The 60948-nt window shown below is 41.0% G+C and overlaps 1 protein-coding gene across 1 annotated transcript; it reads right to left on the bottom strand.

Moving 5' to 3' along the window:
- Positions 1–4755: 4755 nt before the first annotated feature.
- On the bottom strand, positions 4756–60616 carry mybpc2a (myosin binding protein Ca). The gene is made up of 30 exons (XM_034592822.1): positions 60472–60616; positions 43302–43337; positions 43094–43102; positions 42942–42962; positions 35784–35867; positions 35503–35651; positions 33451–33568; positions 33162–33210; positions 29568–29624; positions 29318–29487; positions 28942–29074; positions 26495–26619; positions 22253–22358; positions 20779–20948; positions 18966–19131; positions 18369–18475; positions 18246–18275; positions 17069–17208; positions 16658–16817; positions 15188–15292; positions 14825–15013; positions 14552–14686; positions 13207–13374; positions 12656–12744; positions 11037–11232; positions 9807–9946; positions 8588–8747; positions 6299–6435; positions 5427–5613; positions 4756–5142 (listed from the first exon to the last, which is right to left on the bottom strand). The coding sequence occupies exons 1-30, from the start codon at positions 60482–60484 to the stop codon at positions 5105–5107; spliced, it is 3387 nt and encodes a 1128-aa protein (XP_034448713.1). The 5' UTR covers positions 60485–60616; the 3' UTR covers positions 4756–5104.
- Positions 60617–60948: the final 332 nt, after the last annotated feature.

Raw genomic sequence — 60948 nt, forward strand, 5'->3', positions numbered from 1 at the left:
CCGAGGCTGCTTCTGCCATTTCAAACGGCCTCGTAGTCCTTGTCTGTTACATGATCATGCAGATCAATCATCAGACGTAATTCCAGTAGAGAACTGACCATAGTTACTGCTCCACATCCAGTGTCATGTCACAGCCGACATCACAAACTGAAGGGGTTCTCTGTCTTTCTCCAACAGAACACAACAAAAGCTTTATTTCTGTGACTACAGTTTGCATTTGTTAACCATCCTTCTCTCCTCATCTGAATATTTGTTAAGCTCATCATATATATTTTTTCTCTGCGACTAAGCCGTGGTGGCGGAGTTTATTATGTGGTAATATTTCAGGCTGGCTGTTTGTACTGTGCAGCCGCCATCCTATTAAGTGTCTTTCTCAACCACTCTTCGTCTTTATCAGAGCAGTTTATCAGTGTTTTGCATACATTTTTGGTGATTTTCACACTGCTATTCCTTTCACACTACGCAGATGGATTTACATACGCAATATGTGACTCACTCGTGTGTGCCAAAACATTAAACTCCTACACACAGACGCACACACACGTGTGCGCTCACACGCGTCACTTACGAGAACCTTCTGGTGACTGTGTTTTCCCCAAACTCATACTCGCAACTCAGCGTGGCAATTTTTAAAGGGTTTAACTCTAATTGTGATCTGATGCAGATTTTTACAGTCGGTCGTTCTTTTTTAAAATCATATCAACATCTTTTTTAATTCAGCGGACATACTCATAACAGTAAACCCAGTGGTTTGTGAAGTCTCTGGTTTGGCATTTAATCCACCACCATCTTGGTTTTCTGTAACCAGAAGTTACCATATTTGGGGGAGTGGGAGGCGGAGCCTGACTGAGAGCTTGAGGTCACTGCACGCCCACTTACACCTGCCACCTGCACTCATTGGACGGTACTACCTTTCAATCACATGGTATCCACACCTCAATGCAGCGGTACTTTATTGTCTATTGGACTCTAAGTGGGACAGTATAAGCAGTTTACTCTGTGCTGCTCAAGAAATGATCTCTGTTTGGCCAATGTGCATAGAAGGAATGATAACAGCACCTTATAATCCTTTTCATACACGTGTCATGGATACAAGCAGCTGAAGTGAATTAACTTTTGAGGATCTGAGCTGTGCCTTAGTGACTTTTAAAGGAGTTCTGCTCATTTCAAACGGTTTGGAAGTCTCCCCTGAATGTCTTACTGTGGTTTTCCACACATTTTAAACAAGAAGGAGACTCCAGCAAAGACCCAGAACACACAGGGGGGATTATTCACCTGAGAACGCCTCAGCATATAGCAGGAGAAGCGGAAACGGGGAGAAGGCTGTGCAGAAGGACGTCCGGGGTAACTTGCTTAGCCTTTAATCCCCACTTGACCTGGACTATGAAAAGTGCCAGAAAATGGATGATATACTGAGAACAATTATGGAAAACATTTTCATTTTCATCTCATTCTGTATTTAACTGCACCACAGCCTCTGTTTCTTGTTTATGTCATGTCTATCTCGGGACTCTACAAAAACTAATAAACAAAAGTTTGACATGTTGTCCCCGTGGCCTTGGGGTCTGAGACGCTCATCATTTAATCACAGTGTCCGTGGTTCAGCTCCAGCTAGGAACCACTATCGTGTCACACCTACTCTCTTTCTGTCTATAAAAGCGAAATACTGAGAATAAATCACAGCTGTGGACTTGAGTTGGGGTTTGAATTTTACACGTTGCTTATAAAACAAGTCCCTCCCCCAATGTAAGTCCATAACTCCCAACCTAAACTCCAATCATGCTGAGCCAGAGCAGCATTTTGTAAAGATGTCCCTCATAAACTGTGCACAGAAGAAGCCTCACTAAAGGGGTTATGTTTTCGCCCCTGTCCATTTGTTGGTTGGTTGGTTAGGTTGTTTTTTTCCAAGTTCCACAAAACTTGGTGGAAGGATGGGTCAAGAAAGAAGTAAATAAAATGTTGGCGTTGGGTTATCTCTGTCCCATCAATAAAGGTGTTCCAAATGGACAAATAAATCAATCCTTCTATCTATCTTGCAGCTAAGACATCGTCTGGAGACAATAATGATCGTGGAGTGGAGCTATGGTAGCAAAATCCCACAGTTACACATGCTCGACAAATATGTGTCAGTCTCAGCTGTCAATCAAGATGTTTAGATGTGTAGATGTGTAGTTTGGTCCATGTCCGATCTGCTAGCTTGGACGATGCAGGGTTTATGACCTATACTTCAGCCAGCCACCAGGGGGCCATCAAGTCAATTTGGCTTCACTTTTGAGGAGCTGTCATGTCGTCCATCTTTATACACAGTCTGTGGGGTCAATAGATTAAACCATGGAAACCAAAATAAGAGCATCACACGATGAACACAAAATGATGACTGTATGTGTGTGGTGAAGGTGGATGTTGCTCAAAAGTAGATGGACAGACAGAAGAAAACAGGTAAATGTTCCTATATGACACGTGTGTGTGTTCTCCCTCTGTTTCGTTTAGTTCTCATCCTGTAATTACACGGATGAGACTCACTGCGAGGCTCTTTTCCCTCCAGTGCTCTTCCTCTCCCCCTCTGTCTCTTCCTCTCTCACTCCAAAGTCTGTGATTTCATGTATAATTACTTGCATAATTATAGTTCCCTCCATCCTACTGTTTCAGGAGGTCTGTTTCTGTCTCTCTGGTATCGCTTGTCTTTCTTTTCTTGAACACACACACAATGCCCTGCACACAGACATGAGCGTGCCCGCACCCCCACTGACTCTGCCTCCCGTTCGCCTGGTGGTAAGACTTGTCTTGTCACTCGCTTTTGTCTCGTCTCTGTCTGAGGCGGGCCTGTTCTAATATTGGAAAGACAGCAGAGCAGATACAGTGTGCATGAGGAGGCTGATGGTTTAACTCCTGGGCTGCCATGCGTCCTCATTAATTATTCATTCAGGCATCACAAACTTAAAGAGCCTTAAGGTGTGTCACAGGGAATGAGGGGGAAAACAAAATGCTCTATTGTTATTTTGTGCTTTTTTGTTTCTGGCTCCCTATACTTAAAGCTTCCTGAAACAGGGAGGGAGGACACACACAAACACACACACACACACACACACTCACACAAACTGACAGCAGCACTGTAAACCTGCACCATCTCATGTTTTGAAAGTTTCTTAAGACTTGCGGATGATGCCAGTAGATACAATTAGTTTGATTGCTTAGCAACTGAGCGTCAATTTCGAGAGCAGGAACAGAGGGCAAAGCTCAGGTGAAGTATCGAGGTTACACACTTTTTTTTTTTTCTTCTTTTTCTGAAGAATCTGTTTTTCCCAAAACTTTCATGCAAAGTAGCGTCAGCGCCGCTTTCATGTGTCAATCAGAAGAGCAACACACCGCGCTGTGTCTCGGGTTAACTGACAATGAGATTATATCAACACCACACATAATCCACACACTGCCACACACTCTTGCGGAGTCATTTCCTGCTCGACAGGGTTCAAAATTTAAGCTTTGTGCTGCACTGCAGGTCTACTGTGCAGCCAATCGTGGCCTACTTTCAGGTATCTGGAGGATTTTCCCTGCTTTATCTGGACATTTTCTGCCCTCACCCCGTTTCAACTCATCTCTCGCAACATGCTGCAATGTAGAGGAGGAAAGTTTCTATTTTGTACTCTGACGAGCTAAATGTTTCAGGGCAGGTGGCAAGAGTTGAGATTGGGCCAGCGTGTTTCTGAAGCCTTCAGGTTCAGAGCTTGAGTCAGTGAAGTAGTGCTAATGTAATAGTTCTTAATAATCTGCCACTCACAATTACACCACAGACCCTAATGATGGTCAGTCGCGGTCTTTGTCACTGTGCTCTTACCCCCTCTGCTGGAGAGACATGAGATCAAGACCTAGTCAGTGGTGGAACAGGCCTGGAGAGCCAAGTGCCGTCATGTCCCCAGAGGAGGCTGATGTTATTTGTTCTGCAGCTGGAAAACCGTTTGATGAGTTCTGTCAGAACTTCTGCTTTTTTTTGGTCTCTGACTCGATCTGTTCCCCAAACCCTCTTCAGTCAGATGGTGGCATTAGGGGTGCGTGTGAGGGAGGGCGGGGGTCACCTGGGACGTCAGCCTGGGTTGCAGCACATCGGTGAGGCTTTAATTTAGTGTGCGAGGCGAGCCGCGGCGGACTCTCCCAGCAGAGACGGTGCTGTGTTTGTTTTGCGGGTGTGTAAATTAGCGGTAATTCGTTTGCTCAGTAATGACGTGGGAGAGCTAATTAGGGCAGTGTTGATGGGTGCATTAATTAGTCTCTAGTGAGTGATGCTAATGAGACCCTGATTTGGAGTGTGTGTTTGTGTTTGCATGTGCATGAGTGTAAGCTATGTATCTGTAAAGGCCTACCACTATAGGTCATGCCATTAGGAATGTAGCGTGAGAGCACGTGAAGAGCGGTGAAGACAGCGAGAGTTTGTCTGGGAGTCGGCGCGTGTCCTCTGTGTGTGCGTGTGTGCGTGAAGGACACAGCAGGTCTATATCTGTGTATAAGAACCCCTTTAATCCCAGTGGCTCCATGATGTCGGCCATGCCTGGCTGAAGGCTGATCCCTCCATTCAACCATCACAGGGCCGACGGGGCCCTGCTCACACATCACCACACCGAACGCCACGGCGAGGAGGCGGAGGTGTGCAGGAGACCGGTCACACTGCGCTGGTTTCGGTGCAACAGCTGCATCACAATCATAAATTCATCCCAGCCTATAAAAACGTCCCGGACACAAAACAGACAACACAGGGAGCCGTAATGGATGAAAGGCTGTTTTATAAGTGTGCTCAGTGACAGGTCCACTTCACAGATAAGAAGGATCCATCTGTGTGTGGTCACAGCGGGGCAGCGCTACTACTCTATTCTGTGGCATCTCTCAGTCAAGGAGTGACAAGGTGGCAGCTTGCTGTAAGAATCTAGAATTTATGGCATATTACTGACGTGGCATTCATCATAACAGTGGTGAGAGGCAAGCGTATGGGGGGGATTGGCTTTAAAGCCTCACCAGTGATCTATTCTAATCATATTTATTCATGACTATCCCATTATACATAATCCAGTACTATTCCTGTTCAACTGTATCCTCTGCTGTTTCGTGCTGTCGCTCATTTCTTCGCCTCCTCTCCTTTCTCTTGTACGAATGCTGAGGAAAAGAGAAATTTGAATCAGCATGAGAGGCCGGGAGATCATCCTGTTTAAAGAAACTCGGAGTCATCTGTGGCTCCCAAACTTTAGCTGACAAATACAATAAGGTGATTTATTTTTAGAGCAAAGCGGCGAGAATTTCAACTGATGTTTCACAACAAGAGATCAGTCAAAGGGTTGAGGAGATGGAGATTTGTCATGCTGAGCTTCATTGAAGGCTGTCAGAGAGACTTACTGCTTTGGATCTATGGCATTATGGGAGAGGGAGTTCAGAAAGCGTACCTCGAACCACCAGCTTGCAGTCCACCTCGTCTTGACCAAGGTCGTTGATGGCCCTGCAGGTGTATCTGCCCCCATCGAACAGGCTTGGCTTGCGGATCTTTAGAGTCAATACGCCCTGGTTGTTCTGCATCAGGAACTTGGGGTCTTCACCGATGATCATGTTGTTCTTCATCCAAATGATCTTTGGCTGAGGAACAGTGTGTTGGAGAAAGAGGCAAAATTGGCAGGATGGATGAGAGGAAAGAGGAGGAGGAGGGAGAGCGTGAACAGAGCGAGGGATGTCGGGGAGGGTGGCAGAGCAGAGGGAGGAGGGGAGAGGGAGAGGTGAAATTAGGTCAACATTTCGACTTGACAAATCTTTGCTGATTCGTCGGGAGAGGGAAAAAAAGGTGTTCAAAGATCTTTTTGCTCCACCTCTTGTTCTATCTTCAGACATAAAAATATACCCCTGCTGCAAAGGCATCAAAATCCTCTCTGACTGTTCTACACTCACTGTTTGACACTCCAAACTTGTACGCTCACTCACTGAAAAAGCACAAAGCATAAAATATCTGGCGCACCCTTGCAGCAGAGCTACATCAGTAAAGTGCACAAAAGCTGAGAGGTTCTTGCTCTGTTGTTTATAGTTCATTTGTAAGGTAAAGCTGGGGCATTACCTACTGTATATTCCACAGATTTGTAAGCTAAATGAGACACTTCTTTAAAAAAAATAAAAAATTAATATTGACATAATATAATATAATATTTTAAAAAATCTAATCTTTATTTTTCCTTGACTAAATGACTTTAATATAGTAAAGTGAAAAATAAATCACCTTTTCAAACAAAGCATCCCCGACACACACACACTGTTTTGCGGGAGGTGTAAATACCTTGGGGTAGCCGCGGACGGCACAGCTGATGGCGGTGGCGTAACCTGCAACCACACATCGGTCCACCAGGGGCGCTGTGAATTTTGGGGATGCAGTTACATCCTTCTCTTTGAAGGGTGGAGGTTCATAGTTCAAACCTGGACAGATGGAGAAGTGATATCAAGTTATTTCTTATTTATTCCAACAATAAATTATTGCACACACGCTTCTTAATGCACCAAATGTTTTCAGGTACAGTACATTCCTACTTTCCTTACACAGGGTATGTGAGTTTGGGAGAATATAACATGAGCTTCCTTGTGTGAATGAATATTAAACCTATTTTTAGCAATTGATGAGTCAAGAGAATATTCTGAAAAGTTTTGTTTCCCATCGAAACGTGTGTGTAAGGTGTAAACCCAGATTGATTTAATGTTACTGGTCCTTTTAAAGGAGGTCGATAGTTACAGGTTTACCTGACCTCAGCATGAAAAGAAAGCACTCTGAGTGACCATCCCTCTCATCGAACAATCTTTGATATGCTTTGGCTCAGAGTTTATTGTTTTGCTCTGTTCCTCCACGGTTCAGTCGTGGAAAAGTTTTCAAGGTGCAATCAAAGTTAGAGTCTGGGTTTTGGGTTGAAGTTCATTATTGAGGAACAACAACTGTGAACCTTGATATCCCGGTAAGTAAGTGATTGTAGCTCATGATGTTAAGATATATTAGCATGCTAATTATATTAGGAAAGAGAGCACACAGGAATAAATTAGAAATGCCACTTGTACTCTTAGCATAACAAAAAGACAGGTTAGGATTATCTCAAAGAAGATTAAAAAATTCATGAATATGTGAAATGAGCTGCTTCCAGCGGCTAATTAGATACCATGCTGTGCGTGATATGATTGAGACCACTTGGCTTGCAGGCTAGCTAAATATTGCATGTGTTGTGGAGGCAAGTTTTATACAGTTTGTGCGTTCATGTGGTGTTGGAATAATAAGAAAAATGAGTTTAGGACTTGGAGAATTTGTGTGAATGCCAACTCAAGTTGGAGCAACTTGGAAAGTCTGAGAAAATTCTCGCACTGAAGTTGTAGAGTTGCTGAAGTCATCAACCATAAACTAATCAACATGATTTTATGTTAAACAGTAACTTGTAAATTGCCCATCTCTCTGTCCTTGCTCTTTGCTATTATGTTAATATTGGAAAGAGGTGTCTATGTCTGTGTGTGTATGTACATTTCGTTAGATCAACCATTTTACAACTCAGGAAATTGAACCCTCTGAGGAGCATGTCACTGCCCACTTTTAGAATGGCTCTGTTTCTAGAAGTAAATTTCCCCTCCATTGAATTTTCAGTTAATCCTTACAAAAAGATTCAGAAGGTTCATTCCCCCCCTGCCCCCATGGTCTCTTTGGCATGGGGCCCCCAAGGTCCCTTGAAACTCTCCAGACTGGAAACTAGCCGGAGATTGATGACTTGACCTGATCAAGCCAAAGACGGCAAATGATTCCTGGGGCACTGAAGGCAATATTTGTCCTAATTTTGATGGACATGACTTAAATTAACCTTCACCGAAGTATTTGGCTGGTTTGTGTCACACCTCTGAAGCCGCCTCTAATCAAGGACTGTGTGAAACATTCTACTGAAAGGCTTAATTAATAACCCAGTGTATTGTCTTGCCTTTAATAGCCATACCACATTCTGTTACACTAGCAAATTGTTTTAATTTGCCGATTACCATTTCAATTATGGAGACAGGGAGCTGACTTTTGTTTCATCCTGAGGTCAGGTGGGCACCGTGATCAACAATTCCTACAAACGAGATTGGCTGGTTGACTGCCAAGTTTTCTGGGAGAGTAAGCAAATGCAACAACACGACAACAGTGGCAGCATTTGGCTGGTGGCAGGTGTTAATTTCCCAGCTTAGTTGCTTTCATAATCCGCGGCCAGTATTAAATTTTATTTAACACTCTGTCAAAGAATATTTCTGTTTAGCATAATCAGTGTGAATTAATTTTCTTTTAAATTAGATTCAAGCTATTAATCACGGCCAGCAATTAATCTCAACTTGCTCGGATGTTATTACTGTGTTCTATACTTAAAAATCTTATTACAGTTTGTATTTTTAGTCATTTTTGAATGTGAAATGTTAATCACCATCCCTGATAACTTCCTCTTTTCATAATGCTCAGTTTATGTTTTATCTGAATACACTGTGGCCTACAGCGCAGCGTGCATTAGATGCTTCTTGGCATGAAAAGCGACGTCATCGTGTAACGCTGCACAGTGCTCTGCAGGGATTTCATTACCTGTTTTGATAATGATGGCGGTGTTCTTGCTCATGCCAGGATTGTCACTGAGGCCGCAGATGTTTTCGCTGAACACTCGAAAGAAATACTCGTTCCCCATGACCAGGTCAGACACAGTGCAGCTGGGCCTACGGTTGTGCTCATAGACCATGAACCACTCCTGATGTGAGAGAGACAGATAGACAAACAAAAAGAGAGGGAGAGAGGAGAGGCAGAGGTTCAAAGAGGCTTATAGCTGAGGTTGAGATCTGTATAAGCTGAAGAATCTCCTATCCCTGCCACCCATGTTCCTCAAGTCCACCTTCCTGTCGAAGCATGAAACATAATGACCGTGACAGTATAGCGAGGCTTTTGCTGATACGTGACAAAACTATAAGCGGGAGCACAAATATAACCATCCTGAAGGTCCACTGGACACTTAAAGATGTTGGAAAACAGCAATGATGCAAGTTTCTGCTCAATACAACAACCAGGCTGTTCCTTTTGATTTAAAATGTAGCGGCTATCAATATTGTCTTCTCAAAAACAACATGGAGAGAAGTGGCAGGCTGTTCTGAGCATATAATCACAATGTTTCCCAATAATTATCTAGACTGTGGCGGCCCGTCATTCTAATTGGTCCCGCCACACTTTCATTATGAACCAAAAACATTTTTTACTCTAACATAAGACATCTCTAATTGTCTTGTGCATGGTGTGTGCAGCGCGATTTGCAGCGCTGTTGACCGCGTGCTCGCTTGTGCCGTCTTGCTCTCGCGTGTGCGTCCATGTGCTACCGCGTGCTACTGCTATGGTCCGTAATGTTTTTACCATCCTCGCAGACAGTCAGAGCTCATAGTTTCAGCTGCAGTTGTGCAACGCAATGCAGCTCTTTCTCTATCTATCTAACACACAAATAAAGGTTAAAATGTATTTTAGAAATACATTGATAGATGGTTTCTGTCATTGTAGGTCGTTTTTATCTCACTGATGTTTTTTTTAAAGTTTTCATGTTTCTGATAAGTTTGGTTTTAATTAGTTATTTGATGCTATAAAACGGTGTGACAGCTGAGACTGACGAGTCTGCACAAACATGAACCTTTTTCATTCTGTTAAGAACTGTAGTTATTTATTTATTTTTGGGTCACAGTCATTATCGCAGACCTCCAATATGGCAGCCAGTGAGTTGCCTCACCTGAACCCCACATCTATATTCCCATACACATCTCTTCATGCATACCTTAGTCTTCTTGTCAGCCTTCTGAATGGTGTAGCCGATAATCTCAGAGTTGCCGTCGTCTTTGGGCGGCTTCCACTCCAGCGCAGCGTTGAAACCCCAGACGTCTGAGACATGCACATCACTGGGAGGCCCGGGCTTATCTGGTGGGATTGTGAGAAGAGACAACGTTGGGGATAGAAATGGAGAGGATTTTTCATGAAACTAGGAACAAGATGAGTTTATTAGACAATTATGAGCAGAAAAGAAGAGACTGGACAGTTAGTTGAGTTAACAAACTCTGTTTCTCTGCCTGGGTAGAAATGTAGGTAAGCTGTTAGAAGTAGAGAAAGAGGGGTGGTGGTGATGAACAGATCTGGAGCAGGGAAGTTCCATAGAGGGAAAGGAATCAACAGTCGTAGGGGAGATTGACAGATTAGCAGAGCGAAAGACAAAGGTTCAAGGAAAGTAGGTGATCGCTGTATATATTCATAGAAAAACTGTGTTGGCATAGAAGTGACAAAGTACATAGAGCAGAAAAATGCAGTGTGTTTATCATCAGGCCCTCTGTGTGGCCTGCATCATAGACAGTGCAGTACAGAAATACTGTACAACATAGTCATGTATTTGTCATTAATCTTGCTCTGAGTGCTCTCTGTGGAGTACAGTACAAAGTGTGTGCAGCGCAACGGTTTCTGCCCGTTAATCCTTCATGTAGTATCTCTTGCTGAAACAGTAGGGTGACAGATCAGCTGAGGGGGGCCTGATCCGAGGAGTCGCAGCCTCTCATTAGCTCAACCTTCTCAGCAGCAGAAGTGACAGAGTAGCCCTCAAAATCCGAACCTAATCCCAGTCTAAACGCAAATAATTCCAGCGGAGCCCCCCCTGTCAAATAATCCAACCAGTAACCTGACCCAGGGAGACAGGCCATAAGCTGAGGAATGAGCTGGCGGCCACGGTGGCAGTGCTGGAGTCAGGATTATGCTGGAGAGAGTGGAATCAGCGCTTTGATGATTTGCTTCTTAAAGTCACAGATCCTTAGCAGTATGAAATTAGGAATTATCATCAAATTTGAAAAAACTTGTGACATGTCAGAGATTTGGGCTCAAGCCCTCATCCCGCTCACACAGGTTATTAAACATTTACCTTGTTAAGTATGAACCATGCACGGTGTTCTAATCCTAAAGAGAGAACATGCAACAGGAGTGTTTTAAATTGAAGCTGAGAGGTTGTAGGTGCTGTGCCGGGACTGACCTACAATCTGAATGAATATGTCAGCGCTGTCCACCATGTTCTCGATCTGGACAGACAGTGTGTACTTTCCGGAGTGGGTTCTTTCTGCTGTGCGGATGAAGAGGATGGTGTCCACGTCACTGGTACGAGTTCCCACCGTTTTGTCCTCCAGGGGAACACCTTCTCTGAACCAGGTCACAATAGGGCGAGGCTTACCCTGTGGTTTAGAGTGACGAAAAAATCCAAATAAAGGAAGACATTTTTCAAAGAAGAAAGCCCTCAAAGAAATGTGATGATGTTCTGTGATTTTGGACGGTAGCCTTTTTTCAGTTGTTTGTGTTAGGAAATTCATCTCAACTAGGCACACCATCCTTTTTTAATTTGTCTCAGCTGCAGTTAGAAAATATATCCCATCAGTGATGAAACAACCATTGGAATCGAGTCTGTCCACAGAATTCTACTGTGGGTGCTCTTTCCTCCCAGGGGAACAACGTGTAGCCACGTCCTCTGTCTCAGAACATGCTTTTCATCTATTTCTTCAAAAGCAGACAGAGCTGAGTCTCACTTTTTGTTGTCTGTTTTTATTTATAACAGTTGCTTCCCCTTTGCTACTTGAGGTTAGCTTCTTTTCCCCATTACAATTATTTGCAAGCTACTGTCAAATGCTGTGATGATTCTTGTGCCCTTTGAGTGCTCGCTCTCTCTGCTGCTAGCAAAGTTTACATATCGGATTTACATTTCAGAGGAAACTGGAATTTCCACCTCACAGTTGGAAGCCCCTTTCTTCAGTAGAAATCCACAACCATATAGGGGAGACTTTGAAGGAATTTAATAAAAAGGTATTCCGTTTATTTTATGATTACTTTCATTTGACCTCTTAAATTATGGTAAAAAACATATTTTGGGAGGTCTTGATCTTTTTGCCACCAACGTCTAAGTAATTCATTGTTTGTGCCAAATTTGAAGAAATTCCCTCAGCATTGTGCTGAGATATCGCGGTCACGGGAAGATCTGATAGGCAGATTCCTGAAATGCCTCGATACCAGCAACATAAAACAAACTGCCCAGTCAGATTTCAACCAAACACAAAGTCCCAGCAGATGTCCCAGAATGGGCAACCAAAAGTAAAAATAGGATGTTTTCTTGCCTGTCTTCCTGGGCAAGTTGAGTTTATACTTGAAAATAAGTCACTTAGGAGATCCCATGAAACCCCTTGGTGATTAACTGTTTAATGTGGAGCAAGGGGGGAATTTGTCGGCTTCAAGCCAAATGCTACTTTTTTTGTCCATTTTTCAAGTAAACCAAACTAAAAAGTTGATTTCATTTTGGAAACTACAACAACCTCCATCCACACAAGCGTTTCAGCTCCGTATCGTCCATAGCGACAAGCAAGTAAGAGCAAGGATTGCTTTGCTTGGACCTGGACCAATGAGAAGGTGGAACTGTTACTGACTGATTAGGATACGTTGTGACCGAAAACACCAAATCAGCAAGCAATTGTGAGTGTTTACATCATCGTTTCCAAACGTCTCCATACCTACAACACTTTAATTCTGCTATTACAAACCTAGTCTGTATTACTAATCTTAACCGCAATTTAACTGAGAAAAAAAGCCAGAGTTTGGCCACCCTAAACTAACCTGGAAGGGGATGACCAAGTTGACCTTATCGCCCACAACCCTTATGAGTTTGGTTCTCAGTTGGCGCGGCAGGCGGATCTTTGGAGACTCTGGGTGGTTGACACAGGAGAAACATCAAAGGAAGAGATGAGTAGAACTTGTGGATGTGTGGGTGGTGTGGAGGAGTGTGGACATACAAAAATGTACAACATGTACAGTTAGTTTGTCATGTTAATGAGCCAGGAGTATAAATTATTGAGACAGGAAAATACAGAGCGGAATCATTCCTTCTCAAATGCAGCACATGTTTAAGAAATAATCCTTGAGAAGATTTACAGTGATTTTATTACAACTAAGACCCAGTGGTAAGCTTGATAATTGTTTGTTTATTTATTTTTTAGCAAACAGCACTACTCTTCAATGGCTGAAAATAGCAATGGCAAATGAGTCTTAGAGTTTCTTAGAGTTCAAAAAGATTTTGCACCAAGAGCACTGTGGTCCACTTTACATCTGTTGAATTTCTGTGATAAAAAAATAAAATAATGATAGGAGACTTAAAAAGCATATCTCACCCATGATCTCTTTGATGGTGACAGCCTGGGAGAGAGTGGCAGGGCGGCTGCGGCCTGCGATGTTGACTGCCACTACTCTGAACAGCAGCTTCTCCCCCACTGGGAGATTCTTCACCCTGTAGTGGTTATTTTCCACTGGTGTCTTATTAGCTTGCACCCACTGGTCACCTGAGGGATGAGTGAAGAGGCGAGCAAGGAACAGATCAGAACCAATCCAAAGATGTCTGGATAAAGTTGAGAAACTCATCGGGTGTATAATTCTGTAATAACATTACATAATAACAATGTTCACTATTTGACTGTTTGCCGAGCTACATCACATTTCCCTTCTTTCCATGACAATGGACAATTTACCACTCCAGATTCTAGTCACAAGACAATGGGTCCTTTCTTTTTGACAGAAGTCGATAAAAGTTGGATTCCAGGCTCTACTTAGCTAATTAAGCTGACAATATTAATACGAAATCATAGTGGGGCCACCAGTAATAATAGAAATAATGCAAAGTGAATGTGCTGGTCGTAATTTTTCAAAGTCTTTCCATTTAACTTCGTAGACTGATGTATAGTTATTACCTCCTTGAGGTAATAATAATTCTATCTGCCAGGGAGGTTCTGTTTTCACCCTTGTTTAACTATTGTTTTTGGCAGGATTTCACAAAAAACATTGAACAGATTTCTACAAAACTCGTTGGAAGGATTTGGGCATTGGCCAAGAAAGAACCCATTTAAATTGTGTGCATATCCAGACGTAATGATAGAAATTATTGACATTTTTATAATTTCTCCAGCAATAATTTATGAATCGTGATGAAATCAATCGGGTATATTCAGGGGACTGATGCGTTTGTGTTTTGGTTTTGTTGATTGAATTAAAGGAGACTGTTGGGCCTTGGCGGAAGTACACACTGTACTGAGTGCTAGTTAGTGGTGTCCTTGAAAGTAAAACTTGGTCACTATTGTTTGTTGGAAAGTTGGATGGATAAGATAATGTTTGCAACTTTTATCGAAAATCTACACAGTTTAATCCTTTCCTTACACTTTTGTTCTTGTGTGTTTGGTTTTGAGAATGCTAAAAAAAAAAAATAAGTCAATATAAACTTTTTAAACTCCAACATATCATTAAACAAAATTTAAGATTACTAAGCTACTGTGTGATTGACAGTTTGTACAAACAACCTTTGCAGTATCACAACATCTTTTTAAATGGCTATAAAGGGTACTTACACCTAAAAGCCCCATAAAGTTATGCTGTAAATGAACAACCAACCACCCAATCGATTTAATCCTACCATAACCCTCAATAACAACTCAGTATTAAGTGGTACATATTTTTGCATATATTTACTTCCTTCCTTGCAGTACTCAATGATGTAACCGTCGATGCCGCCCGCTCCGATTCTGTCTGGAGGAAGCCACTTGAGTGCACAGGTAGTGTCTGTCACATCATCCACCATGAGACGAGTGGGCTCGCTGGTGGGGGCTGAGAGAGACAGGAGCTAATTAATACGTTAATACCCAGTGTAAATTGGATGGGAGGCAGGTTAAGCTGCCTCCATGAGCATTGTGTGGAAAAACCTCTGTTAATTAACCATTCTGCTACTGACAAATGGCAACGCACCAATGGGCATGAAGGGCTTTGAGTTTCCACTGGGCTGCGAGATGCCGATGCCGTTGACTGTAAACACTCTCATCTCATAGAGAACACCTTCAATCATCTTCTTAGCTTCGTACGTGGTGGACTCGTAAGCATCAAAGTTGAGCTTGGTCCATCTGGACGAGCCAACCTTCTTCCTCTCCATCAGGTACCCTGGAGAAGGCAGTATCAACATATGGTGAAGTCATTAAAAAATGGCTGAGCTTTCTTCAGAAGGGAGCTCAAACACATTGCACTGCAACAAACAGAGAGCATTCTAAACTGCTGTTTTCTCCTGGGAGGAAGACATCAGATGTGAACATTAGATGCTGTGTGTTCCAGGGGTACCTTTAATGGGAACTCCGCCATCAAATGCAGGAGGGTCCCATGTGATCGTGCCACAGTTCTCGCCAACTGATAAGCATTGGACATTCTCAGGAGGATTGGGCACATCTGGAGAGGCAGGTTACAGTTGGAAATGGAAGGGGGGGAAAGATGAAAAAGAGCGAGAAATGGGAGAAGTCATGGGTATGAGAGAGGAGAAGAAGGTAGATCCTTTTAAGCCATACAGTATTTAAAAAAGCCGCAGAATCACGACTTGGAAAACCTTATAATCGTAGATTAAATCATATATATACTTCAGCACCATTTTCAACCCCGGTGCTTATAATGTTAAAAGCATTCTTCAGTACTATAGATATTTTGTTTTTCATTCAGTCCATTAGTTAATGTTCATGTCAAGTGGATTTGCTGTCTGCCTATAATAGTGCCAAATTGTGGTATAATTATAACAATCTTATATATATTCATAAGGATGATGAGGAATCATTTAAAAAATGAGTTCCTTTTTTATGAAAACCTAATTAATTTAATTAATTTTAATTAAATGAAAGAGACTTGCCATGATTTCAGGGTAACTCTTACTGCCCATCTTTCAAAGCAATAAAAGCAGACTATGACATATCATTTTTATTTCTATGTGAAAATAAAAATAAAACAACGGCTGGCTTGAAATCCTGAAAGTACACCTAAAGCATGGAGGTTATGTTTTCATCTGCATTTGTTTTTTTTTGTTTTTTTTTATTCTTCGACATAAAAATTGCTTAACTGATTTCTGTTCAATTATGAGGAGAGGCGGGGCATGGTCCAGGGAAGAACCCAGTAATTTTGTTATGGATCCAGATCAGGGGGCGGATACGTTTTTCAACCTTTTTTTGATTTCTCAGCGAAAAATTCTTCGATCTTGATGTAAAAAATCAGGCATGTTTAGGTGACTGACATTTATGAATATGGGCAATTTGGTGCAGATCCAAATAAAGATCTAGATCTAGTGAATTTAAATCATGTGGTTTATAAATTAGTTAGCAGTGTTACAAAAAAACAACTGGATGGATTATCACAAACCTGGTGGAAGGATGTGGTATTTGGTCCGGATCACAGGATAGATTCAGGAATTGTCCCTTTTTTTTTTTTACATTATGAGAGTTTTGGGATGTTTTCACCAATTTCCCAGAGAATAATTGATGGATCTAGATGAAAGATGATATTTAAGGGACTGATTTCTATGAGTGTGTGAAATTTGGAGAGCCTCGATTGAATTTAAAGGAACTTGGGCCTTGGCAGAGGTATACACTGTTTTGAGTCCTATTGTAGTTTTCTATGATTTTCGCTTATCTATGTCCATATTTTTTGACATAACCATTTCACAGTCTCACATCAACATCCTACAGCTCTAATTGAGCCATGGAAAATAGTATGGGAGCCACGAAAGGAAGAAAAATCAAGTGAAAAAGGACAAAGTGAGAACAAGCCACTGACCCACGACCTTGATAAAGAGTTCAGCCTTGTCCTCTCCAGAAGGGTTAGTCACTGTGATGGAGTAGTGGCCCTCGTCGCCTATCTCCGCCCCCTCTATGACAAAGCTGCTGGTGGTTTTGCACGACTCTACACGGACTCGTCCCTCGTCCTCAGCCACCACCTACCATACAGATCAGGACAGAGCAAGAGAGAGTCGGACAGGAAAAAGGAAACTGTTGAAGAGAGCGATGACGGCACAGCTGCTACAATGACAGGTGATTCAACCATCCCACTCTAGTTCATGTTTCACTCTTCCTTTGTGCTGTTCAGTGACTCACGGCTGGTTGATGCACAAAGGTAGAACGTGTCTGACGTGTGTTCCAGTGTTTATGAAGTGAATGGTGAGAATCTGCTCTATAGACTGTTCCTCACCTGGTCTCCTTTCATCCAGCACACTGTGGGGGCCGGCTCTCCCGTGATCTCAACGTCAAGGCGAAGTTTGTTTCCAGCCACCACGGTGATGAGGTTCTGGTTGCCGGTGCTGCTGGTGTCCAGGTGGATCTTGGGAGGTTCTTTCATGAGAGGTCATTTAGGTTAGAACGATAACAAGTTTGAGATAAGACACCAACATGATTTTGCTTTGTTGCGTCACATGGATGACAATCTGTGCTAACACTCAACGTGTTAGATCTGATGATTTTTGGGGATTAGCATCATGTTGAAGTGGGTAATGCTAAACAAGCAAGTTGGGGTGTGCGTCCACTAGATTGCATTCCGGGCTGCATTTTTCTCTCCTACCCCGTCTGAGCCCAAGAGGAAACAAACCTACATGACCCAAACCTGAAAGACATTTTTGCTTTTGTGTCCGAACCCGACCAAAGCCCAATGCAGTTTATGTAAGTTGAAGTGAGTTTGTGTTACTCTGTCCCTGAAACACATCATTATTGCTTGTTTCCCCCGATTACACACATGTGCAGTGTCAAAAATATCCCCAGCCAATGTGACCGACCTGACCCGAACCAGATTACCTCTTTAAAAAATGTGTCCAAAGCCGGCCTTTGTCAGGTATCTACACTCTAGTGTCCACTAGGGTGGAGTGCAAAGGATTTCAGTAAAAAAAAATTGTGTGTCATGAGCACTTCAGTTAAATAATTTTTGCTTTATTTTTGCATAGTTGCAAAGTCACTAGTTGCATTTCAACACCCTTTTAAGGAGGAAAAATGACCTACTCTACTGCAGTGATGTCATAGTGTACAGGGCATGTAAGCACACTGTGACATCACTCTACAAGGTGGACTTATAGCCGCAAGTAAAACACTGAGTGGTGCTTGTGTCATGTATCAGCACTTCTTTGTTTTCCTAAAGATACCTAGAACTAACACATCCTTATTTTGAATACTGCAACAATACTATTTTCAATCAATGCTTTCTGAATAATCTTCCTAAATCTGCTTTGTAGGTTTAGGAAATTACCTCACAGGTTTGACAGAGTTAAAGCTACAGAGTAAAAGGTTAAAGAAAACATCTGTGATATTGGCACTAGGTGTCCTGCTCTTCAGCACTGTCTACTGTTAATTACATGTCTATACAATAAGACAACAACACTAACCTTCTAGGGGAACATATTCAATCTTGATTTCTGGGGAGAAAAATATACAAATGAAAACATTGTTAGCTAACATCCAGAAAATGCATCAAATGCTTCTCATTTTGATTGTCGGGTCGCTCTCACCCAGGAAGTTGAGTTTTGCTGAGAGAGAAATAGCGTAGCCATCAGGGACAAAAGTATAATCTCCAGCGTCCGAAGGAATCACGTCATCAATCATTAGCTTGTGGATCCTGGGTACACGTTACCAGATGTAAGCAAGGAGACAACACGTATTGTGATCCACAATTATGCAAAAGACAGTTGCCCAGGCAACATACTTCATGAGGCAATATTGCAGAGTGAGAAACGTGCAAAATGGCTTTCACCTTGTGTGACCGCTGCTGCCTCCTACCATCGGCAGCTCTGACGGAGGGATTACTGAGAGAAACACCAGACCCTCGGGGAGTGTGTGTGTGTTGTGTATGTATGTGTGTGTGTTTGGACCTTAGAGCTTTACAGAATCCAAAAATTGGGTCAAACGACTAAGAAAACCGTTTCGTAATAGTTTGCCAAGCCATGTGACAGACACTGCTTACTGTGATATGATTTTGTGAGTCTGTGTGCGTGCATGTCTGTATGTGTTTGTGTGTCCGTATCTGTGCGTGACAGCCGGGAAAGGGAGCTCAAGGCAAATGCTTTCTGACGTTCATACTTGGACCCCCATAAGCGAAGTTACATTACCTTCCGATGTGCGATATTTTGATGCGATCACTGGCCTGGACTTCAACCCCGTCCTTGAACCATTTTCCCGTCACTTTGTCATCAGACACTTCGCACTTGAACACAGCCTGTTCAGCGGCCTTCACTGTCAGGTCACTTATGCTCTGCAGAATCTGCAGCTCCTTATCTGTAGCAAAAACAACAACATAGATAGATAGTGCAGCATTTACACAATGAAATGTAACATTTGACAAGTGTCATAAATGTGTGGCTACAGGTTTTCACTACAGTAACGTCATTAATTTTACGGAACTGAGTTGTACGTATTTATTGAGAATATATTAACTCACTTAAATTTGCACTGGTAATCAGTTGGCACACACTTCATTTGGCTTAGCACAAAGACTGGAAACACCGTTGTTCTGTTCCGTCCAAAGGTAACACTAATTCAAATGCTACCACCTACACCAAGGAGGTTGTTTTCAGCTATTGTTTTGTTTGTTTGTTGCGGATCCAGGATTTTTCTTTTTTTTCACTATCTAACATCGCGAAAGAGGAATATTTTTTAACATTTTCATTGATTTCTCAGAGATGTGTGAATCTTGATGGAAATACATGTTTTTTTCATGGAGCCAGCCTTTATTGTGCTAAGCTAAGCTAAGAAAGCTGCTGCGGCTGTAGCATCATACGAAACTGGTATCAATCATGTAACGTTTGGTAGGAAATCAACCGAGCACATATTCAAAACTCAAAATATTCTTTAAAACATACTCTCAGCTTTGAAAACATTTCTCTTTTCACTAATTGTGAGGGGATTACTTGTGGCAATTTCCCTCCAGTAAGTTTTCTTGACTCCTGTAGATTTCAGCCACAACATGACACACTGTGGTACGCTACAATAATGAGGTCTCCCTCCGTAAACTTGTGGTTCACCCTATGCCGGCGTGTTATTTAGCCATTTAGGTTGGAACACTCTGGTTAAATCAGCCACCTGGTGCACTCCAACTATGACTGGGGAGTCCAGACAGACTTTTTCTCACATTCTAATCAATTTAGGAGATTCGTCTGGCTCGCAGGTTCGCAGCAACTTAGACAGCTGAACAGGCGAGAGATGAGACTCCGCCATCAGTTTTCGAGGTGCTAAAGCAAATTAGCATGACGAATAGGGTGATGAACAACTGATACAAGGGATTAATGGAGTAATATTAATTATGACATGAGTAATGACAAATTTATTGCTTTTCATGCTTGTCAAAATGGAAAACATCAAGATGCGCTAATGTGTGAATTTTCTTTAAGGTCCTAATTAAGGAACCATGTCTGAAAAACTTGATACACCAGCTGATGTCTGGAACTTTCCGCTTCTGTTACTATTAGATCTAACTTTGGATTTATAAGAGTATTGATTTTCTATGTTCACTGCTCTACGGTGGCTCTGAAGTGCAAATCGTCCCTCCAATTAGCAACGAGCTTCGTCGATAGCATGTACCTACCTTTTCCAGTAGATGTTTATGCCCTTTTGTATTGTTGTTGTGTTTTTTTTTTATTGGGTTTTGTGATGTGCCGTTATGTTTTGCACTTCATGAACATATATGTCATGTTTAAGCATTTAAATATACAGAATTTTTCAATAGTTTTTAGAAGAAGTCAGGTCATTCAAGACCTTTAGGTTGATGAATTTTGATTCTTCAATCTTGGTTTGATATTATTACCTTCTTGAATCTCAGGTTGATTTTCAGTGTTATGATTTCAGGAAGCACGGCATCAAAACACAGAACTTAATGTGATGAGAAATGTTGATCACTGGCAGGGACGCTACACGAAGAGAAATTACCTTCAACCTCCATTTCTGCCTTCGACTCGTCACCGTTGGTGATGGCGTAGTACATCCCAATATCCTCCTTCGTAGCTTCGTTTATGATCAAAATGTGCCTCTTCCCATCTTTCTTAAACCTGTACCTTGAACCTGCAGTTTCTTTGTTCAGCTCAACTCCATCTTTCATCCTGAGGAGAAAACACACAAACATATATGTTGTGGTGACCCAGACACACAGAGGTGAGAAAGAGCTGATTGAATGGTCTGCTCTGTGCTACTTGGCTATATAGCCTCCAGGATCACAAGGTTTTGCACCATTTTAAAAATGGTGCAAAAGGTGACTTTTTGTATTTGGACCTTTTGTTTTTTATCTTTGTTTGCGTCTTGAGTTAATTATTTTCTGTTTTACTTTGAAACTTCGTTCCTTGTGTGTCTGATTTTCCTGCTCCTGTGATTGTCTGCATATTGATATAATCTATCGTGTCACACCTGAGTTCAGTTACCCCTGCCTCTCCTGTGTCACTTTGTCTGTTCACACCTATGGCCTTTCCTTGTGTTTCAGTTTCCTTATACTGCAGTTTCTTTAAACATTGCTCTTTGTCCTTGTGCCTCGTGTCTGCTTTTTCAAGAAGCCTCTATCACAACAGTGCTGTAAAACAAAGACTAGTGGCTGCTAGAAAATAATTGAAAATACACTCTTAGACTTGTGTATATTTGGAATTTACTATATGAAAGTCACTGTCATTACCAGGAAATACTTCTTGCTTTATTAAATAAAACCAACATTCGACACTGACATCACACTTTGCAATAATGATGAGTAATTTGTAAGATGTGTCAACATTTACCATTTGTTCTCTGAGCTGGCAAACCTTTGTCTTTATAGCTGCTTTCAGACATACACTGAACTCAGGAGATCCTCCGCACTCTCTCCGGAGGAGGTGCGTTGTGAATGCAAATGTCCCAAGTGTGAGCCTCCAGATTATCTGCAGAGTTTCTCCGCCTGGTCCCCTACTATAAAGTCTGCATTAAGTCCATCGAATCCGTACAACCTCCCGCCGCATTGTGCAATGTCTGAAAACGGCTTATGTTTATTCATTTTATTGAGGAATAGTTCTGAACCTTTAGCAACAGATTATTAAATGACTGTGGGCGTGGAGGTGGCTCAGGGAGCACCTCCAGCGGATAGCTGTTGGCTGATTACTTCCCTGGTTATAAAGGCAGTAGAGAGCTGCCACATGAGGGAGAAACACACAAGAGACTGACACACGTGGAGAGGGGAGACTAAGCCAGAGAACGGAACTGAGCTGCTACCAGAAAATTCATGTGCCTGACCATTTATGTTTGTTGTACCATTTACGTCAATACAATATTTAGAAAAGTGTGTGGTTGGTGTCTGGCTGTTGTTGGGAGACCCCCGTGGCATCGTCCCTTGCCACAGTGACTAATGCATTTCTGACGTGTAACTAAACCACGGGGCACAGTAGCTCACCATTTGACGTTGGCTCCTTCCTCGGACACTTCCACCTCAAACTCCACCTTCTCATCCACCACAGTATGGACATCATCCAGATGCTTGGTGATGGTAATTGGAGGCTCTGCGGAGAAAGAGAAAGCCTTAAGTCACACCCCCAACACAGCAGCAAGGTGTTGAGTCAGTTGTACTACACTGTATTGTCAAAATCCCCCACTGTACATTGTGCCTAAATCAGCTGAGTTATGATGACTAAGAACATGAGTGGAGGATAAAATAAAAGTCTGGTGCACATGGGAAAAACAGAGCTGGAAGGCATCAGCACTTGTGCAGAGTGACTAATGCATTTCTACACGGCCTGACAAAACAACCAGTCCTGTAAATGTTTGATCCTGGGGCTAAGTTGGGACTTAACTATCGACTGTCTATAGTCAAACACAGTAAACTTACTAAGATGAATTGCTAGTGGTAGTGGATACATAGTTTCTGTCCAGTTAACAACTTGAAGAAACACTGTTGAACACTTTAAAAGTAATACAGTTGTATTTTTGTTTGGTATCTGAAGTTGTTTTCTAGCAATGAAACGGTTACTTTAACATCCACCATGATCATAATCAACCAGCATTAGTCAGAGCATCAATTTGTTAATTTCATTGGAAAAATACTCATTTGAATTCGGTGGTATTGATTTCAAGAATTCCATCGAGCCCGAGTAGCTACAGCTTTAATTTAATTTGATAGTTTTCCCATACGAGCACTGTTTGCTTTGTTCAAGCACAAACTCCAGGTATTCTCTCTCCCCGTCTGTCGATGGGTGGTGGATGGCATGTATATTAGTGTTCTCAATGAGCGGAAAACACACATAACATGTGCGCGCAGTCTTCTGAGGTTGAATAACGGCATGATGCGCCCCTGAAGTCCTTATCAATGCTACCTACCGCACCTGTCTCGTGGAGGTGGAAGGTATTTCGAGTCTCCTGGGGTGGTGCGAGTCACATTGTGTAACCACATGGCGTGATGCCTGATGCTCCGCTAGCCTCAGCTATTTGTCATCGTCACCATCCAGTCCCCCTCCGGATGTCTCAATTCTCTCCAACCTCAGCTGGTGCGCCCCGAAGCTCTCTGAGCCACAGTCACAGCACCGCAGACACATGCACAAATTGACAGCGGGCCTCACAAAAGTTTTGTGAAATGAGTTCTACAGTGTAATTCTGGGCTTTTCTGCATTAGAAAAAACTATGAGGAATTCATTCCCCTCAGGAATACGTGAAGGAGACACTACTGAAAAAGAAAGCAGTGGAAAGAAAACAGTGGGTACGTGGAATGAAAGTTTACTTTCAGCTCTGATGTGACCTAAATACCTGAAATGTTTTCTAATATGAATGACATCATCATTTTAGGGACAGTTCCCTGTTTAAATCCCAGCTTGGATGGGGTCTGTGTAGAGTAAGTATCTTCTCACATATCCGCGAGGGTTTTCTCTGGGTAGCTCATGCTTCCTTCCAGAGTCCAAAGACATTAGGTTAAATGGAGATTCTAAGTTAACTGTAGGTGTGAATGTAAGTGTGAATGGTTGTTTGTCTCTGCAGACACTGGCGACGTGTCCAGGGTGTACCCTGCCTCTCGTTCAATGTTAGGATGGGCTCTAGTTCCCCCTGTGACCCTCAAAGGATAAGCGGTAATGATAATGGATGGATCATCAATTTAAATGTGTTCCAACAACTTATTGCTTTATATTCATGTAGATAGTTAAAAATATATATATATTTTGAGGAAATGTGCTCATTTGCTGTACTAGAGGCAGCGTATCATTGCTTTGCACAAAGACGGAAAATGAGATAACAGCTAGTCTGGCTAATCCAAATGTGGCAAGGGTGCCAACAATCCCCTAGTTTTTTCTTTGCTTGGGTATTGCGACTTCCTGAAGTCAGCATTTGTTCTTCAAACTATGATTAGCTAACTGGCTGCTGGCTGTCTCCTTGAATTTACAGTTGACATGAGGTTGGTATCGAGCTCTTTGCAAGAAATTGAATTTGTAGTTATTAAGGGGTTATTGTCAATAAAGGCTAACTTTTGGAAACAGTCCTGCAAAGTATTTAGATAAAGACTAGTTAATGCAGGAACATGTTACATGAATCTACATCTAACATTTAAGACTCATTCCACAAAGCTCTGTGAGCATTTGATGACTTGTGGTGAAAGACTAGTCATCCAAGAATCACTTCACAACACAACAGAGTAAAAGCCCTAGCCTCATGTCCAAGTATTCATGTCTAAGTGCAATGACTGCTAGTTTTGTCAAGCTGTCATAAGGTGAACCCTCCAATGCCCTCGGTAATGTCAAGATGAATCAGCAATAAAAGGTAGTGATGTGGATGTTTGCAAACAGCAACGTGAATGATATCTTCACAGACACAAACACAGATAGAGGCCGTGGCTGCATGGGAGTAGTGCCTGTGGTGAAGAGCTTACCCTCTGATCGTGTAAAAGCAGGATTGGCGCACAGAGTAAAGCATGGGATTAATATAGCAGCAGTAGACCCAATTACATCTATTAAAACCCACTCACAAAAAAAGAGACCAACCAGAGACAGATACACCAATAACAATACACACACACACAGTTAGTTTGTTAACATACTGTAGGCCCTGTTCACATATAATTTGTCCATTTAAATCATTTCACAAAAAGTGTTATTATATACACTGCTCCAAAAAATTAAGGGAACACTTAAATCACACATTAGATCTAGATGAAGAGGAGCTGCCGACACACTCTGGCCACGTGAGGCCGGGCATTGTCCTGCACCAGGAGGAACCCATGACACACTGCACCAGCATAATGTCTGACAATCACTCTGAGGTTTTCATCCTGGTACCTTACAGCAGTGAGGGTACCACTGGCTAGGACATGGAGGTCTGTGCGACCCTCCAACGATATGCCTCCCCAGACTATCACTGACCCACCGCCAAGCTGGTCATGCTGGATGATGTTACAGGCAATATGTTCACCATTATATTGCCAGACTCAAGCTTGTCACATGTGCTTAGTGTGAACCTGCTCTCATCTGTGAAGAGAACGGTGGCAGACCTGCTGATTCTGGTGATCTCTGGCCAATGCCAATCAAGCTGCTGGGTGCTGGGCTGTGAGCACAGTAGGTCCCAGTAGAGGTCGTCGGGCCCTCATGCCACACTCATGGAGTCTGTTTCAGACAGTTTGGTCTGAAACATGGACACCAGTAGCCTGCTGGAGGTCATTATGTAGGACTCTGGCAGTGCTCCTCCTGTTCCTCTTGGCACAAAGGAGCAGATACCGGTCATGCTGCTGGGTTGATGCCCTTCTACGGCCCTGTCCAGCTCTCCATGTGTAACAGCTGTCTCCTGGTACCTCCTCCATGCTCTTGAGACTGTGCTGGGAGACACAGCAAACCTTTCTGCGACCATACGTATGGGTGTTCCATCCTGATGGAGCTGGACTGTTCAACCTGATTGGGCTGCAGGTGCCGCCTCATGCTACCAGTAGTGACAAGGACACTAGCAGAACACAAAACTAGAGAAGAATCACACAGGAAGGATAAGGAGAGAGCAGCTGTCTGTGGCGACCACATGTAAAACCATTCCCTTTTTGGGGGGTGTCTCTCCATTGCGCCTGTTGTCACTTTCATTTTCACAAAGCAGATGAAATCTATTCTCAATCCCTTGTTCTTCCTAAATGCACAGATTGATATCCCTGAAGTTTGACTGACTTGGTGTTAAACTGTGACAATTAAGTGTTCCCTTAATCGTTTGGAGCGGTTGTATATTTTCCAATAAACCTCAAACATAACCCAACAGAATAGGAAAATCTAATATATAATATAAAATAATAAACTAAAATAAATCAAATATCACCACAAAATATTAATGTTTAAATTGAGCAATATTAAAATTGGCCTTTGAAAACATGCAATTCAGTCAAACTCTAATAAACGAGACAGCATATTAATAGATACAGCACAATGACAGTGATACATGACAATAATCAAAACGTAAAAATTTCACACGCCACGTGTCCATTAAAAATGAGTGAGCAGACAACAGAGCGCCGCATGCTACTGTGTGGCATGAAAGCATTGAAAGAAATAGATGACAAACACAGACACAAGAAGGGAACAGAGCTGTCAACCTCTCAGCGCTCAAATGACAGCATTTGCTAAACCGAGCAGAAAAAAAACGTTCGCTCCTGAAAGGAGGATTCCTCCAAAGACAGTGACTCATATACCTTTGACAAAAACCTCGGTGAAGCACTTCTCCTCCCCAACCACGCACTCGTACATTGCGTCATCCGAAAGGTTGCACTTGTTGATAATGAGTGTCCGCTTGTTGCCCACGCTCTCAAACACATACCTGGACACACAGGGATGATGGAGGAAGATTATATGAGGATGATAAAGACCAAATGAGGAGAGAGAGAGAGAGAGAGAGAGAGAGAGAGAGAGAGAGAGAGAGAGAGAGAGAGATACTGCTTTCAGTAAAACCGAGTCACAATCAGACACAAAGGGCCTGTAGACAACAGAGTGACTCATAGTTTTAGACCAAGACAAAGAATCCACACATTCACGCAGAGCTTCAGGACTCACGAGAACTGTGTGTGGTGGTTTTGCTTTTGAACACACATAGTGACAAATATCAAAAGACTACAGTAGTGCCTCACTCTCATCACACAGGTAGTGATGGGAACGATTTCCATGGTTACGCTCTTTACAAGCTTTCATATCAGAGAACTCAATTGTATGAAACTTAATGTTAACTGCTTTAAGGCTGAGCTACAGTTGAGTTGTTTTGTAAAAGGAAGATATATTTTCACCCATGTCTGTTTGTTGGTTTATTTGTCGGCAGGATTATGCAAATTGACTAAACTGATTTAAGCGTGTGAGCAATTTGGTGCGGATTGAGATTGTTCGGCCTTAGTAGAGGTAGACATTTAAGTGCCACCCTAGCTTAGTCCCTGTAAAAGACTGACGCAAGTCAGAGCATCCACGTTTGTGCATACATGTGCATCTTCTCTTTACTTAACAGACATTTACAAATGCAACAAATGTGGCACCTACTTCATCCACAATGCAACTTAACTCAACTACTGAGTAGAAATGACAGAAGAAAGGTCAATGGAATAGTTTTTTTTTATCAATATAAGTAAAATGGGAGAAATTGCATTGGAAACCGACTTATTAGAATGGGACATTCCTCAAAAATTACATCCGTCTAAGGTGAGCTTCAGTATTAATAGTAAAACACTAGATCTAAAGTGTATATTATAGTATTTTGGGACCATATTCATACGTAGTTTATCATCCTAAACAAACACATATCCCACAGTTGTTTGTTTGAAATTAAACAAAAAAGACCAGGGTTGTATAATTCTGTCTCTATGCTCATTTTAGGGAATTGAAATCGTAATACCAGTGTCTCTGTCTGTATGCTAGAACATTTGATTTGTTAGAGCTGGATGGTCGCAGTGCAAAGCCTGGAAGCACCTCCTGTGAGGCTCCATTCAGGGCAAGAAAAGACCCCTCTCCCATAGTAACTGTCTTAATCAAAACAGGAAGAGGCCTGCCTCACTTCAATGAACAGCATGAAGCTCCTCAAAATGGCAGATGGCGGAGTCATTGAAAAAAATGCCAATTGCAACAGCTGTACTCTCTTCAATAAAACACCAATGGTTGCCTTTGAAGGAGGAGGGGAAAAGAGCAAAGAGGCGGATGACACAGACTGGTGAGAGCTCAGCAAGCGAAAGACGCTCTAACATTTATATGTCCTGTTAGTCATATACCAAAGTCAGAGCTTTAATAAACCATTTACACAGCACTGTTCAGTCACTGTAAAGTTTCATGGTATATTGACACAGACTTTTTTCTCTAATACAACCTATAGTCCAACAAATTACTAGTTGTATTTTTTGGAATAACATTAGCTACATAATCAAATCAATTAAGCTGGTGAGCTAAATTATCTAAGTCGAGCCTGGTTATCCATTAGCCTGTGTGTTAGCGTTATCATTTAGCAATTACATTGGGAAATAATGTATAACTGATACACAGTTAAACAGTTAAGTTTAGATAAGGACAGTTGTTTTTGTTGTGTTTGTTTTTGAATGGAACACCCTTTACCATAAGCCCGAGACTTTTGCAGATCACAGCTCGACAGAAAAAACAAGCCAATGAGTGAATTAATTGGACACAGTTACTTCAGCCATGTCTGAGGAACGGACCAGACTGAAGGATTGTAGTTTTAAGATGGCAAAGATCATGACTAGAAAGTTGGAGGGGAGGCACTTTAGAGGAGAGCGTTGGCTAGTTGTATAGATGGATGAACTAGTCATTTTCATCAGTCATTTATTTCCGTGTTCACAAAGTCATCATTATTCATGAACAGGAACATTTTAATGTCTTTTATCTCATTGTCTTGATTTTAATACTGCACATTAAGTGGCCAAAATGTAATTAATTGTGGTTTAGATTTATATTAAGGCTATCAGAGAGTTAAGTTCGGGAGAACGCTGGATTTGGGCATTTGGCTGTCAGTCTGTGACCATGTACCCAATCACGGAGGCTGCTTGTTAAATAGAACATGCCTACATACTTCCGTACCATCATGGTCCACTACACAAACACATTCCACATACACACAAATACATATACACCTCCCAAACAGTAGTAATTGGCTCACTTGGCTGATGGCTTGATTTCCTGTCCATTTTTCAGCCACTTGACTGAAGCGTTCTGGTCAGCCACCTCCACACTAATCTGGATCCTCCTGCCCTTGTCCACTGAGTAGGCTGGATCCAGCTTCCTGAGGAAAGCTGACAGTAAAGTATCAAGTTAGTGCAGTTCAACCACTGCTTTTATAGCCAAATAATCCGTAAGTGCCAACCCAGCAGCGAGCATATGCAAGCACACATTCCACCTGTCGTCCCAGCTATATAACTTGTCCCCCGAGGCCTTTAAACACTGAGAGCTTTCCTTTCATGTCTGCCGCCTCACTCCTAGTACACAGTCTGCTTTTGCCTCATAACCCCTCTCTTGTCTCTTCCCTCACTCCTCACCGTCACTCTTCTTGGGCTCCACCCTCTTCATTTTCTTCAGCCTGCTCAGCATGCCCCTCAGGTCTGTGATGCCGTACTGAAAGGCAATCTTCTCGTAGTCACAGGGCTTGGCGTCCTTTAGGATTTCCCATACATCCACTTCCTCTTTGGGCCCCTCGAGTTTCTTCTCCCTGATAATGTGAATGAAAATCCCATTTAATAAGACAGTTCAAGATAAAAGATGCCTCTCTGAAAAAGTAAATGACTTTACCTTTTCTTGAGCAACGCACTGAAGTCAAGATCACCAGCATCCTCACCTGCATCTCCACTGGAGTTAAAATAAGAATGATTTGGGAGATTATCATGTTATTTTTATAGGGAGTAATAAAGCAGCATTGATAATGTACATCCAGTAACAAATTCCATTTGATTCCACATACCTATCAATAGGCAGAGAAATTACAATACACAATTATAACACCAACAAAAAACAACATGATCAGATACAACAGCACACAGTTGTCTTCTAAAGAATCGGTGCCTATTGTTAATGCTTACCCTTTTTTCATCCTGTGTTCAGATAGACGCAAAAATAGCATGTGTGAGAACACAGAGCACAGCATTTGATGAGGACTACAAGTTACCATCATGCCCTGAATTCAAGTGACAGAGATCACAACAGACAAGCAACACGTAAGCAACAGACACAACAGAAATAAGCCATAAGAAACATGTTTGAACAGAAACTTAATTATGAGAGATAAAGCACTTCCTCATGAAAGCGTCTGAATGGGAAAGTAACATTTTGTTATGATTAGCATTGTGTATAAAAATCCTCAGACATACTGTGGCTCCCCTGTTTTTTGGCTGCTAAGGTTCAAATGATGTTATTTGTGTATCAGTGAATGGGAAGGCCCCCCCCCCCCCATTGATTAAAGGGAAAAGATTACAGTTACATGCTGAATAACAAGAGAAGAACTTCACAGACGGGGGGGGGGGGGGAATACAATCGAGTTTCACTGCATAAGCCATTTATTTCCCTCACATGCACGTTTGCCACTGATGGGGGGAAATTCACGTCATCAGTCATCCTCTCGCACTCAACAAGGTGACAACTACTATATGTGGCACACACCAATAAAGGTCTACAGGAGTGATTGTTGTTTTCCACTGTGAACAGGCTTGGCAGCTTCTTTACAGTATAGAATGTATTTGCCTCGCATGGTTGAGGCTCATTGAACCCCTCGGAGAGCAGGATAAATGCCAATAAATTCAAAGCCATTCTGAGTGATCATGTTTGTTCTATGGTAGAACGGTTCACCCAAGGATAACATCCATCCATGTTATCCCTGCCATGCAGATGGAAGTAAATATTCCCAGGGTGATAATGCTCTCGTTCACATGGTTCACTTCATCAAATGGTTGAGTGTATTGACTGCAGCCTTTGCTGACTCCAGTAGTTGTCTACACAATGGCTCCCACATGATTACCACTTTGTGTTTCCTTTATTTTGGCATTTATCTGTGCGTAAGACTGTTCAAGTTTAAATCCTGCATGTTCTCTGACAAGCCTGCAAGCATACTCATAACTCAAACATGCATACTTCTTCAAAAACACAGCTCTAAACACTGTGTGAGAAATGAACAGATGAGTGCCAAAGAATGCTATGTAGTCCACAGAATATTTTCTATTTCCCTTTGAAGCCTTTTCAGCCACAACCAGTCAGAGAAACAACAACATGAAGAGGAGAAAATAGCCTAATATGCCCCAGGCATGAGATGGAGAGCTTGGGCTATTTCAGACATGAGACATATGCATTACAGGCTGGATTAGAAAGACCTCAGAGAAATAATGAGTGAGTAGGCTTTATGTATAAAGCAGTGGTTCCCAACCTATCTGATCTAGCCCTTCAAATGAACCATCACAATCACAGATCCATACATTTTGTTGTCTATTTCAATCATTATTCAACATCGATTTAACCTTATATTTACATTTTTTTTTTTCTTTAATCATTACTTTTAACTATTTAATCTATCTGTTACTTCTATGTTGCCCTTTTTACCCAACTTCTTCTGCTGTTACTTTTAGCTAATTACTCTGAACATATTACCTTTAACTATCTGTTATGTCTTTCAACCATGTATCTGTTAAATTTTGATTTTTTGACAGATTATCCAGTTCTTCTACATTTCAATAATTTATCCTTTACGTTAGCATTCAATAATTTATACATGATATGTTTCAACCATTTACTGTATGTCATTTTTTGCTAACCTATTCTGCTGTTACTTTTAGCTAACAAGTTCGACCCTATTACCTTTAGCTATCTGCTATTTGTTCCATTTATCCGTTTAATTTAATTTATAAGCCAACATAAATCTGTTTCAACCATTTACTGTATGTCATTTTTAGCTGTTATATTTCACACGTTCAAACATTACATCCAATATATCCATTATCTTTAGATTTCTATACCATTTTAGCTAACATTTCAAGATTTGTTCTGTTCAGATCTGTTTGAACCATTTAGGTGTTTTCAGCTAATAAAATCAAACTTAATATCTATTAGTTTTAGCTAAATTTTAACAATTTATCTGTTATTTTTCGCTTCTCAATACTTTTGTCAATATATAGATTACATTTATCTGTTAATCTATATCAAGCATTAACCCCTTAAGTCTCTTTTAAATATTTAACCATTACTTTTAGCTATTGAAACCTTTTATCATCCTATGCTTTTAACAATTCATCTGTTACTTTAATGATATATTTCAACCTTTTTATTACGAGCTTAACATTTAGATTTAGCTTGATTACTTGCTACATTTCTCTAAATTGCAACAGGTAGTGTTTCACCTAATTCAATACGAGTATATCTTTTAGATAAATTATTTATATTTCATCAAATTATTCAAGATCTATCCGCACACCCCCTGGCAACTACAGAGGTACCCTGTGGGGTACAAGTAGCCCCTGTTAGGAATCACTGTCATAAAGAGTGGTGTCAGACCACATGTATTTGGTTATGCTGCTGTAATACATGTTAGAATATACACAAAGATGAGCACCAAATTGGAAATAAGATCCTTCATACTTACCATCTGGAGACTGAGCTGCAGGACCTCCACATAAGAGGTGTTTAACACACTCATCAGTTCTCTCTCCAGCAACATACTTGAGTTTTAACCAACTTTTCACTTTTCATTTATCACACCGACCTCATCCCTCTCTGCGAATAAGCACACTGACATCCTGTCCAAAGCACAATATGATGCTGTCTTGTTGCATGTTGTTTTTTCTCATCTTACCTGTGCCCATATGATCAAGCTCTAATGGGGAAAGGAAATTATATTTTTAAACACAAATTACAAATATGGAGACTCGAGCTGTCAGTGCGAAGCTGTCGGCTGATTTACGATCACACAGCACACGTACAGTACATAACAGCTAAAATAAAAAACTAATTAAAAAGCTACACAGTCCCAGGAAACATATAGATGCACTTTGCACAGGGAGAAGCAGGGACAGAAATAGACTGAGTGAAACAGATACATATAAAAAAAAAAGTCCCTTCAGAGACTGTCGCCAAGATGTGATGAAATACACAAGACAGTAAACCATGAGGGACTCTAGGTGAAGCAAACCAGCAAGGCGGGAGACGCACCCAGACGTGACAGAAAGAGAAAGATGGCAGACAGTCTGACTCGTACAAAGTCAGCTACAACTGAGGGATAGACAAACACATGCGCAGAGACTCGTTGAGACTGACAGATGCCCAGAGGCAGCAATCTACAGAGGAGCATAAGGGAGACAGTGTGACGGGTGACATGTTGAGTTGGCCCTCGCCAACGCTGACACTCACGATCGCTTAAACGACTCCAAGATGTTGTCCTGCTGCTCCTCTTGTGCAGCTGAAACCACACAGAAGGACAAAGGCTGGTGAGAATGCAGGCTAGGTTAATTCATTACACAGCAGGCTTGAGCAGCAAAGGAATAATGGACTGATGACCTCGCTAGGCCACTAAATGATAGGACCTAATGTGCATCGCACTCACTGACTTCTTGGCTGACAAAGCCAGTTACGTAGTAATGGTGGATATGCTGAATGGAAGATGACAATAATGTGATTAAGTGTCTGTCTCAGGACCTACCCTGCACGGCGATGTCGAATAAGCAGCTGTCGCACTTGTCTTTGGCGCTGACCTCGCAGCGGTAGCCACCTGCGTCTCCATCCACGATTTTGATGATGCTCATTTCATAAGTGTAGATCTGACGGAAAGAGAATGGGATTTGTTATTCCATCAACACCAATACACACACACTCTCATACAGTACATGCACAGATATGCGGTACGTGCTCACAAACATGTGCAGTTTTGTAAAGGCAACACAGTTTGACTGATAATGTTTTGCTGATTAAGGCATAGGAGCAACTTCGGCCATTCTTCGAAGATGGCTCAGTCAGCAAGACGGTCGGTGCAGCTTGTTTCATTACGTATTCATCATTCCCTCCATTTTATTTTCAACCATTCTTCTCTAAATTCAATGCAAAAACAAGAAAATAGGTTTCTGCATCTTTATGAATGTACTTTTTTACAATTCAGCAAATCTTTAAACGTTTGTGTTAATGAATACAAGATGGTTGGAGGGGGAGTATCTTTTGGTTTAGTTTGATAAAACGTACGTTATTGTATGTTAAGCAGCTCTTGTGGTGGACAGGAAAATGGTTTAAAAAATCCTACTGTTACTGTTTGTATTTTTATATTTAGTTTGAGGTTCTATATACAAATATTGACTAAAATAATTACAAAATCTAGATGGTTCTTAGTGCCATAGTAAAATCAATTACTTTGTTTGTGAGATTCATTAGTTGTACAGTTGTTCAATTACACTATATTAGCTGTCTGGGAAAGTCCTTTGTTTATCGATTCCCATTTTCTCTTCTCATTTTGATTAAATTCTGCACAAGCATACATGAATGCAATATTAGAATATCCTTTTGACTTTGATGAGGAACTCTGCATTGGTGTCAATGGGGTTTCAGAAACCTTTTTGTCTTTTAAACAATAATACTGGACATTTGCCTTGTTGAAAAAACTGCAGAGATTAATACATTGTCGAGCCGAAGATTTTCAGCTTCAGTTAAAAAAATCCCAAACAAAAAGATTAATAGTCTACAGCCATACTTGCAGCTCTATGAGGCCGTAGCACAGTGGCTCATAATTCTAACGTCAGCATTCTAACTGGGAAACCATCAAATTTCATGATTATCTATCAAACTTTTAAAACCATTTCACTGATCCTTGACCTTTAGGTGACGTTAGAAAAAGGTCAGTAAGATTCTCCAGTCGAGTCTGAGTTAGGTTATGGGTTTTTTTCAGCTTTTGTACACTTTTTTCCTGTTTTATTTTGTTACTTTCCGTGTTTCATTTCAGTGTACTTCACTTCCTGTCTTTGCATTCCCACCATTTCTTGATTGCCTGCCCGCCTCCATTAGTTTCACCTGTATCTAGTTTACTCTGTGTTTCTCTTCTCTTCTCTTCTCTGTCAGCGATCCAGCAGTTTCTCTGTGATATCCCGAGTAAGTTTATGACCAAGCATTGTTTTTTGACCTCGCCTTTTTACCCCTTTTGTTTTGGATCCCTCTGCTTGTCTTGACTGACTTTCTGTTTAGACTGTTTTTAGGATCTCTCTACAGGTGAAGTTTGCATCTGGGTCCTCACCTTGCTCGAGGTTCATGTCCTTTAAGGACAATGTCTTTACAAAATTTCATGACAATTCATTAAATGTTTTTTTTCTTGCTGTACCAATGACAAAGTGTATCAGTGTACAAAGATGGACAACATGTCTCCACTTCCTCCTACTGTACGGGTACAGGTGCTGCCATCTTTAGCTGTTGTCATCTTTAAACCAAACAGTTGAACTAGCATCAATCAATAGGTCATATCACATCTTATCTGCTAACATGGAGGAGGCGAACACTGCAGCTAGCCAGCAGGGGGAGATCAAGATATTTTTTGCTTCACTCGTGTATGTGAGCTTTCATGTTGTCCATCTTTTAATGCAGTCTGTTGTCTGGACCCAGTGGTGGACCAACTGATCTGCACACACATTGCCATCCACAAAGCCACACAGCTTGCACAGCCTTACATCTACGTGGAGCAATGAATGCACAGACACACATTCAGTATGAACATGCCCACCTTGGTGTTCCTGTCATAAGACTCTTTAAACTTCAGGTGCTTTCCAGCTTTGCTACCAAGGTCGAGCCACTTCCCCTTCACCCATTTCATGATCGGCTTCCTTGTTAATTTTGTGGAGTCCACTTTAGCAACAAACGTGACGTCCTTGCCTGCCAAGAACAGTAATGAAATGCAGCGATTAATTAAAATTGATTAACTGTCTGAATTCCAGCTACAATTTGGCCTGAAGTAAGCCACTCCCTTCATTTTGGAAATAGTTCAGGATTTTTACGGCAGATCACCTTTTGTTGCTGTGATGCTCTCCGGCTTCAACACAAACAAGCCGGTCAGCTCGGCCGGCTGAGGATCCTCCCCCGGTACGAGCTCTGTAACATGTGTGTTATATGGAGGGATTACAGGGGACAGATTAAAGCAAGAAAACACAATCTGGTTCAACACTCAGATAAAGACACAACAAACAGATTGTAAAAGACAACAGAAGACGAGGCGATCAAGCAAACCACCAAATCAGCAGTCTTCTTAACCCTGGTGCTTTTTACGTTTAAAATAGACACTTGCTGATCGTTAAGTGTTATTTGAAAACGAGAAGTCTTAAATCACTAAATTCTACCCTCTGAGCTCAGGGATCTATTCATTTTGTGTAGTTATTTAACACTGAAACTGAGCAACAGTCTTTCCATGAGGCACAACCATACAGCGTGTCTACGTAATGCCTTTGCTGTTTCATTGTATAAACCATTTGGGAGCATCTGACGTGTGATAGGCGACTAAGGAGGCCGCTGGAGCAGACTGGCCCCAGGGAATAAAGAAACTCCTCAGATCACCTCGGAAGACATCACATTAGAGATGACTCCGCAATCTGCTGCCACCCTGACAGAATACGCTGAAGCTGTACACTCTTATCTTGACGATGAAAAAAAACGAGCAGCTCTTTTATCCGTTCACTTGTTTCTTTTGCAAGTAAATTGATGTAACCTCTGTAAGGTGTTTGCTTGTCAGTTGAGATGCTTTACAGAAAAAAAACGCTAGCGTATCAATTTCTCTTACCATCGGGAGGCAACTCTGCATCGCAGGGGGAAAAAAAAGAAAGACAGAGAGAGAGCGGGGGAACACGTCAGTCTGTGCAGTAACTGTGCTGCGCTGTTAAACATTGATTGGCCCAATGCTGATCTTGACTTTAGGTGAGGAACACTCACACGTTCCATCAACGTGCTCTCACACTCCAAAAAACATTCCTCTGACTCCAATTAACAAATCCTGTTTTTTCCTTTTACCAAAAAGAAACCACACAACTGTTAATTGGTAACATCTTGAAAAATTGTGTTCAGATATCACTTTATCTGCGCTGAATTGTAACTTACATGAATTTTTTACCTCCGCCAAGGAGATTATGAGTTTGCAGGATTATGCTAAAACTACAGAACGGCCTACCACAAAACTTAGTAGAAGGACGTGGTTGAGGTCAACTTTTTAAATGTTTGTGCGGATCTGGATCAGGGTGCGGATTCTGATCTTTTGTTTTTCGTTGATTCGTTGATTTCTCAGAAAATAATTAATGTATCTGGATGAAAGAATTCTGCCATATTTAAGGGACTGATATCTATGAGTGTGTTTATAAAATAAAAATAAAAATCCAGATCCAGTGAATTTAAATGTGGTTTCATAAAGGGGACTGTTGGGCCGTGGCAGAGGTATGCAGTCTTTCTGTTTTCTCTTGTTCCTTTCACAGTTTGAATCAGACATAGAGTTAAGTTTCATAACAAAGTGTTTATACTCAAGCAATAGGTACAAAATAACGCCACATTGAACCACCAATCAAGTAGAGTGAGTAGCGCCCCGGGTGGACATCCATTGGACACGCACAGTTTCTGAGAGAATGGATCCAGGGTCACATGTCAAATAAGGTCATGCACCTCCATAAATTCAGAGAGCCACACTGTCTGCGCCTCTTCCTCTCTCTGCTTTTATGGGCTCAGTTAATTTGATCTTTTAATCAAAAGTGCCCCTGAGGACAGATCCAAGTTCAGATGTTCAGGATGATTTAAAAGGTTTCAGTTAGAATGCTAAGTGGGTGAAGCTGATCCTGGAATGGTATCCAGGGGACACTTTTGAATGTTTGCACTCTTATTTATTTATGTCACATTGGACACTGGCTGTGTTCTGGATGAGGGTTGCTAAGTGAATTTAACTCCGCTGTCCTTGGCTCTGGGAACGTTTGGCTTTTTTGGACAAGCCCACCGAGACTAATTGACTGAAACCCTATGCAACCCACAATAAAAGCAAAGGGGGAAAGCTTTATTTTATGGGATCATTCATCTCCCAAAATATAGTGATCCATTCAAGAAACTTTCAGAAGTAAATTTGATTTCTATTTTTGGCGAAAACAGAGACCAAGTTTGGAGTTAATTGGAATTTGACTTCCCCAGTGCAACAACAGCAAATGCCCAAAAACAACATATGTCTGTGTTCAAGAGACGAAACCCTCCTACAGCATGTGGAAAATTGCGATTGCGATTATACAATGATGAAGGTCCTAACCTGAATGAGATGGTCATTCAAATCCTAACCACAATGTTTAATCCAAACCTTAACCAACTTATTTTGACCCAAATCCTGATCTTCCCCTAACCCAGTCAGTTTTGGGCCTAAACTTATCATCTACTTACTGATCTTAACCACAGCACCATCACTTTATACATGACAGGTATGGGGCATGTCGCCAGCTGCTGACAGGGTTATCGGATCAGAAAAATAATTTTCAATTCATTTTAGAGAGTTTAAAAGCAGTCGTTGATTTGAGGAGAAATTTCCAAGAACATTTAAACCCCCCAAAAAGATTTATCATTTGCTGATCATTAGAAACTGTATTCTTCACGTAGAGCTACATATGAAATGTACATGCACGGATTGCATGTTTACTGACTAAAACAATCTTGGATGCACTAACTCAGCATGTTATTGAAATTGATTATTTGTCTGGTTACTGTTTAAACGCTGTATTTGACTTATAATTAAATCCAAATTACACAGCTGCTTCTAGGAAATTATTAGGAAAAGATCAGAAATTCATAGACTCAGAAAAATCTGTTAAATACCAGGTGATTTAATACTTAACCCCCATGCTGGGTATTGCTGTATTGAAATAGTAACATCTACCCATTCCATCCATAAATGATAGTCCTATACATAGAATGTATAGTAATATAATTTCACAGTTATTACTTATTCAGTATATCATCAATTTATCATCAGAGCACCAGCAGACAGGAAACACTGTGTCTCAAATTCCCTCAATCAAGTTAGCTTATAAATGATGAACGAAAGAATCTGCAGTCTTACACGGAGCTGTTATATTCTCCAGCAGTAGGATGATGTAGTAAATCCACATGTTGAGCACAACCAGTATAGATATGGATTTTTAGGTGGCGATTCCCAGTGAAATAAGTCTGACAACAATATATCAGCCGATATATTTATATATTACAAAATTCATAAAATGTCAGCATGAATGCACATCTTTTCTGCATTGTTAATTCTTTAAAATATATTTTTTTATATATCAGAAAAATCCAATGCAGACACCAATATGTATGTGAAAAGGCTCGTATTGGCTGATTGACAGTCAGTCAGGCTCTATCCACACGACACAAACATGATATATACCCAGCAGGAGTACAGTCAGGATATATCACTTTTTTTTCAAAAACCAGACGTCATCAGTTCATTTCCCATTTAAAATACTCAAACGTTCCCATGGATGCTTTGGTGAAACCAATTAAATCACTTTACTTTTAATGGCTTTGAAAGCTTTTTTTTAATTGCAAGTCGCTGTCACAGGCTACTCTGTTGTGTGTTATATTTGTATTTTATGTATTTATGTTACTGTCAACTTGTTTCATGTGACAGTTCATCTGACTGTGACTTGAGGTGCTTTTAAGTTGTGTGTTTGCGTTGCTTTCATCCTTTTCTTTTACTTCCCTTCATCTATTTGCTGCAATGCACTCTGTCACATTTGTTTGTTACCAAAATAAAGTTAATTTTGTGGTTATTTATGCTCTCGATGTCCAGAAATCTATGTCCCTGCAAAAATGATTAGCCTTATAATTACTAAATCAGCACAGTGGAAGATGATCTAAGTACTGGCCGTCACCAGAGCAATCCCAGGCTTCAGGAAGGAAGAGTTTCAGACCATCAGATGCCCAAACACACGAGTTGCAGGCAGAAAAAAACGGAGAGCACAAGCAGGCTGGGAAATAGTGAGTTATGTCTTTTTCTTACCATCCCCAGACTCATTGTTCTCTGAATGAAAAGAAAGTCGGCACATGGAAATCAGTCAATGGAGGGTTAGAACTCTTCCCATAGTACTGCTGTGGTTTCCTGAGACTGTGTGTGTGTGTGTGTGTGTGTGTGTGTGTGTGTGTGTGTGTGTGCGTGCGTGTGCATTTGTGTCTGTGTTTGTGTGTGTGTGTGTGTGTGTGTGTGTTGTATTATGAATGAAAAAGCTGTTAAACAAAGATTTGATTAAAGACAGTGTTTAAGACGAATTATATGTACAACTGCAATATCTTCATACACAGACACTCACACACACACACACACACACACACACACACACACACACACACACACACACACACACACACACAGTACAAACACTCTAATGACAAAGCAAAGCCCTCACCTACAGCAGGCTGGGCCTCTGTTAATGAAGAATAAGCACAGGTTAAGCAGATAGACTGGACAACATGAGGTTCTTCAAGCATTTCATACACAAGCATTCATGTGTGCACACTGCACATAAACACACACTCGTGTATGACAGAATAACACTCAGCTTCATGAACCAGCACTTGCTCTGTGAGGTATATTGATCCTTTTAGAGATAAATCGATGCGGGTTAGTTTAACAGATGAGTAAAGCTACAATGAGCACAAACGCGCACGCACACACCCACACACACACACACACGCACACGCACACACACACACATACACACACTGACACACCTTTAAGCCACAGGGCAGCGCTCACTCTCTACAACCGGCTGTATCTCCCCCAATAAAAGTGACATAGTGATGTAATGTGAAAGGGAAACAGCAGCAATTTAAAAAATATAAAAGAAATTGTAACAATAAAATCAGTCTAAATGATGTGTGTAGTAAGAACATTTAATAAGCAATGTTACTTTTGAGACTGGTGCACTGATTTTCGGGTTCATTCTTCTCCCAAAATAGATACTTTCTTGGAAGTAACTACGCAATGTTACAAAGCAGTATTCAGGCCGCTTACATTTCAAGAATAAGTTTGTAATATTACAAGAATAAAATAATATAATAATACGTGAAAAACTCATTATATTCTTATCATAAGTCGTAATTTTACACTAATAAAACATATTTTGACTTTTTTCTTAATCACGTCATTAATCTCGTAATATTGTGACCTTTTTCAAGAAATCTCAGAATTAGTTTTCCTCAATTTTCTCAATGTGCCCCCCCACCATGTTAGGTGTCTTTCACACAAACGTGCTCTTGACTCTCTCTGAAGAAGGTGGAGTTATTGAAACACAACGGGCACCATAATATGAGGATTTACAAATGTTGGCAAGGTGCCTGATTAGGTCGTCATTGAAACATGAGATGAGCTGTGACGAACCAAACTCTTGTCGGCCATGTTTTTTCAGGTCAGGTGTTGGCTTTTCGTTTTTGTCCTTGATACTTGGTCCATCATAAATTTTCGTGAAGGGGGGGGGCGTTTCTGTGCTTTTGCCACTTTTCCCCTTCAAAGACAACGTGAGTTTCAGCTTTGGTATAACTCACTGCTCTACCTCCTAATTGCACCTGCACACACACACACATTTAATCAGCGAGCCACATAAAGTTTATGCAATAATTCCACTAAAATTACTGACAGCGACACACACACACACACACGCACAGAAACACGTGTACAACTTTCTTGCTCACGCAGTTGCTCCAAACTATGAACTGATTTATTCCAACAAATAGACTTTGCACATTAATGTACAACAAAATGAATTCACAGGGGACTCGTTGCTTATAACTTTAACAAGCTTCTGGCAGAGGAAATCTACATAAACGTTAATATTTTGTATTCCAGTGCCTGACAAATTGAAAACATGCAACATTGCAGTGCGGTACGTGATTCCGCCTCATCCATACATGTGCGATGTATGTACATGGCTCGCATATCATGGAGCTATACTCTGCTGTGGGATGCCAAACCCACGCGGCATCTTTTCAAACATTTAGCTGAATGCATTACCCTCAGCTATGGATCGGGACTTGAAAGGTCAAGATTTTTCAGGCACAGTGGAAACGGAAATGAGAGGAAAAATGTGCCGTCCTTACTCTGTCTCAGACCTCTTCCTCACACTTACAAAACCGCATCATCTCCCAACCTACACCAGGTTGAGTAACACACTGAACCTCATCGACAAACTGATTAGAAAGTAACTGCCTTGTCTTTAGTCAGCTGAAATACTGCTGCTGCTGCTGCAAACGTTCTGCAAAATGCATCTGTAATAAGTCAATGATATAACATCACACTGACAGGGATCATTCTCCTGCCTGTGACTTTACCTTTATTTCTGCATCATTACTAAAATTAGGGTTTGAATGCAGGACTTTTACTTTTAATAGTCATTTTATTTTGGGATGTTTCTACTTTAACTTTTTCTCAAATTTCCATTTGTTGGTTTGTTTATGAGTTCAAGATTAAACCAAATACAGATGTACAGATTATCACTGATGTGGTAATGGGTCAAGAAGGAACTCTTAAAATGTTGGTGCGGATTTCTTTTTTCACTTTCTTTAACATGGCGAGAAATTTTTGGCGATTTCTCAGAAAATAATTAATGGATCTTGATGAAAAAAATCTGAAGGGTTTAGTGTGTGCAATCTGGTGTGAGCTTCATGGTCAAATGAAAAGATGAGTAAAACGTATCTGTAAATCGATTTCCTCGTCTCAAAGTGATAAACAACTCTTGTTTTATAAAGAGAGGGATTCACCGGGCAAAACCCTCAGCTCTCGTCCTTTTTTAAGTAGCTGAAGTACAAAAAGATAAATTTGTGTGACAGTATGCTTTCACAGATTTGAGAGCACTCGATCTCAAATACACACGTATGATATGTGTTCCTACACCCCGCTGCTTACCCATAAATTAAACACCTTCTATTTGGCTCCTAACGCTTAATTTAATTATCATCTCTGGTGCTTAAAATAAACCTATAACATGTTCTCGATGCCAATAAAAGAACAAAAAAAAAACTGTGTTTGTGTGTGTGTGTGTGTGTGTGTGTGTGTGTGTGTGTGTGTGCGTGCGGCAGTGACACAGTGGGGATCATGCATCTCCACACTCAGTTCCATCACCACAGAAGTTCACTGCTTCTGTGTTTGTTTCACTCTTTACATCTTACCCTCCTCCTCTGCTGGCTTCTCTGGATGAGGGGAAAGACACATTATATTGCACAAGATGATGATGAAGATGATGATGACGACGTATAGACAGTTACATCAATGGGACACACGCACACAAACACAAAGAATGAATGAAGTGTGTTTTTCTTACCCTTCGTTTCTGAAAATGACAGAAGCAAGAAAAATGTATCAGAAAATTAAACACCCTTTATGGGAAGCTTTTATTCAAACATTTGTCTTTCTGTGGTTATGATAGTTTAACTGTATAATTGCTGATTAGTGGACGTCTAACTCAAAAATAAATTGGATTTTTGGAGCACAGCTTGTGGCCTCAGATTAGATGTCATCAAGGCACTTACCAGCAGGGGCTGCTGGAGCCATATCGCCCTGGGCTGCTGCAATTAAACAACAATTATGTAAATTAATTTGTACATTCTCATTATTTCATATCATGCAACACCAGCAGCATAGTGTTAAGAAAGTCACAGTTTTAGGAGTGGGGACTCTAAACTGTTTAAAGAGCGGCAGCTTGTGATCTGAATCCTCAGGAGAAGAAAAATCATGGTAATTTCAACACATATCTGGGGGCAATTGTTCGTCACTGAATTCTTCTACAATGCTTTTTTTTACGGTATCAAGCTTTTTTACATGTGTGCATTCTCCTCTATACTGTGGACACACAAGCACTCAGCATTTCTAAATCCCACACCTTCACAAAACAGCACAAAATATGCACTTTAAAACAAACAGTTTAATTTGAATTACATAAAGACACACTCACAAGCACCCGCACATGGAAGCTACATTCATGCAACCTTGCTTTGTGCACATCTTCTTGATTTCTGTAGGGTTTGCCTCTGGCAAAAGAGAGAATGTTGGATTTCAGCAGGGGAATAGTGCATTATTCAGATGGTTTACAGAACCAGTGAGGCTGAGATAAATATAATAAGTTGTTTCACAGATCATGAGGAATAATTGGGCTTAAAAATTCTGAAAGTGGCGGCCTTAAGACAAAAATGCTTCTGATAGGATAAGTACATCAAAGTTGCAGGATCCCAGATCTAGGTTACTTTAAAAGCTCAAGGGTGTCTAATGAGATGGCAGATTAGGCATGTTTCTGTCTGCAAGACAAACTAAAGCGCCCGGCTGCACAGTAATAATTCAACTTTGGCAGCATTCATATCTTAACCATCAATTTCATTAATTTCACAGGTCTGTTCCCTCATCACGACCCCTGTTTAAATGCTTTTAAAAATAGGTTTCACTTTGCCAGAGTTACAGCTGAGGCAGTAAAGGAAATTAAAACGCTGAGCCCAAGAGATGAACAATGACGACATCTTGACAGCTACCATCTCTCCAAACCAGCAACAACAAGCCACAACTGACCCTGCAGAGCAAGTGTCCCATGAGTCTACTTAACAGTGGGTCTAAGATATCAAGGCTCGGCCTTGGCACTCCGCTTGTACTCAAGGCTGGCACTCTATGTCTGGAATACTGGTGGTGGGGGGGGGGGCAACACTTCTATTTTGGATAAGGTTTTTTTTCAGGCAGCAATCTGTTAATGCCTCTCTCAGCACTTCAGTCCAGGAGGGGATCCGTGACGCACCAGGCAGTAAAAACTTTCTTTAGATTCCTGCTGAAGCATCTATCCCGCACCCCTCCACTGTAAATCAGTCAGTGAATTTCAGTTTACATACTGTATGTGTTCCTCCTGTCCTCACTTTTTCTCTCTCGGCTGTTTTACCTTGATGTCAAGGTGTTTGCGAGCAGGATTTGATCTCTGACTCATCATGACATAACGGAAAGAGGAGGAGGGTTTGTATCTGAGGAACAATCATCACCCTGAGAGACGACTGGGGTTTGAAATAAATGTCATAAAATCACCATGGAAACAGATCCCTGCTGTTTCAGATATGTGTGATTAATAATATAACCCTTTTTTCCCCCCAGAAACAACCTGAAATTCGTTAAGTGTGTGCTAGAGGAGCAGTCCCATCGGTGTCTCGCTAATCCAAAAGGAATATTACAGGTTCCTAGACGAAATTTTCACATGAAAGACTGATAATAAATCTTATTGAACCCCTCAGCGTTACATCAAAGTGGAATAAAATGTGTCTGCTCAAAGATCCGTCTTGTTTCTCAAAAATGCATCTGACGAGCTGTTTGGTTTTTTTTTCATTTTGAGATATTTTTGAATTTTTATTTCAAATAAATGTGTGAGGACAGTTTGCTCTGTTTCACCGAGCACATCCTTTCATCAGCCTGCAACTGTAATATCATGCTAATAGAAACCTGTCTGAGTACGAGGGAAGAGGTGAGTATGACATGACATTGTTTGATGGTGACAGAGCATTTTCAGGCTAAAAATATACAAATCTTTCTTAGATGTAAAAGTTTAATTTGCCGCTGTACAAATGCTCAGGCAGAGTCTCAGTTATTACCGGTGGAGTGGCTGCACATCAATATAAGAATCTCAAATAAGAGGGCTGGTTCAATATTTGAGAGAAAGATATTGATACATCTTAAACGTTATAGGAGTGGTATAGAATGTGCTGTGACATTTTAAACAACGGTTCAGATTGACGGCCACATTGTGGATTATGCAAAAATCCTGCAGTCTCAAAACTAAACTCTCCAAAACAGTATATGAATAAAACAAATATTTCAGTCACGGGGTGAATTGGAAAAAAACACCTTGAAGAGGTAGAGGAGATTAGACTTGCTAATATCAAGAGATGGTAAAAAAAATAAAAAATAGCCTAATTCTTATTCCAACAGGCAAACTCCCTCTTTACATCATAACTTGAAACTATCCTGATGAAACAACATAGTCTGGCTGTAACAAACATTACATATAATACCTTTTTACCCTGTGGCAAGGGGCTGTCTGACTGCAAAGAGGCAAGAGAGCGAGATTCTCAGCAAACACTGTGCATTTTCCTCTATTATTCCCAGCAACATTGTGTGTGCAGCAAATTGAGTTTTCACAAAAGAATTTTTAGCCCGTCAAGGTCACTGCTACCCCCTCAAGGGATGATTACATAGGGATTTTATACATGTTATCAGGATCATCCTTTCATATCTAATTTATAAGCTTTTCACTGCTCAGTATTGCCTATTTTTTCCCATTTAGGATGTTAACAATGTGAGGTTGGGTGTCTGGCGAGCGCTTTAGAATTTTTCTGTATGTCCCTGCTGAAATACTTTATGCAGATGACTGGAGGGGGGGGGGAGAAATGCATTTGATTATGCAACATCAAAATATACCGCACAGAAAAAATATTTAAAGCTGTTCAAGGCACATTTAAATATTGGCAGCTCCATGTGGCAACGAGAGGTAAGCGTTTGAAAAACAACAACATGGATTTAAATATCCAGAAAGGATGGAATGGTAGGAAGATAAGGAAACTCCATCTTGCCATGAACAGAGCACTTGTTTCTTTGCTGCTTCAGAGACAGTTTGCATGTGTGCTCGTGGGTTAATATGTTGTAAATGACATTAAAAAATGAGTGCAAATGGTGTTTGACCTTTGGAGAGTCCACCGGCCTGTGGAGAGTCTCAGGCCCTGCCAGCTGCCCTGACTGTGTTTTGACACAGTGGACTCTCAGATCGAAATGCTAACACCAGCATGCTAACATGCTCTCCAGTGGCATTGCTAGCATGCTATTGTTAAGCAGGTTTAGTGTTTACCACGTCAGCCATCTCAGTTTATCGTGTTTAGCATGCTAACATTTGGCAACTTGCACCACACACAAAGTACAGCTGTGGTCTGATGATGTCATTTGTTTTGCAGGGACATTTTGAGCCTATGAAAAGTTACGTGATGCCTGAACAAAACATTAATGAAATAGTTGTTTGTAAGTAGTTAAGACATTTCCATTGATGAAAAATAAATATGGACATTTAATTGAGTTATGCACTTAATTACGGTTGACAACTTTCAGTCCTGGTTGTTTGAGCGACACCTGTAGTTTCTGATGATGACCATACATTTTATTTAAAGATGGATGATATTTATTTTATTATTTTTACAGCTCCCCAAAAGTGAACACCAAAGTGAAGCCAAAGCGTCTTGATCAACCCCTAGTGGTTGACTGCCGTATAGCTCTCTCCTCCATGTTTCCTTACAAGAAACATCAAAAAGAACATGTAAAATACGGTTTTCTCTAAGATGGTCTGTGTTTGTTGGTCTTTTAGGTTCTTATTTTATCACACTAAAGATGTTCATGTGTTCATGTGTTCATTTGTTGACTGCCGAGACTGACTCGTGATTGGTCAAACGCGTATCTGCGGGACCTTGAAACAGCGCGAAGATGGCGTTGTTCATATCCAGGATATTTTGGCTTAATTTCTGGGTAGGAAACGAAGAGGTGTCGTCCATCTTTATATACATTCTATGGGATTACAGAAAATGTGCTTTAATAGGTCACAGAAATCTGAGGGCAGCGAAACTCTTGTGGTTTTAATAGAGAAATCAGGGTATAATTTGCCTGCTCCATCATTATGTGAGAAATCGTGATCTAATTTTATCCTGCTCTCAGCATGAGTCTGTGAACAGCGGCGCACAGTGAGAGGAGCTGGGTACCTGGCTGAGAAGTTGGAGGTGTGCAGCCTGTCGCCTCCAGCTCTTCATCTAACAGCTCACAACTGTGGCTGCTCCTTACTCTTCCATCACTCCCTGAAAAATTTCAGACTGATCCGCTGTCAGAAATGACAGTTTGGAATGATTGCAATAGGAGAAAACCTCACTGAAGAAAATGTTACATTTCCTTTGAGGACGCCGTGACAAAAGTCTGGTCTCCTGTTAAACGCTTTCAATGTAAAGCTTCAACTATAGAAAATGTTCGTTTTGCATAAGCTGCAGCTTAATACAGCATTTTTTCGGGAAATGTTACCATAGACAAGCAGTTCATAAAACTGCAAATATATTAACGTTGCAATACTTTCATCAGTTTTCATTACTGTGCTACCTCAGTTGGCGATAGTGACTTGACAGTCATTCACAGATTACAGTATTACAGTATATTTGTTTTATGCTACTTTATACTGCTTATATTGATTTCTACTTTGCAGATCATAATTATTAATACAAAACATAAAACCAACTAATTATAGATTGAGCTACTCAGCAGTGAACTAGTAAAATTACCAGCTGCAACATTAATGATCCTGGGTCACTAATTATATGAAGAAGGAAAGGTAACAGGAAGTCAGGAGAAGGGGCGGAGTCTATAAAAAGGGGGTGGGCAGTTCCCCTGGGCCTTGCTTCCTGCATTGAGGCACACCTGAGAGAGAGAGAGAGCATGATGCCAGCTTTTGCTTGATTTTATTAAATAAATATGTTTAAAAACACCACTTTAAGAGTTACTCTGTAGAAGATGAAATTTAGGTTTTAGCTCGTTGTGTCAAACTAAAGATTTGTTGAATATTTATTAAAAGTGTGTTTTGTTAGATCTTGGAGGGACTACTAAGGCCGATCAGCCAAGTAACAAGGTATGTTCAAACATTATGAAAATACTTACTGATAGTGATTTTAACTAATCTGTTGAATGGGCTGCGTTTCCTGTTTTGTTTTCTTGTGGGTTTTTCTGCTGTTAAAGGGGACTGAGTGGTGGAGGGGCCATTTTGCATGTGTGCTTAGGTATAAGCAAATATCCGTGTTGCAGATATTTGTTAAATTATTTTGTAACCATTTCACCATAATGTCTGGGCCCACAGTGTTTATCTGTTCATGTAATATAGAATTAGATTTTTGTGTGAGTTGTGCACCCGCCTTGATTGTGGCCTACATTCAGCTCTCCTATTGCTGCCGTCTAGTTGATTAGAGATTTTGGTATAGCTACTTTAAACTAGATAAAAGGTCAGAAACGTCTTCCTTCACCCCTGGTTGTTTCACCCAAACCCATCAATGTCTGTCTAATGGTTTAACCTCTGGGAACCAGGCATGTCTGGTTGATATAATCCATCAAGCAGATGCTGAGATATTTTAATGGACAAGTGAAAAGTGAAATAAATAAGAAAAATCCATCCCCTGAGGATCATGTAAATTAATCAAATTTCATGACGATCCCTCCAACAGTTAAAAAGATTGTTAAAACCAAATCACAAATGTCAATCTGTTGGTGAAGCTAGAGGAACAATCAGAGCTCTACCAGAGTCATATTCATCCTGTGGGGATCATCAATATCTGTTCCAAATTTCATTTAATTCAATTTCTTTGTCATCCATAGAGTCCAAAGCTTGCAGTGGCAAACGGGACCAATATGTCAGGAAAGGACGGGAAGCTATGATTTATATTTTTAAATGTTGAATTTAACCTTTAAGTTTCCTCAGCTCCGTACCCAGCACTGAGATTTAATTTGGGAAGATGGGGCAAATCTACAGCATCTCAATTAGTGAAGGTGCGACTTTGGTCTCTAGTGTAGCTCGACTTTGTGATTCAGCCTGATAAAATGAGTGTAATTTCCCCCCCCAAAAAAATCTTGCCTCGTGCAGCTTTTAAAAACACTTTTTCTTCCTAATTATCCACATAAATGACCCATTTCTCCTTCAGCCCACTTTAAAAGGTCCTCTCTATGTTTCCTGTCAGCCCGCCTGTTCGCCCCCTGCTCTGCGTTGAAAGCTGTAGGCAAGCCGCTAAGTCACAACCAGGACAAGTGTGACCCTTGATCCAACCGCGATAATGCTGAAGGTATTGCACAGCTGATGAACACTCTGTCGGGGCGGCTCCATCGTCGGCCTCTTTACAGTCTTACAGTCTCCACGTCCTGTCTGGCCTAGATAAATTCACTCCACAGCCGTCTCTCTCCCCGTCTTCCAGGTATCTGTTAAATGGATAATGTCGCCTGTGCTCTCCATTCCCTCTTACTTTTCACTTAATGCAAATCCCTACTCTCAGCACTTTTTTGTCCCACCATTTCTTTGTCCTACTTTAATCTGATTCCACGTTCTTCTGAGGTAAAAAGAAAAAAGAAATGCTTAAGTGAGATGGAGTGTGAAGAGGTGAAAAGTAAAACTGTGAGAGAGAAGAATGAGCCAGGTCAATGGGTTCAAGGATAGCGTGAAGCTTCATGTTAATAGCCTGAGGATTGGGTTCTTCAGTTAGGGGAGACGAGATGAGATACACTGTTTATATTTAACAAATATAATGTGAGATGGTTGTTGAAAGAAGACTGTATTTACTCAGTTTTCGCTGACTCTGTCACTGTGACTACATCCTTTAAATATACACATACTTTATGGTCAGTGCATCTTAATTATAGACCACTTTTATTACCAAAAGCTTATCACTACTATCATTTTTAAACTCTTGAGAGCTTGAAATGGTTCTGACCATAAAGTCTTTAAGATTGAGTAAATAATACCTGCGATGAGACATGGAGGGGATCTAAGCGTAAAACAGGAATGTGTTGGCTGTTGAAGCTCAGTTAAGGAGCAGAACACTGACTGTGCCTGGTTGGGGATTTGATTCCGTCCAGACACGAAAAGATGTTTGCATGCTTGAATTTTCAAGGCTATAAGCAGCCTCTCAATGGCATGTAATTTTCTCTGTATGTACATAGCAGCACGATTAGAAGATTGTATTTCCCTAATCTGAAATAACTGATTTTTCCAGAATGAGGGAAGCAGAAACTGTAACCAGGACACTATCATATTAACATTCATGCTGATGCCATAGACTGTATACGACGATGGACAACATGATAGCTCCCAAAAAGTGAAGCCAAACCTTCTTGATCACTCTCTCGTTGCTGGCTCCAGTGTAGCTCTTAAACTCTGCCTCCATGTTTGCAGACGGGATATGGACCAAACTAAAAAGTCTAAATGTTTTTCTGTTATTTTAGGTAGTTCTTATCACACTGATGTTCATGTTTTATTTTGTAGTTATTTTATTGCTATAAAAACGGACTGAAACATCATTAGACCACCCCAGCTCAATACCACATTACACCGAACGCTACAGAGCAGACTCTGTCTCCAAATGACGAGCGCAAGATGGCGGCACCTGTTTCTGAGACTCTTGGGCTTCATTTCCGTATAGCAGTAGGAAGTTGGAGATATATATCGTCCATCTTTAATTAGTCTATGAATCTGAAAAAACAGTGTTTTGGCCAGATGGGGCAGCAGAAACATGCTGTAACCACAACACTGTTATATAAACACCTTTTAATGCTCATCTCCGCCATGGCTAACGCAGAATCTCGCCATGTTAAAACAAAGAAGAAATTCCCAGATCTGTCCGTTTTATCTGGATCCCAACAAAATTGAATTTAAATGTCCCATTCCTCCACCAACATTCGTATGAATGAATTCTTTAGTTTTATCGTAATCATATTAACAAACAAAAAGACTTGTGAAAACATAGCCTTCGTAGTGGAGGTAACAAGCCCACACCAGATCCCAAGCCTTTATCTTGTATGGGTCGCCAACGTCCTCAATTCGAGCCACAACATTTGTTGGAAATTGGATCAGGAGTTTTTGAGTAATCCTGCGAACTACCAAACTGCAATGAAAACATAACCTCCTTTACTCAAGTAACAATGAAAATATTGAACCAACACTGTATGCATGCGCACAACAGCAGCATCCAGCAAGCATGTGATCAAACATTAGCGAAGGTTTGTTTGTTTGTCTGTATTTAACATGAAAACAAATATCTGCATCACTTCATAAAACAATGAGAAGATTAACATTGATCATCCTGCACACAGTGTCTCTCTCTCTCTCTCTCTCTCTCTCTCTCTCTCGCTCTCTCTCTCTGAGTTGCTCTCTCTACTTGTTATGCTTTGAAGGGTAACCTCTGTGGAATGTGCTTCGTTAATCTCTCTTGACATTTCCCCGTGTTCCTTTGCAGCGTATGTCTCCTGCTTGTTCTTTCGGTTGAGCCAAGGAGTCAGGCCAAGCCAAACATTTGAATCTTTGAATCTCTCTCTCGCTCTCACTCTCTCTCTCATATGGTTGAACAAAGTCAAAAACGGGAGCAAATTCCTCATATTTGTCTCGATGTGTATTTCGATGCAGTTAACTCTGCAGCTGTCTCTTTAAACTCTGCTGATATGTCTAATTCAGCTGCTGTGGAATGCACCACTTAGGTGGTTTTGTTTCTGCTGGAGCTTGATGTTGGAAGACTGCTGAATACATTAAGTCACTTGAGCGTGTCTTCAACCGTAAGCTATGGCAACGGCAGTCGTGTTAACTAGACACCGGGGCCCAGGTGGCCTCCTCTCTGGCTGAGCACAATGCCATTTGGTGGGAACATATTCCCACTGTTCATACTTAGTTAATGCAGCCTGGTGCCCTTTTACACAACACCGCACTGACAAACCTCTACAATGGACAAGTGTGTCAATCACAGGAGAATCTATAAACTCACGTTTCCATTACTGGATACGTGCAGATCCAGCAGATTGCACTTTTACTGACTTTAGGGAGTCAGACCTGTTAGTAAGACCTCAAAGTCTAAAGCTAAGAGCCACAGCATCTTTCTCATAATACATATATGCGTTACTTCATCATTCATAAGACATAATATTATAATAGTATATACTTAAAGTGGTAAAAGTTTATTTGGCCACTAATGGCAACTCAGAATCTACGCCCATTTTTAGATGCAGTCTATGGCAGGGAGGGTTTGATGAAAGAAACACTCAAACTGCATTATGGGTAGTGTAGGATTCCGTATGTTTTGGAGAGTGACCCAAAAATGCTGCCATATTTTTTGTTGTTGTTCTTTATTTGATTTTAAAAGTCTGAATCTTAAAGCCTGGCAGTCTTAGTGCAAACAGTTTAGCCATAAACTGTGTAAAGTTCCTTAACCTTGAAGATGACATGTTTAATAATCAGTGCAATAATGAACTGAAAGCTAATTTTTTAACTAAATTTCCATCCGCTCCAGTTAACACATATTTGCTGCTGCAATCCAACAGGGACATTCCTCAAGGCCTTAAAAGCACCTTAATCCCACTTTCAAAGCAACTTGTTCCATTATTATTATGATCACGCTAGGCCAAGCTTCTGCTACTGTACTTAAATCACATGATGGTGTGACTGAGAGGTGTTTTTGTATTTATATAATATTCAAGTATACATCAGAGCGGGGTATAAAGAGAAGATTAATATTCAAACTATCTATTTATAAACCTGAGTGTGTGGACGACTATCAATGGTAGTATTAGTGGCACTTGGCTGGCGTCCATGCTGGGGGCAGAGCATGACTGATGATGTTTCACCATTTTATGGTGACGCTGGAGAACAGTGCTGTTGGCAGAATCAGGGTACACTTAAGCCTCTGCCTTCCCAATCACTCAATCATTTGCCAAGTTAATACGACAGCTTTGATGATCTGACTTGCTGCTAAAGTATATCATGTACTGAAGCGTATGAGACCCCGTAGGAGGGGGAGGTAAATGGATAAACCCAGAGTAATGACTAAATAGTAGCTTGACATGCAGATTATTAACGGATGTCGTAAAACCAACATCATATTCCAGTAATTCCAGCGACAGTCAATGCCGCAATCGACAGATCAAATACAATAACCACAGGCTGTTTTGAGTATTTCTCTTAAGTCGCACCACACTGTAGCTTCTTGCTAAATCAATTTTTAACACGGTTTAAAAATCAGGTCATCATTAAGGTTTGAAGAATCCAGCTAAGAGCATAGATTTGGATTTATTTTTAGGCTTGGGAGACACATTTTTCGTTAGTTATAGTTATATGATTGACATGCTGCCAAGAAGACAAGTGATGAGATGAGCCTAAATATTTTAATGTCTCATAAGGTGCATGTCTTTTCCCAGAAACCAGCTGGATTTAAGGGCACTCATACGCAAATGCAGATAACCGCCTGCTGAGGCGTTACGTATCATCACTTATTGAATGTGGGAAGTGCAGGATGTGACGCACAGTCAGTTTGACGTTGCGGTTGTTGGACGAGCGTCTTTTTCGGTTGCCAGAAAGGCTGTGATGTCACCGGTCATATTTCACGGAAGTTGATCTCCACGAGAAGCCACACTGTGGATTTGCCAAAGGAAATGCCCCCTCGCTGACAGAAAGTAAGTGAATGGGAGGCAAAGGTTGGCCAGTGCTCCATTCACATATTTTTGTGACCATGCCCGAAGGGAGCTATCAGACCTGCCTTGTTTAGTTTGGACCTTCGCAAGATTATTCAGAACCACAATCACAGGTGGTAAAGGTGCCTCCGACCACAGTCTGGACCAAAATTTTGTCCGACCAAAGGAGGTGGTCTCAGTCCGGATCAAACCATGGTTTGGTTCATTTGCAGATTGAAGTCACTTTTTATATTGTTCCATCTTTTTGACCATTTGCAAATGATGTTTAAATAACAAGGACTCTCATTTGATGCCTTTGAACTAGTGTGGAGTACTGAGCCTGAAGTTGATGATGCTGGTAGTAAAACCATAAGGATATCACCGTGGAAACCAAATTGAGCAAATTAACCGGTTCATTCATTTTCTCTGCAAACAGAAAGACTGCTGAACTGACAACACACCAACATGAGACGCATGCCTGTCTACAAACCAATCAGTGTAGTTGTAGGTAGATGCAGCCCATGTAGGTGCTGATGACAGGAAGTATGTATGTCATACAAAAATTGTCAGTGCACTCCCTAAATTACAATGTAGCAAAGACATGAACCTTGGTTCAGACATTCCGGTGAGAAATATCCTAAATCTACCTATTTCTCTCCTTGTTTGCACAAGATATAGAAACTACTTCCAGGAGTTGTTGATTTTGATTGATAAAATGTTGTTTATATCATCTTGTTTGTGACCTTTAGGCATTGACTGAAACTGTCAGCTGTTCATTCCACATGATGGATAAGAGCTCACTGTTTTAAAGTTACTGACCGTGAACGAAACAAGCAGACGTTTGAATATTTCGATGACCTACTTTTTGTTTCTGGTTGCTGAGCTTCACCTGGGAGGGTTAAAAAAAAATGTCTTTAATATTTCAAAGGATTCTTTTTTTCTCGCAAACCTGTGTCAGTTTGTTAAAGGTGCATTGAATAAGACTCAGAGCACATTGGTTTTTATAATCTAATTCTCACTAGATAAATTAATTGGTTGTATGTTAACCTTCCAAAAAGTATATATGTTAACATGTTATAGTTACTGAAGTCAAACGTTGAATCGACCGAAAAGGTGTCACACAAATCCTTATTAGGGTTGGAGAAAAGAAAATGTTTTTATTCTAATACTAATAGAATAAAATAGGTCACAAGTCCAAAATGTTGGGAGACAGTGATTTAATCTTTAAAAAATGTTATGTATTATTGTAAGCTGTATATACAATATATTTTCAACTACTCCTGTCAAATACATGTTTGCTTTCAAAATGAAGAACAAGCTAATCTGCAGAAAATCTGTAGAAAATAATCTGTAGATAACGTGAAATTTTGTGAGATTGCAACAAACCTTTTAAGAGTTGCTAAAGTTGCTGTGATCTGACGTTTGGTCTCAGGACAACTGTGCTGTCGTCTTTTCAGAAGCGTGCGTTTTGTGTTGTTTTATTATTGAAGTACGGCTGCAATGCAGGATTTATATGACAATGTATTCTGCTCTCTTTCCTCTGCACATCTCTGCAGTGAACTGTGCTCTACTCATACAAAGACAAAGGTCATTAATAATGTTACTCCCACTGAGACAAATTGATAAACCTTTAAAGGTGCCGATGTTCCTGTGTTATTTGGTGTTTATGCATGCTGTAACGGTCATGCATTAAACCTGTTGTGGCCGAGGACAGAGAGATTAGACATGCAAGCCTGTGGCAGGAATGTGAGGGACGGGCTCGGCTGCATATAACCCTGGGTTATAGATGATGATAAGAATTATGACTTGTTTGGATTCCACCGGTGATGTCTCTCTCCCTCCACCCCTCCCCGCTCCTCTCTGCCTCACACGAGGATGAAGATTTATGGATGAACAAGGGGGAAGAAGGGAAAGGATTTCTTAATGGGGTTGGAAGAGGCATAAAAAGGTGTGTGAAATGGAAGATTCGATTTTATGGCACGGCTGTAAACTTTCTTGATGGTTTGAATGAACTGTTATAATGTGAGGTGAATAAAGTCGCCTCAACCTAAGAAAACAGTTTTTAAATGCAGCTCTTATTTAGGGGTGAGGAATCTGTGGAGTTCGGTAAACAAAGGTGGCTTTAAATACCGTAACAAGCTGTCATCCACTTCAGCTTTCGATTCATTTCCCTTTGTCTTGCAGCTCACATCAACACAGACTGTGCTGCAAATAGGCCAAGGCCTTTCAATCACAGAGGAAGCTTTTAGAATAAAGTCTGAGTGTGTAGCCTGTGCACAACACACCACTGGGGCTGTGTTTAAAGAGTCTTTGTAAATGATAGATCAGGGTTCAGTTAACTTTTTGCTCTCTCTCTCTCTCTCTCTTTGTAGGCCCTCGTAGCACAGTCACTCGACTCTGCATCTGTCTGTAATCCATCAAGCAGCCAGTGCATACCTGTGGGGACCTGATGACAGCCTTGGTATGAGGTAATGCTACACTGGACATGCGTTTAGGCAGGGGTGACAGGATGTTAGCCTCCTCCTACCCTGCAGCTAATATGGGTGACAAGAGGTTTACAACTGCTACCCTGCAAGAAGATTCGTAGATGCCCGGTAGCTAGTTTTAAAAAGATACACTTCAAGTATAGCTTCACAGTGATAATATGCACACAGCGGTCCACAATCCTGCTCAGTTCTTGTCCAGTCTTAATTGATTTATCATGAACTTTAGGTAACTTTGTTGATAAAACATGTGGTTAACCAGACAATGGTGTTAAACCACTTAGCACAATTGATTCAAGCAGAAAAAAATCCATGAGGAATCAAACAAAAAACTTAAATAAAGAAAAAATATAACTCCCAGAAGCATGAAAATAAATGCAGAGTAGACCAGTAGCAGAGCTGAGCTGCTGTGGTTTCTAATGCTCTCAGTATGTTTGCTGACTCGTCACTCAGGCTCAGGATCATGTCTCTGATGGTAGTAGAAGTCATTTTCTTCTTCTTAACTTGGCCATGTGGTTTGAGCTTATATAAAGTGTATTAAAATGCCGCCATCTTGCAGCATCATTTGAAGCCTGAGCTGTAGCGATCTGTGGATGGAACCTCTGTATCGAGGTCCTGGTAAAGTACACACGCTCGACCAATCACGAGTCAGTCTCAGCTGTCAATCATGATGTTTTTTTTTAATAGTATATAAAAATGATACTAAATAATAAATACAAATGAACTTTTAGCATTTTAAGGAAATACAATATTAATGTCATCGTATTTCTAACTTTTTATTGAAGAAAAGGGTGTGTAGCGGTGAGCTAATGGCATGGTGAAGCAGCCGAGTTGAGAGGAAACAAGTGAAGTCACTAACAAACCATTGAAACCATGAAAACAGCCTCTTCTTTTAATTTGTTCAGTCTCATTAGACAGTTTCACAAAAGCCTGAAGAGTTAGCCAACATAGTCCCAGGCTAACTGAAGCTGCTAACCACAAAGAGCGGTAACAATCACCGAAAAAGAGAAGAGCGTGGCTCCTAATGTTTGATTTGCTAACAATGTTGTGTTGTAGATGATGACACCAGAGAAAAATGTGTATCTCATTATTGGAAATGTAAGGTGGTGTAGGGAGGATATTTTTACCTCCACCTAAAAGGTAAGGTGTGTTTATTTGTTTGTCTGTTAGAAAGCAGAATTACGCAAAAACTCCTGGATAGATCACCACTAAATTTGGTGAGAGATGTTGTATGGGTCAGGAGAGAATCCATAAAATCTTACTGCTGATTCAGTGATTTTTTTACACTTCAACAACGTTTCCGTTGATTTCTCAGAGAATAACTCATCTTGATCTTGATTCCACAAGGCATATTTAGGGGGCTGGTATTTATTAGTGTGTGCAATTTAGTGCAGATCCAAAGAAAAATCCAGATTTAGTGAATTTAAATTTGGGGACTTCATGAGGGGACTGTTGGGCCTTGGTGGAGGTATGTGCTCTTTGAGTGCCCTTCTCTTTCACTCCTTACTTGTTCATACATGTTTTCTGTTGTGAAGAGGGTCTAAATATACTCTGAATTCATAGGAAAAGGTGTTAGGTCTACCCTGTGCAACAGATGGATGGAGACATCTCTCTGGGGCCTCACTATTTGATTTCAGTCATGATTAAAGTCTATCTTTGCAAAACTGGGCCCTACTCTATCCTGTACAGGGAGGGACCTGTACTAATGCTGGCCTATTACCAGTAATTCCTGAACACACTTAGCAATGGAGCAGTGCCAGAGAACTGGCACCCTGCAACTTTTGGCATCAACACTAGTGCTCAAGGTCTTATTGTTCCATATGTCACTCGTTCCAAAGAGCTCATGCTTCCTCAGAAAACAAGTCAACAAATCAGAGCTGTTGAGAGAAACAATGATCGTGCCAGGCTGACGTGTTTTTTTCCCCATAATAGTTCAATCAGTGTTTATCCAAGTGGTCGCACCCGTCCCCTCCCAAAGGCGCCTTTCCCTTCATGGACCCATGAAGCCACACCCGGGACTCCCACACTTGAGAACTATTCTTGTGGCTGTTTATTGGGATGCGTGCTCCTTACACTACCCAAAGGCTTCTTGTCCCATAACCGTTGAGACCAAGACGCCGCAGAGGGTGTCACATGAGACACCTGATCGACAGGGGCAGAGGGGGCCCCAAAGCTGAGAAAGCGTCATGAAGTTCAAGAGATAGGCAACAATTTGGGATGAGTGGAAACACAAGAAGAAGAGGAGCCTGGGAGGAGGTAGTAATGGGGTGTTGAGAATATGATACGTGTGATGTCAGGACGCTGGTAAGATATATTGAAAGGCAGGGATGGGATGACTGCCTGATGGAGAATAAAAAAGGAACCGGTATGAACTGCTGTGGAAGGCAAAGATTCAGATCTATCAAATGAACTTCACACATCAACACTGACACGGATCGCCATATGTGGACTTTTAAGGATCCGATGAATAACGCATCTTGGTTTGAGGGAAATGTATTTAGGAATTTTTGATCACTGAAACAGAAAACATGATTCCTCGACTGAAATCCAGAAAAAGTTTCGATTTTTCACGTAGGCTACCCTGCAGATTGACGAGGGGAGATGGTGCCAGCGGATGAGACGGCGTAACAGAATGAGGGAGTCAATCAGGGTCAGACAGATTGTGTCTGAGGTGCAGAGATATGACACAAGGTAGTTACACCTGACTTGGCAGAGGCCCCTCGAACAAATCATCCCGCTCATCTCTTCGCTTTTACCGGGTTCCTCCTCCTTTCCCTCCCGTCTTCCTTCCCTCTTTTCATCGTGCATGCACTCGTTTCTCAGGTTTCAAGCTACCCGCTGATTTACCGCGCTTTGAGGTCACTGTTGACAAAGGCAGCCGAGCATATTTTAGGCCCCATGACTGATGGTACATTATGACATACGTTACAGCCTGTGGAGTTTACTGTCACATAATACAGTATCAATGGTCGATTAATGTTTCAGTGCGGAGGTTATTAAATGCGCTAGCACCTACATGGTAAAGGTTTGCTGCACTGCTGGGACTCCATAAGTGCAGTTTAGTTGATGTGCAATGAAAGGTCTTATTATCAGTCATGAAAAAAGGCATTTACTGTCCTTTACACACCCTGTTTTTCAATTTTTCAATTGAAGGACTTCGATTTATTTAAATTTATTTAAAACATCGGTTAATTAACCTTAATATCGCATAACTGGACTTGCCCATTTATTTGAACAGCCCTGTAGATGACATAAACGCAAAGCATATGTACTTAATCTTTGCATAAAAGGTAGTCACATAAAATAATTACATATAGCAATTAATCTCTACAGTTATAACCTTAAACCTAGTTTCTGACTTCACCATAAGTATGTGTGCTGACTTTTGCCCTTTCACCACTCCTGCTGCTTTCCTCAGCTTAATGCATTAAAAGGGCCTGAGAACATCCCCCGTTTCTCACACACACACACACACACCCATCATATTTGTCCCTGCAGTGACCACAAGATCCATTATCACTGTCATTGGAGGCTTCTCTGGGCATTTATAGATGTTTCTTTTCATAACTTTGATCTCATTTTACATTTACTTTGATGAAAAAAAAAATAACTTTACATCTTCCTCCCTAGAAACTGTTAGATATTAGTTGAAAATAGTAAAGTTAAACAGAGAACGATTCACATGCACACAGACTAATTTCATATTATGTGTGGGGGGGGGGGGGGGTTGTGACTATAATAGATAAATAAAGCATATCGTCTTTGTTTTGGAAAAGTAGTAATAGTAATAAAACTGCCACATCTTGGTATTAAAAGTAATACAATACTAATGATATTCATACATACATGCCAGTGTGCATCATGATGCAGTTACAATCTAAATGATCCCAAATTCTAACATTTCATCAAGACTGAGTTTAAACTATGGGTCAAAAATTATTTTGTAATTCCAATTCCACTGCATCTTCCGTTTGTTTTGGGGTTATAACCTTACCTGGCTCAGGCATGTCTGTGTCTGGTTACAGTGATTCCTCTGAACGTGTCTTCCTTCCTCCTTGTATGTGGATCTGCCTGTATTTCTTCCTTCGTCCCCTTTTATCACCTCTACATCCCCCCCCCCCCACCCTCCCATCAAAAACACACACAGACTCCACACCACTGCCAGTCACTTCACCCCCACCGACACCCCAAGAAGTGGAACAAGGAAGGAGGAGAGTGACAGTTTGGTTGTCACTTGAAACCCTGGCAGGAGCAGCGGAGCTTTGCGGACGAGAGGGAAGACACCATGAGGGGTAAAAGCGTTTCAGAGCCATTAAAAACCTGCCAGCTGATGAACTCATGAGGCCCTGGAGACAGAACGTTAACAATGACCGATGCTGATCAGCTCTGACTGACAGTTTGACCGGGTGATAGACCTGTCAGCATTTAAACGAAGCACACTAAAACGACTTTATATAACATATCTTCACAG

This window comes from Hippoglossus hippoglossus, chromosome 8 (genome assembly GCF_009819705.1).
Source record: "Hippoglossus hippoglossus isolate fHipHip1 chromosome 8, fHipHip1.pri, whole genome shotgun sequence".
Classification (NCBI taxonomy): domain Eukaryota; kingdom Metazoa; phylum Chordata; class Actinopteri; order Pleuronectiformes; family Pleuronectidae; genus Hippoglossus; species Hippoglossus hippoglossus.

Excerpts from the sequence above, each read along its gene's own strand:
- mybpc2a (XM_034592822.1), bottom strand. Across the intron at positions 6,436-8,587 it reads CGCCATCATTATCAAAACAG|GTTTGAACTATGAACCTCCA; the intron begins GTAATGAAATCC and ends CCATCTGTCCAG. Across the intron at positions 5,614-6,298 it reads CCGTCCGCGGCTACCCCAAG|CCAAAGATCATTTGGATGAA; the intron begins GTATTTACACCT and ends ACTGTTCCTCAG.